General features: G+C 38.0%; 2 protein-coding genes across 4 annotated transcripts in view; both read left to right on the top strand.

Moving 5' to 3' along the window:
- LOC121377959 (neuropilin-1-like) overlaps positions 1–5062 on the top strand; it is a 10353-nt gene extending 5291 nt beyond the window's left edge. Inside the window, exons 4-6 of the mRNA XM_041506054.1 lie at positions 1666–1806; positions 2499–2775; positions 3689–5062. Coding sequence (XP_041361988.1) covers positions 1666–1806; positions 2499–2775; positions 3689–3830 — 560 coding nt within the window. The 3' untranslated portion in view covers positions 3831–5062. The remainder of the gene's footprint in view (positions 1–1665; positions 1807–2498; positions 2776–3688) is intronic.
- Positions 5063–31445: 26383 nt separating this feature from the next.
- LOC121377230 (peflin-like) lies at positions 31446–58670 on the top strand. 3 transcript variants are annotated; one of them, XM_041505138.1, is made up of 6 exons: positions 31446–31554; positions 44087–44297; positions 45358–45519; positions 45872–45895; positions 53596–53739; positions 57894–58670. In XM_041505138.1, exons 1-6 carry the CDS (start codon positions 31525–31527, stop codon positions 58118–58120), a joined length of 798 nt encoding a protein of 265 aa, XP_041361072.1. In that variant the 5' UTR covers positions 31446–31524; the 3' UTR covers positions 58121–58670. The 3 variants fall into 3 exon arrangements, with proteins under 3 accessions (XP_041361072.1, XP_041361074.1, XP_041361073.1); XM_041505139.1 differs by having other exon boundaries at positions 31494–31554; positions 44090–44297; XM_041505140.1 differs by lacking the exon at positions 45872–45895 and having other exon boundaries at positions 31448–31554.
- Positions 58671–72089: the final 13419 nt, after the last annotated feature.

Genomic DNA, 72089 nt, shown 5'->3' on the forward strand with positions numbered 1-72089 from the left:
TAATCCAGATACCGACTCCAAACCTTTCTTTGGTTAGTCCCTGCTTTTTCATAGCTGTTCGGTAGATTAATACTAAGCGTTTATATACTGATTTGAGAATGGTTTGGTAAAATAACAGTAAACAAACATGTAATGTACACGATGTCTGAAAATGGAAATGTTTTGTTTAACGATGCACTCAACACATTTTATTTACGGTTATATGGCGTCAGATATATGGTTATGGACCACACAGATTTTGAGAGACGAAACCCGCTGTCGCCACTTCATGGGCTACTCTTTTTGATTAGCAGCAAGGGATCTTTATATGCACCATCCCATAGACAGCATAGCACATACCACGACCTTTGTTGTACCAGTGGCTGGAGCGAGAAATAGCGCAATGGGCCCACTGACGGGGATCGATCCCATACCAACCACGCATAAAGCGAGCGCTTTACCACTGGGCTACGTGTCGCCCCCTTCGTTCGTCGAGATACATTTTAAACAAATGATATACACTAACGCCCACTCGTGTATTATTCTATATTTAACCATTAAAGAAGCTGTTCTGAGATTTGGGCTACTCTTTTTCGATTAGCAGCAAGGGATCTTTTATATCCACCATCCCACAGACTGGGTAGTAAATACCACAGCCTTTGACATGCCAGTCGTGGTGCACTGACTGGAACGAGAAATAGCCCAATGGGCCCACCGACGAGAATCGATCCCAGACCGACCGCGGTCACTGGGCTACGTCCCGCCCTTAATTACTTTCGACACGAACCATGAGAATGTTTTTTGGTTAGCTTTTTGATAGCAGCTAGGTAGATTAATACTGAGCTTCCATATACGGACTTGAGAATGATTTAGTGAAATGACAGTAAATTAACGAGAGTTTCACACAGACCAAGAATGGGATATTTAATACACACACACACACACACACACACACATACACACGCGCGCGCGCGCGCTGAAGCAGATGGTCCGCTTTCAGAACTAAAACATACAGGTTTATACATATGGAGTTTCTGGTGGTGGAAAAACAAAATAGAAAAAAGTCCACTTGGTTACATATTCGACCCCCCCCCCCCCCCCCCCCTCCTCCCAGGTCCAGATCACGCTACGCCTCTGCACACACACACACACACACACACACACACACACACACACACACTACATGAACAAACCCGTCAGCAACTACGTATTTAACCGGGACGTTATTTAACGGAGGTGTTTTCGGGTTTTTTCCTGTAGTGTGTGTATTAGTGATTAATATTTGAAATAAAATTAATCAAGGAACTCAAAAATGATTGTTGTAAAGGTATACTTTTGACGTCAAACATAGAATTGTTGTTGTATTAGAGCGGGAATCTTTGAATCCTGTTTTGGTATGCAGAGATTGCGCAATATTCATATAGATTGTTTTCTGTCCATATGTCCGTCTAGCTCTCTCACCGTCAGAGCACTCGGGCTAATGGAACATGTGTTAGATGGAAGTTTGGTACAAATATGAGAGTGTTCACAAGAAACAACCTCGCCTTGCAACCCCACCTGACCCACCGACCCGAAACCCCCCCCCCCCCCCCCACACACACACACACACGCACGCATGCACGCACACACGCAGACACCTAACTTAGCCCCTGCTTTATTCCTTTGATTTTATTGATTTTATTTCAGGTTCTAGTGCCTCAAGCTTACGACTGTCCCGATTCTGTGGTTACTCCAACCCAAGTCTGGTGAGCACCGGCGGTGTTGTGTTCATCAACTTTATCTCAGATGGAAGTATTGAGGGCAATGGATTTCGAATTCGCTATTGGAGTGAGTAGAGTAGCTGTAGTTTGCGCAACTATTCAGGCACAATGGAATCTAGAGGAATGAGACGATCACATATGTCTGACGTCACGACCTTGAACCTTTTTAGCTTTAACCTTCAGAATTATTTTAAAGCATTACAATGCATTGATTTCAAACGATATTGACGTTGAAACGTTTCTAGTATTTCGATATAATAACCCAAAAACACAGTACACGTGCAGTATATTTGAAAATGTCTAAATCAACTTACATTTTGACCTTTGTAACAGTGTTTAGTGTATGCTAAATCATAATATGACCTTGACCTTTGTTGATCATAAATTCATTGATATATTTATCTCAATAGCCGAAGTATTTTTCGTGTTGGGGTGTCGATAGATATTTCTTTTATGCATACTTCATTCATTCATTCATACATTCATCCCTTATTCATTCATTCATTAACCATCTAAATTATCACCTTGACCTCTCTAACACAGGACACAGCAAAATTCTAAATCATTTGACCTTGACCTTTCAGATTTATAAATCATCCCCAAAACATTTATATATTAAATTTAAATGGCTAATGTGATATGACAGCAGCAGTAGCTCAGAGATAGGCTCACATAAACAACTGACCTAGACCTTTGTGAATGTCTTTTTTTATCAGATGACCATGACCTAGTTACACAAATCCAATGATGATGTTTCAGGTTCAATCTCCAGTGCACAGCCAACAGAAGAGTCCAATTCCTTAAACGCTGCAGTTGTCGTTCTTGGGTCACTGGTTGCCTTGGCAATCATCATCATCGTTCTGGGAACGGTGGCTTGCTGCTGCAGTAACAAGGAAGGTGGTTGGTGGGGATCTTCCCGCCAGAGGGCGATGCATGTCGGGCCGGATCGCGAAAACAGCATTTTCTATCTGTCGTACTCGCAGTTTATGTGGCCCGACACACCTGTATCATCTTCAAGACGGCAAAGAGAGTCCAGGTCAGATATTTACATACTGCACCCCTTCTCAGCCTCCACTAAGAGTGGTATTGTGGTGGTGGTGGTGGTGGGGGGGGGGGGGGTCCCATCAGTCTGACGTATTGACTTAAAAAGTTAAAGTTTTGTTTTGAAAAAGTTTGTTTTGTTTAACGAGCACATTGATTAATTAATCATCGACTATCGGATGTCAAACATTTGGTATCAGAGGAAGTGAGCACTCAACCGACTGAGCTAACTCCCTCCCCTTTTTGTTTTAACGGCACCACTAGAACAAGCTGATTTATTAATTATCGGCTAGTGGATGTCAACTATTTGGTAATTTTGACATATAGTCTTAGAGAGGAAACCTGCTACATTTTTCCATTAGTAGCAACTGATCTTTTATATGCATCATCCCACAGGCACGATTGCACATACCACGGCCTTTCATATACCAGCCATGGTGCAATGGCTAGAACGAGAAATTGTTTTGATTTGAAAAGAAATGAAAAGTGTTTTGGAATTTGTAAAAATTGTGGTCAAGATATAAAGAACATTGGCGAAGAATGTCGCCTGTTGCATACAGAATGAAAATATCATTCCTGGATTTGTTTATCCGATAAATCTCTATATTTGATTATTCGTTTGTTAATCTGTCCCTATAATATTATATAAAAATCTCTTTTCGTTTTCTTAAACAGTGCAGGGCCCGCGCAGTGTATTTCGTAGTAGGGAGGGTACTGTCAATTCAGTTGTATGAGGGATACAAATACATGTATTTGAGGACCCAAACTTGTTGTTGTTGCTGGTGGTGGTGGTGGTGGTGGTGGAGGGGGGTTGTTGATTGAGAATATTTTAAATTTCAAAATACGGCATTTCAAAACAAGTTCCTGATGGAATCAAAATAATTCAAATTTTACTTCTGTATTTGCAGGCATACACACGGCATGACGTCAGCTCCTCCCTATACACCACGACCCGGCAACTCGATGACGCCATCTTTTACCCGGCATTCCAGAGTGTTGCACGTGCAGCCACTGCCGCTTTCGCCACCTCCGCCATACAGCGAGACGTGAAACTATCATTCACGATCCCGAAATCTCAATGATCCACTGATGTGTATAATGGCCTGTATGTGCGTGACCACGTGTATATTTATGTTTAACCCATACCTGTGGCGTCACACTATTGTTTTAACTGTAGATTACTTTTCATTTGGTTTCTCTGATAAATCCTCATAGTTAACAACGAATTTCGAAACACAGTGATATTATCCCCTAAATAATCTACATCATCATCATCATTTCCTGTCATGCCTAGTGGCATTTAGGGCAGCGACGAAGTTCCTCCACGCCGGTCTAACCTGTGAAATGTTTGTGCGTTCAGGGCAGAGATTTAAACTCACTACTAAATGAACTTGTACAACGCTTTTGTCCACGAGATCTGCCACATTGTTGGATTGAACAAGTTGGAGAAAGCATCCAAAGTGTGAATTCTTGAAAAATACAGCGGCCCATATGAATCCACACTTGCTCGTATATTCTCCATTACGTATTTGTGTGCGTCACTGTTTGTGCACGTGCATGGTGTGACTGATGGCTGAGTGTACGGGGTATGGTATGCGTGTGTGAATGGCAGACAGACGGACGGATGAAGAGACCAAAAAAAAAAAAAAAACCACTGAGAGAGACTGACAAACAGAAAACGGGGCACATGGTTTTCGAAATGTACCATACTGATGAATAGGTCCAATCTCGAGTATAGTTTTAATATTTAAGCACTTGGAGTTTTATATATTTCACTTCATTTCATTTCAACCTATTTTCGTGCTTTAATCCAATTAAGGTTCAAGAACGCCGTCCTGGGCACACACCTCAGCTATATGGGTTAGTTGTTATAGTGGTTAGTGAGAGAAAAGATGGTGTAGTGGTCTAACACTTACTCATTGAGTAACTCGCTCTGGTTTGGAGCCGGTACCGGGAGGCGAACCCAGTACCTACCAACCATAACCACAACACCACCAAGGCCGGTGTTTTATTATAATGTTCTTCCTGCGACACGTTATTCTTGGACAACGCTACAACCGTGGTTATGTTTTTGCATTATTTTTTCATATGTAGAAGTCCGTTTGCGTCAAAAGGGAACCGACTGGTTAAAATGCATATGCATGTACATGTATAAACATATTAAGTTTTAAACCCATATCAGCTTAAACAACATTTTTGAAGATATAATCTATGTAAATAAAAAAGCGATTTTTTTAGTTTTTGTTTTTTTTTGTTTTTTTGTTTATTGTTGTTGAGTTGGAGGGGGGGGGGGGGGGTTACAAATTACCATCAAATTGCATAGGTTAAATATTATTTTGTTGACGCAGGTATGAAGGCAACTGATGGAACAGCCAAAGTAAAGCACACACAATTCTACCTGTGTGCTGCCATATTGATTACTTAAGTGATAATTCAAATGAAGCTACATATTTCATTGGCTGTTCCAGCATTTTCTTTTCAAGCCCTGTATTAAAAATTGGATATAATCTATATAATTTGATAAAAAACCTTTTTGTATTATTCACATAGAAAAAAAATTCCAATTTTATTTTTACATTTGAGTTGGTATGAGTTTAAAACTTAATTATATATTATGTTGTTATACGAATTTTAACTTTATTTATAATAGAGATGCATTGCAATTCATTGGTTCCTTTTTGACGCAAAACGACTAAGTACAGTCGCTAATTGGTCTGCTGTATGTTCCTCATACAGATATACTCTTCAAAAAATGTAGGGGAACCTGAAATATTAATGTTAATATCAACTATTAGACCGAACATGAACAGTTTATTAACACAGCAAAACACATTCCATAGTTTGCACGTGCATCACGCAGTTGCCCCGTACACGTGACAATTTCCAGAAGGTCGATTAATCACTGTGGAACATTATTTCTGTCAATCGTTTTCATTCTGTTGATCATACAGTTGTTTTGTTTTTAGTCATTTTTGTTTGAATTTGCGATTTACTGATAAAAAATCGTCAACTTTCAAATTTCACTTCTGACCCCAATCATCCTTCAAGATCTTTGGTGGTCATAAAACCTACTGTAATACTGAACTACCGGTTGTAGTGTTTGCCCAATTAATTCACTGTTATCATATAACCATTCCACACAGCTAATATACCTTACAATTTTGGCAATTGTAAATTCTTATTAGAGTTCCCCTACTTTTTTTTAAGAGTACATGTGGCTTAAATATAATTTTGTTTGTGACTAGTGAGAGAAACGCTTTACACTGTTGCACTATACATGCTGTGTGTATAATATATGTTACATTATTTATAGTTAGGAATGCTCAGGAGTTGAAACTGTAACAAGGAAATAAAAGACTTATAAACTTGATTACTTTTGAGGTGTGTTCTAAGTATTTCTACACATTTATAATTGAGGGGCGGTGGTAGCCCAGTGGTAAAGCGTTCGCTTGAGGCGCGGTCGGTCTAGGATCGATCCCCGTCAGTGGACCCATTGGGCTATTTCTCGTTCCAGCCAGTGCTCCACAACAGGTGTAACAAAGGCCGTCGTATGTACTATCCTGTCTGTGGGATGGTGCATATAAAATATCCCTTGCTGCTAATCGAAATGGCGACAGCAGGTTTCCTCCCTCCCTCTCTCTCTCTCTCTCTCTCTCTCTCTCTCTCTCTCTCTCTCTCTCTCTCTCTCTCTCTCTCTCTCTCTCTCTCTCTCTCTCTCTCTCTCTCTCTCTCTCTATATATATATATATATATGTATGGTCCTTAACCACGTCTGACGTCATATAACCAAAAATAAAATGTGTTGAGTGCATCGTTAAATAAAACATCTTCATTCTACACATAACTGCTGTTCACGGGGGGGGGGGGGGGGGGGGTGCGGAGAGGCAAACTGGAAGGTTTTATACACGGTTATGAATTTCTACGAGGAAATAAACATTTAAAACAGATGCGTATCCATTGAAGGGGTGCTGAGATGCGTACCCTCCACGGTACTTTTGAATGGTGTAGGTGCCTTTTTTAAACTTTGCGCCCCCTCTATGAATATTGTAGGTGCCGGTTTTAAACCAAATTTGACTACAGATATATATAGTGGATACTCCTTGAGTGTCTTGTGATATCATAATTTATCAGCCCGAGATACTTCAAATCCATCTAAAGCCATCTTCAAATATGAAAATTTCCTATCGAGGGGGGCCCTTCAAAGGCTCAAGACTGGACCCCCCCCCCTGCTAAAATTCCTGGATCCGCCCCTGGGGGGGGGGGGGGAGATACTAAACAATCCGGAAACAAATTATAGAAATTCTCTTCTTAACCGTAACAGTTTTAGACTATTAACTACTCAGTTTCCCCCCCCCCCCCCCCCCCCCCCCCCCCCCCCCCCCCCCCCCCCCCCCCCCCCCCCCCCCCCCCCCCCCCCCCCCCCCCCCCCCCCCCCCCCCCCCCAACAAAAAATCCTAGCTACAGCCCTGAAGACTATTATTTAACTGATAAATACTTTTTTTTACTAAGATATTAGTATTATAATAGATGCACTGACCTGTTTCGGAGATATCCACACAGTAGAACACTTTTCAAATAGCGGCTGTATCCATTGTGCGAGCTTCACCGTCTTTAATATATTATAAATGCATACTATTATGTTTTCGTGTACACTTTAAATATGCTCATATACGTCAAATTGCGATATCGTTCCCCTATTTCTGAATTTAAGATAAATTTACAAGATTGTACGTGGAGCAACGTTGACGTCCATAACCATATTGAAACGTCATCGTATTGTTGACGTAATAGTTATGTTTCCGGCAAAGTCCGTAATATACGGAAACTATCGAAGTGCCATTCAAAGTTTTCTTTTTAGTATTTTTTAATTTTTATTATTGTTTTTAAAGATTTATGTTCAAGAAATAAATTAGGTTTCGATTGCTCTGTGTCATGTTCGGAACATTACTAAATATAGCATCGTTGCTCTGATGGGCGGGAAGTAGCTCAGTGGTAAAACGTTCGCTTGATGCGCGGTCGGTCTGGGATCGATGCGCGGTCGGTCTGGGATCGATCCCCGTCGTTGACCCATTGGGCTATTTCTCGCTCCAGACAGTGCATCCCGACTGGTATATCAAAGACCGTGGTATGTACTATCCTGTTTGTGGGATGGTGCATGTAAAAGATCCCTTGCTGCTCATCGAAAAGAGTAGCCCATGGAGTGGCGACAGCAGGTTTCCTCTCTCCATATCTGTGTGGTCCTTAACCGTATGTCCGACGCCATATAACCGTAAATAAAATATGTTGAGTACGTCGTTAAATAAAACATTTCCTTCCTTTCTTCGTTGCTCTGAATAAGCACATTCATCAAATGATATCCACTAAGCCAAAACTATTAAATGTGTACACATTTGACTGATAATACTGAGTGTTTGCAAATTTCACCATTTTATTGCAATGGCAAATACGAAAATTCATAACCCCACCTCCTCCCCCCTCGAAAATGAAGAGGGAAAGTGGAATAATAAATTAACAGAAAATGCATCGCAAATAGTGGATCACTCTTGCATGGATTTCTAACCAGATGCATACCAGTACATAAACTAAAAGCATCACTTGAAAGATATTTCATTCCAACAATATAATTCTACATTTCAACCAAGCAGTTAGCAAGTACGGTGACCTCCCTTTCAGAGAAATGTTCTGTTTTTGTGGTATTAAATACACGAGATTGCATTGATGTTTCAGAGAAGGAAGGAAGGAAATGTTTTTATTTAACGACGCACTCAACACATTTTATTTACGGTTATATGGCGTCGGGCATATGGTTAAGGACCACACACATATTGAGATAGGAAACCCGCAGCCGCCACTTCATGGGCTATTCTTTTCGATTAGCAGCAAGGGATCTTTTATATGCACCATCCCACAGACAGGATAGCATATACCACGGCCTTTGAATACCAGTCGTGGTGCACTGGCTGGAGCGAGAAATAGCCCAATGGGTCCACCGACGGGGATCGATCCCAGATCGACCGCGCATCAAACGGACGGCTACGCCCCGCCCCTGATTCAGAGAAAGTTTTAAAAGAATATACATATGATAACAGATAAGTTGATTAAGTCTACATAGTGAAAATTCAAAATATATAGACATGGGCGTATGGGGACTCTTTTATTTAGCGGGCCAGGAGGGGTTGATTTGCCCGAAATTTTACCCAGATAAAAACTACCAAGTTCTTCTTCTTGCTTTGCCCGAATTTTTCCCACTGTTTCCCCCCCCCCCCCCTCCCCCCCCCCCTCACTCCGGGTCGTACGCCCATGTATATAGATCCTTCTGTATTGTTATATCATGAAATTAAAGTATACCCACTTTTACCAGATGTCAACAATGTACACACGGAAAACAATATGTATGAACGTCCTCAGAACTTAATGATTGAGCACTCATTCAGATACTACATAGCAACAATTTCAACATTAAAAGATTGTTCTGTTAACAAGATGCTTCTACCTTTTCTGTCACATAAATTGAAGAGAATGGTATATAGACATGCCCGTACGCAAGGGGTGGGTGGGTGCGTACGCCCCCCCCCCCCCCCTCCAAGTCTGCCGAGTCCGTCCGTGGATGTGTAAAAAAAAAAAAAAAAATAGTCCGACGATGTGACAAATTTACTTCCTAAAATGCAGGAAAATGCATCTCCTACATTCTAGAATTTTAAAAATTTCGGGGGGGGGGGGGGGGTATGTCCCCGGACCCCACTAGAACTCCGGTCCTTTGGGCCGTCGATTACGCACTCCCCCCCCCCCCCCACCCCCCAATATAAATTTCTGCGTACGGGCCTCATAGAATCGATCAAATTTTGGACTGCTATTTGCAGTGTAGTGGAGTATAACAACGCCGTTCCACATACATGTATTAAGATGCTGACCATATCACGTTGTGCAATTACTTTCTTTATGATTAGTTAGATAAATAAATAAGAGATATTTGCTTTCTAAGATATTAGCCAAGCAAGATTCTCCTGAAAACAGGTCTACATAACATCAGGGATACTTGTTAGTCGAATTGTTACACTCATTTGATGTTAAAACAAGAAGAAAAGAAAAAAATGTTTTATTTAACGACGCACTCAACACATTTAAATTACGGTTATATGGCGTCGGACATATGGTTAAGGACCACACAGATTTTGAGAGGAAACCCGCTGTCGCCACTTCATGGGCTACTCTTTCCGATTAGCAGCAAGGGATCTTTTATTTGCGCTTCCCACAGGCAGGATATCACAAACCACAATCTGATTAAAATTAGCTCTACTGGGTCTACCCTGGTAGATCTAACAGCATTGCGTGGACTCCAAAGTCCAGGTGACATTTCATCTATAAATAACAATTCAAATATCGACCAATTACACTTCGTCGTTTATAGCGTTATTCGGGAGCATACAAATTCTAAAAATATCGGGCGAGACTATTTATGTAATAGGCGAACTTGTTGGTCTATTTCAACATTGAAAAAAACAGGTGGGAAAGTGCAGTAATAAATTTTGGATTGTATACTAGTATAAACAGATTTTATGGCTATGCCATCACGGTTTTTTTTTCATCTTGAAACGAATTTTATATTGAAATTAGTTTCCGGCATACTTCGTAATTCACCCGAAGCATTTCATATACCCTCGGCATAATCCCGAATGTTTTCAAATTATTTTTAAATCACTGGCATGATCTGTAAGTAAGGTTTTTATTAGTCGAATGAAAGGTCAACTGGACATGAGCTCCAATGGGCTGCTGTTAGATCCACACGTAATAGTGGAGCTAATTTTAATTAGATTGGCACAAACCATGGCCTTTGTTGAACCAGTTAGGGATCACTGGTCGGTCCAAGTGGTTTACACCTACCCATTGAGCCTTGTGGAGCACTCACTCAGGGTTTGGAGTCGGGATTATCTGGATTAAAAATCCCATGCCTCGACTGGGATCCGAACCCAGTACCTACCAGCCTGTTGACCGATGGCCTAACCACGACGCCACCGAGGCCGGTCTAAAACAAGAAGATGCAAATTATTATGACTAGATTGATATATTTATTTTATTTTACATTTATGGATGGTATTAAATGGTATAAATACTACAAACAATAGATAAAAATAATAAAAGGATTTTTTTTTTTTTTTTTTAGGTGATCCGACATTTTGTAATTATATATTATGGGTTAATTGTGTCTATATTTAGTGCATTGGTACAAAAAAATAATAACTCCGGTCATGAATATATTGGACTCGAGTACTCGAGGCCGGCCTCGGTGGCGTCGTGGTTAGGTCATCGGTCTACAGGCTGGTAGGTACTGGGTTCAATGGGTAGGTGTAAACCACTTGCACCGACCAGTGATCCAAGACTGGTTCAACAAAGGCCATGGTTTGTGCTATCCTGCCTGTCGTAAAAGAGTAGCCTATGTGGCGACATTGGATTTCCTCTAAAAAAAAAAAACAGTGTCAGAATGACCATATGTTTGACGTCCAATAGCCGATGATAAGATAAAAAATAAATGTGCTCTAGTGGCGTCGTTAAATGAAACAAACTTTACTTTTCGAGTACTCGAGGGTCAAACTCGACTCGGACTCGTGTACCCGACACTTACACTAGATTATTACGAGACCAAGGAATAAAGTGAAATATTATTATGCATCTTAATTCCGGCGCTGAATTTGAATACCAAATCATGCCATTGTACTGCATTTAGAAACCGGTTGATATGTTCAGTGTAGTGACGGACGGACAGATTAAAACGAGAAACTAGAGCATGATCATATAACTATTGTGTGACGTATATCGATTGGTATTTACTGCTGAGATTATTGTCCTACATGATATTATAGTTGATCATTGTATTCCACCTTGTACGGGACCCGTGCTCGAGTACTCGGGTACTCGTGGAAACCCTTTTACACACTGGACCTGTACAAGCAGGATCCAGGTTTCACATAATAAAAATACCGGCCTCGATGACGTCGTGGTTAGGCTATCAGTCTACAGGCTGGTAGGTACTGGGTTCGGATCCCAGTTGCGGCATGGGATTTTTAATCCAGATACCGTCTCCAAACTCTGAGTGAGTTCTCCGCAAGGCTCAATAGGTAGGTGTAAACCACTTGCACCGACCAGTGATCCATAACTGGTTCAACAAAGGCCATAGTTTGTGCTATCCTTCCTGTGGGAAGCGCAAATAAAAGATCCCTTGCTGCTTGTCGTAAAAGAGTAGCCTATGTGGCGACAGCGGGTTTCCTATAAAAAAAACCAGTGTCAGAATGACCATATGTTTGACGTCCAAAAGCCGATGATAAGATAAAAAATCAATGTGCTCTGTTGGCGTCGTTAAAGAAAACAAACTTTACTTTACTCATAATAAATATAAATTGTTTATGCATAGACATCATTTTAAATGTGTTATTATGTAAAGAAGATAGAAGTATGAACACCGGAAATGAAGAGCACGAACATGTTTCAATAAGTGTGTATAAAAACAGTTTCAGCTGATGATTAACTATTATTTCAAGTAGTTGTACAAACGTATTTATGCAATTGCGTAATTTTCATATAAATTCCTAGGAAACGTACAATTTATTCCACTCTTTATAACATATATTTCTTAAACACATGTTACATTTGAGTCATGACAACTACACAACAATAAAAGACTAGATTTCCTCGGAATAATAGTTTCTGGTACGAGTCCCTTTGTAGATTTCTTTTTATCTGACACAATAACAGAAACGGAAAGAAAATCATTAGATGGTTTCAAAATTAAATGGACAGATGAACAAATGAACAAATGAACAAATGAAAGAAAGAAATTCCGTACTTATTGTACTTTTAAACATGGTTTTACCGCTGAATTTGATGTTACTATACGCCTATGCCTAAGTCATATTGACGTGCGTTATCAATGTTTCGTAGTGGTATCGCGCCTTTAAAGGGACATTCCTGAGTTTCCTGTAATTTTTAAGACGTTATCGACTAACAGAGACTTTTTAACGATTGTAATTATATATCAAATATATTTTCTGCATAAAATATTACTGGCTGTATATTAAACGTGTTTCTGATCGTTCTAATATTTGTATTTTTATTTCCTAAAATATTTTTATTTCGTACATACGAAATTATTTTGAAGACAAAATCCAGTTTGGGCTTCTTACAAATAAAAAAAAAACAGAAACAAGAAAATATATTTAATATGTAAGTTTAATCGTAGAAATATTTTATTAGTCGGAAATATTTTACAATGCAGCAAACTCGGGAATGTCCCTTTTCGGCTTATTACCTGAGACATTTAAAGTCCCGAAATAAAAACTGGCGAAAAACGGAGGGCCTGGATCTGAAGAACATGTTCTTATTCACTGTCCTCTTTATGGTAACATTAGAGTAGATCTTTTTAAAAAGGCAGTAGCTGCTGTAGTAAACTTTAAATTAATAACCTTTTAGATAAAGAAAAAATATCATTACTTTTAAAGAGACAGACCCTAGTTTTTAAACAGCATATTTTTCACTATTAGAGCCATTCATGATCACTGAAATCAAACATTACTTACATTTTATTGTTTAGACTATCCATTTCCGTAGACCCGAAGTGTTTTGGGTCATCCTGTTGTTTCTAATATCACAAAATGCATTTTAAGTAGCGGTAGCGGTTATTGTTGCGAGTTCTAGTCTGTTTTAAGGATATTTTCCGGTTTTAACGTCACACACTCTTGTTTCACTCTGTTGTAACTTTATCCAACTGTCATGTCATGTCATAGGGTTTTACGTGCACATCCAGAACAAGCTGTTGTAGCGCACGCGTTTCGTGGGCACAAGAGCCGGCCTTGGCCGGCTCCTCCGTCCATGACAGGAAAGGTGGGGGGGGGGGGGGGGGGGAGAGGAGGGACCGCCTGCACTGGCAGGTGCAAGGGAGCACCAGCAGCCCGATCAAATCGGTAGCAGGCGGGTGGTGGTGGTGGAGGTGCTATGGAATTTGAATGGAGCAGTTAAATGCCAAAGAGAAAAGGGTGCGCAATTTTGATCGAGGGAATTTGGCGCAATTTTGAACGGTCGGTCGAAAGGTAAATGGCCGAGCTAATATAGGTTTTGATATTAGTGAATCGAGATATCCAACTGTGTTACAGTTGCGTAGATTAACTAAACTTAGTGTCCATTTTTACGGGTTAAAACTAGGTCTGCGCCTTTAAGGCACCCGGATATTGTTAAAATTACAGTCAAAAGTTGCCATCTTATTTTATTATGTCATCAAAGATTTTTAATACATATAGACATATATATTTTAGGGTTTTTAGTTTGACTTCTTGTAAATATAATACTTTAAATATTTTTGATAGTCTTTTAATGATTTTAAAGTCTCTCATAACTCCATAGGAGTGGCTTGTGTCCTTTTACTACTGTCTTACTCTGTTATTACTGTTGAAGTCTTGTTTTTATTTTAATCTGTACACAAGGTAAGACGTAAATAAAGAATGTGTCTGTCTGTCTACTTGAGCAGGATAAAGCCGATATCTTAAGACAGTAACCAGTTATTCCCTATTTATCTAGTCATCATATCTTGCCAATGTATACAGTGATTGCTGGATAAATAGGGAATAACTGGTTACTGTCTTAGATATCGGCTTTATGCCGAGACAGTAACCAGTTATTTCTTTTATCCTGCAATCCTACAGGAATATTCGGAAAATCATAATTTATTCCAGTTTTGTGTACGCAAATCGCGTATTGTTAACCTAGCAAGGCTTTTGCCGTATGACGTCATGCAAGAGGCTACATTCTGTCACATTAAAAAAGCGTTTCTAAACTCTAATTCATAAATAAATATACAAGTTGTGTGTTGTTATCGCAAAATTTAAAGTTATTTGTATTTACTGCACTTCAACAAATGATTTAAAGAGTATGTTTATTGAAAATCTACTCTGAAATACTCGAGTCGAGTCGGGCTTATGTCACGTGACCTATATTTTTGGTCATTGACCGAAAATATAGAGATTTATCTAGTCATCATATCTTGCCAATGTATACAGTGATTGCTGGATAAATATATAAAATATATTATACTATTCAATTTCAAAACGTTGGAGCGTTTTTAATGAATCAATAAATGTAGCTAGACCTCTGTAAATGGAACATTACGTTTTACTTTGCTTTGCAGTTACCACCTGTATAACTGGAACAGCATTTTTTTGCAGGGCTCTCACGTTGGAACTTTCGCAAGGAGTGAGATTTTGTCTGGTCGGAGACCGACATCGTGAAACCGAATAAACCGGCGCGGGAAATAAGCGCGCTGACAATTGGTCACGGTTCGAGATTCTGACCAATAAACAACGATATTATATGATTTTTAATGCCTTACGATGCTTAACCGGGCCGGCCTGCAGTCGCAGGCTTGTTTATCGGTCGTCGAGATCGAATGAACAACAACAAAAAAATACGTATTTTTTATTTTTATATTTTGTTTTTGCTATGTTGAAAATGCGTGAGAAAACCATATACCGGCGTAACAGCGTGACACGACGTTAAAATGCGTGAGACTTCACAGCACTGATTTTGTTTAGAATATTTCTACACTTTGTTCAGAATATTACTACATTTTGTTTAGTATTTAGTATATTAGTGTATGTATATGCAATGACGTTTTGGTCTTTTTAATTGTCTAAAGAGATTCAATTCAGCTGTTCAAGTTTCTGTTAAAGTGTAAATCTCGGGTCATTTGACGATGTGGGAGTGTTCGATATCTCTTCTCGTTCAAATTGATCGACGTATTCGTCACACGTGTTGCTATCTTCCATCTCACAGGAAATTGCCCCCTTTTCAAGTTTATCGGTGTGTTTAATTGCATTTTACGGGATATTCATTATATAAGTGCATCGCTAAGACCGGTTGACGTTCTGCAACAAGAGCTGTTCACTGGCGAAGATGAAGAAGGCGCTGATGCTTGTGGTACTTCTCGGTGTCTTCATCGTGTGCACAGAATGCTGGTGGTGGCGCAGGGGTCCTATACTTAGACCCTACAAGAACAGGTAACACCACCTTTCAAATCTATACTATTGTCTAACGCAGGAAACAAAGATATTGTAGAGAGTGACAGAACAGGTAAAATCACCTTTCAAATCTATACTATTGTCTAACGCAGGAAACAAAGATATTGTAGAGAGTGGCAGAACAGGTAAAATCACCTTTCAAATCTATACTATTGTCTAACGCAGGAAACAAAGATATTGTAGAGAGTGACAGAACAGGTAAAATCACCTTTCAAATCTATACTATTGTCTAACGCAGGAAACAAAGATATTGTAGAGAGTGACAGAACAGGTAAAATCACCTTTCAAATCTATACTATTGTCTAACGCAGGAAACAAAGATATTGTAGAGAGTGACAGAACAGGTATACCCACCTTTCAAATCTATACTATTGTCTAACGCAGGAAACAAAGATATTGTAGAGAGTGACAGAACAGGTAACATCACCTTTCAAATCTATACTATTGTCTAACGCAGGAAACAAAGATATTGTAGAGAGTGACAGAACAGGTAAAATCACCTTTCAAATCTATACTATTGTCTAACGCAGGAAACAAAGATATTGTAGAGAGTGACAGAACAGGTAAAATCACCTTTCAAATCTATACTATTGTCTAACGCAGGAAACAAAGATATTGTAGAGAGTGACAGAACAGGTAAAATCACCTTTCAAATCTATACTATTGTCTAACGCAGGAAACAAAGATATTGTAGAGAGTGACAGAACAGGTAAAATCACCTTTCAAATCTATACTATTGTCTAACGCAGGAAACAAAGATATTGTAGAGAGTGACAGAACAGGTAAACCTACCTTTCAAATCTATACTATTGTCTAACGCAGGAAACAAAGATATTGTAGAGAGTGACAGAACAGGTAAAATCACCTTTCAAATCTATACTATTGTCTAACGCAGGAAACAAAGATATTGTAGAGAGTGACAGAACAGGTAACATCACCTTTCAAATCTATACTATTGTCTAACGCAGGAAACAAAGATATTGTAGAGAGTGACAGAACAGGTAAAATCACCTTTCAAATCTATACTATTGTCTAACGCAGGAAACAAAGATATTGTAGAGAGTGACAGAACAGGTAAACCTACCTTTCAAATCTATACTATTGTCTTACGCAGGAAACAAAGATATTGTAGAGAGTGACAGAACAGGTAAACCTACCTTTCAAATCTATACTATTGTCTAACGCAGGAAACAAAGATATTGTAGAGAGTGACAGAACAGGTAAAATCACCTTTCAAATCTATACTATTGTCTAACGCAGGAAACAAAGATATTGTAGAGAGTGACAGAACAGGTAACACCACCTTTCAAATCTATACTATTGTCTAACGCAGGAAACAGACATTGTAGAGAGTGACAGAACAGGTAAAATCACCTTTCAAATCTATACTATTGTCTAACGCAGGAAACAAAGATATTGTAGAGAGTGGCAGAACAGGTAACACCACCTTTCAAATCTATACTATTGTCTAACGCAGGAAACAAAGATATTGTAGAGAGTGGCAGAACAGGTAAAATCACCTTTCAAATCTATACTATTGTCTAACGCAGGAAACAAAGATATTGTAGAGAGTGGCAGAACAGGTAAAATCACCTTTCAAATCTATACTATTGTCTAACGCAGGAAACAAAGATATTGTAGAGAGTGACAGAACAGGTAAACCTACCTTTCAAATCTATACTATTGTCTAACGCAGGAAACAGACATTGTAGAGAGTGACAGAACAGGTAAAATCACCTTTCAAATCTATACTATTGTCTAACGCAGGAAACAAAGAGATTGTAGAGAGTGACAAGAAAAGGTAAAATCACCTTTCAAATCTATACTATTGTCCAACGCAGGAAAGAAAGATATTGTAGAGAGTGAGAGAACAGGTAAAAGTACCTTTCAAATCTATACTATTGTCTTACGCAGGAAACAAAGACATTGTGGAGAGTGACAGAACAGGTAAAATCACCTTTCAAATCTATACTATTGTCTAACGCAGGAAACAAAGATATTGTAGAGAGTGACAGAACAGGTAAAATCACCTTTCAAATCTATACTATTGTCTAACGCAGGAAACAAAGATATTGTAGAGAGTGGCAGAACAGGTAAAATCACCTTTCAAATCTATACTATTGTCTAACGCAGGAAACAGCCATTGTAGAGAGTGACAGAACAGGTAAAATCACCTTTCAAATCTATACTATTGTCTAACGCAGGAAACAAAGAGATTGTAGAGAGTGACAAGAAAAGGTAAAATCACCTTTCAAATCTATACTATTGTCCAACGCAGGAAAGAAAGATATTGTAGAGAGTGAGAGAACAGGTAAAAGTACCTTTCAAATCTATACTATTGTCTTACGCAGGAAACAAAGACATTGTGGAGAGTGACAGAAAAGATAAAATCACCTTTCAAATCTATACTATTGTTTAACGCAGGAAACAAAGATATTGTAGAGAGTGATAAGAAAAGGTAAAATCACCTTTCAAATCTATACTATTGTCTAACGCAGGAAACAAAGATATTGTAGAGAGTGACAGAAAAGGTAAAATCACCTTTCAAATCTATACTATTGTCTAACGCAGGAAACAAAGATATTGTAGAGAGTGAGAGAACAGGTAAAAGTACCTTTCAAATCTATACTATTGTCTAACGCAGGAAACAAAGATATTGTAGAGAGTGACAGAACAGGTAAACCTACCTTTCAAATCTATACTATTGTCCAACGCAGGAAACAAAGATATTGTAGAGAGTGAGAGAACAGGTAAAAGTACCTTTCAAATCTATACTATTGTCTTACGCAGGAAACAAAGATATTGTAGAGAGTGACAGAACAGGTAAAATCACCTTTCAAATCTATACTATTGTCTAACGCAGGAAACAAAGATATTGTAGAGAGTGACAGAACAGGTAACATCACCTTTCAAATCTATACTATTGTCTAACGCAGGAAACAAAGATATTGTAGAGAGTGACAGAACAGGTAAAATCACCTTTCAAATCTATACTATTGTCTAACGCAGGAAACAAAGATATTGTAGAGAGTGACAGAACAGGTAAACCTACCTTTCAAATCTATACTATTGTCTTACGCAGGAAACAAAGATATTGTAGAGAGTGACAGAACAGGTAAACCTACCTTTCAAATCTATACTATTGTCTAACGCAGGAAACAAAGATATTGTAGAGAGTGACAGAACAGGTAAAATCACCTTTCAAATCTATACTATTGTCTAACGCAGGAAACAAAGATATTGTAGAGAGTGACAGAACAGGTAACACCACCTTTCAAATCTATACTATTGTCTAACGCAGGAAACAGACATTGTAGAGAGTGACAGAACAGGTAAAATCACCTTTCAAATCTATACTATTGTCTAACGCAGGAAACAAAGATATTGTAGAGAGTGGCAGAACAGGTAACACCACCTTTCAAATCTATACTATTGTCTAACGCAGGAAACAAAGATATTGTAGAGAGTGGCAGAACAGGTAAAATCACCTTTCAAATCTATACTATTGTCTAACGCAGGAAACAAAGATATTGTAGAGAGTGGCAGAACAGGTAAAATCACCTTTCAAATCTATACTATTGTCTAACGCAGGAAACAAAGATATTGTAGAGAGTGACAGAACAGGTAAACCTACCTTTCAAATCTATACTATTGTCTAACGCAGGAAACAGACATTGTAGAGAGTGACAGAACAGGTAAAATCACCTTTCAAATCTATACTATTGTCTAACGCAGGAAACAAAGAGATTGTAGAGAGTGACAAGAAAAGGTAAAATCACCTTTCAAATCTATACTATTGTCCAACGCAGGAAAGAAAGATATTGTAGAGAGTGAGAGAACAGGTAAAAGTACCTTTCAAATCTATACTATTGTCTTACGCAGGAAACAAAGACATTGTGGAGAGTGACAGAACAGGTAAAATCACCTTTCAAATCTATACTATTGTCTAACGCAGGAAACAAAGATATTGTAGAGAGTGACAGAACAGGTAAAATCACCTTTCAAATCTATACTATTGTCTAACGCAGGAAACAAAGATATTGTAGAGAGTGGCAGAACAGGTAAAATCACCTTTCAAATCTATACTATTGTCTAACGCAGGAAACAGCCATTGTAGAGAGTGACAGAACAGGTAAAATCACCTTTCAAATCTATACTATTGTCTAACGCAGGAAACAAAGAGATTGTAGAGAGTGACAAGAAAAGGTAAAATCACCTTTCAAATCTATACTATTGTCCAACGCAGGAAAGAAAGATATTGTAGAGAGTGAGAGAACAGGTAAAAGTACCTTTCAAATCTATACTATTGTCTTACGCAGGAAACAAAGACATTGTGGAGAGTGACAGAAAAGATAAAATCACCTTTCAAATCTATACTATTGTTTAACGCAGGAAACAAAGATATTGTAGAGAGTGATAAGAAAAGGTAAAATCACCTTTCAAATCTATACTATTGTCTAACGCAGGAAACAAAGATATTGTAGAGAGTGACAGAAAAGGTAAAATCACCTTTCAAATCTATACTATTGTCTAACGCAGGAAACAAAGATATTGTAGAGAGTGAGAGAACAGGTAAAAGTACCTTTCAAATCTATACTATTGTCTAACGCAGGAAACAAAGATATTGTAGAGAGTGACAGAACAGGTAAACCTACCTTTCAAATCTATACTATTGTCCAACGCAGGAAACAAAGATATTGTAGAGAGTGAGAGAACAGGTAAAAGTACCTTTCAAATCTATACTATTGTCTTACGCAGGAAACAAAGATGTTGCGAGAGTGACAGAACAGGTAAAATCACCTCTCAAATTATTATTGTCTTTTCAAACTTGATTCGCCTTAACTAACGCTGGAGACAAGAAGTTCGTCCAGAGTGAGAGAACAGGTAAATCGCATGTCAGTGTTATTCTCTTTCTATTTTCAAACATATTTCTGCTATACGAACACAGGAAACAATAAAATTAGTAGCGGAACAGGAACAGGTAAATCGCATTTCAAATGTATGTTCTTTGTTTTTTCAAACTTGGCTAACTTTTATTAACACAGGAAACATACAATTAGTAGAGAGTTAAATCTAAAATCCATTCTTTTGGGAGGTTTTTTTTTTTTTACAAAACTGACTATTATTTACATTAACGCAAGAAATGTAGATGTTACACAGAAGATAAAATCGTCTCTCACATCTATACTATTGTCCTTCCAAAATTGACTATAGTTCGTCCCATCATTCGATAAACATGTTTTTTGTAAACAAGTTTAGTTTGGTCTGTAAAAGTGTTTTAAAACTAACAACAATACAATATTTTTGTATGCAATTTAGAAAACAATCGGTTCAGAAAGAAAAAAATCTGTAGTAAATTCCATAGCATGAAAGAGGCGTTTCCCGTGGGACGGACTATAGATCCTTTGCTATTGGGCGAAATTCAAAATGGCAGCCAAAGAGGGAGATATTAATATCGGTTTTTAAATTGACAACACTAAGCAATTGAAGATTTGTGTCAAGTTTCATATTTTTCTAAAAGGTGAACGATTCCATTGAACGACAGCTGGCCCCGTTGCTAAAGGGCCCACATAGGGTTTTGTGTGTGGTGTTTTTACTTTTGTTTTTATTTTTAAAACAGCGGATTTGGGCCTAAAAGAGAAGTGGAAAGTTTGAAGACCAGGCTCAATAACTGTCAATCACGAAGTACGTTAAAATTTTAAAACATTTTTGTAAATATGAGTATGTCCCTGCCGTCTCTCTTTCCGTCTCTTTCCGTAACCCAGTCGTAAAGCGCTCGCTTGTTACACGGTCGTTCTAGGGTTGATTTCCGTCGGTGGGCCCATTGGGCTATTTCTCGTTGCAACCAGTACACCACGACTGGCATATCAAATGCCGTGGTATGTGCTATCCTGTCTGGGATGGTGCATATAAAAAATCCCTTGCTACTAATGGAAAAAAATGTAGGCGGTTTCCCCCTCTCGTTAGGCTTTGCGTTTGCGCTCTCTCTCTCTCTCTCTCTCTCTCTCTCTCTCTCTCTCTCTCTCTCTCTCTCTCTCTCTCTCTCTCTCTCTCACTCTCTCTCTCTGTCACACGCTCACATTCTGTCTGTGTCTCACGTTACACATTTAGTATTCGCTGTCTGTCACACGTTTTGTCTTTGACATTTTTTGTCTGTCACACTAGGGCCCCCACGAGTACTCAGGCACGGGTCGAGTCTAGCAAGACTCGGAGTCCGTTCACAGGACTCGAGTATCCGTACAAGGAAGAACACTCGTTTAATTATACTTTTTTGTTTTACGCCATTTTGCCTGGTCCTATGAGACTTGACGTAAAGCAGAAGTCAAACGTGTGGAATGCAATATAATGACATGATGACATCCATGTCCAGCGTGGAAATAAGATGCATAATGCTATTTTACTTTATTCCTTAGTCTCGTTGTCATCAAGTGTAAGTGCCGGGTACTCGGGTCCGGGTCAACTTTGACCCTCAGTACAATATTTTGCACTCGTAGAGGCTCTATGTCACACACTATATCTTCGTATCTCTGTATCACGTATCGGTCTTTCTGTATATTGGTTTGTTTCTATGTCTGTATGTCTGTCCCTGGTATGTCTCGTTCCTTGTGTGTATGCATGCATTGTGAGCAGTGGCGGATCCCGAAAATCCATTTAGGGGGAGGCAATGACATGAGGGGGAATGCCAAAGGAAATTTGGGGCAGGTTTGGATATATATACATGTATAATAAAATTATAACCGTCTCAAAACTGGTAGAAGGTAGAGAGCAGACAAGCAGAACAGTTTGTGTGTGTGTGGGGGGGGGGGGGGGGGGGGGGGGGGGTCAAGAGGCCGAGCATTCACGAACTTATTGACTGGTACCATCGTCTTCTATCACATGACATTCACCTAATGTTAGGCGCGAAAAAAAAAATAGTCTAGTGAGCGACAGCTATCGGTCGGTTTCCTGAACAGGCCACTGGTTATGTCTTCTCGTTCCCAAACTAAGAATAGTCCACCATTTTTATGTTTTACATAGGGGTGGGACGTAGCCCAATGGTAAAGCGCTCGCTTTATAAATGCGCGATCGGTTTGGGATTGATCCCCGTCGGTGGACCCATTAGGCTATTTCTCGTTCCAGCCAGTGCACCAATATTTCTTTTCTCAAATACAATAAAGCTAAATATGAAGCATCTCTTTTTTTGTTTCAAAATGAGCACCTCGAATCGTCATCCTTCCATAACCCACTAAAACAAGTAAAAGTTCATTGACGTCAAAATAATCATATTAAAGTGCCTATATCCAATTAAGGTTCAAGCACGTTTCTCCCGGACACAATCTGACTGCGCCAGTGACTGGGTCCGGGACAGAATGGTGTGGAGGGTAGAGCTGGAAATGAGCAGAATTTTGAAAATAGCAAATAGTAAAAAAAAAATTATAGAATTGAAAAAATAAAATAAAAAGTTAACAAGCCAAAAATAAAAAGAATTGACTGCTCGGCTGAATATTGATATAATTTAGAGCATTTTAAGACAGTCAAAAAAATAAATAAGAGAAAGAAGAGAGGATCGGACTATTTAATAATATTAAAAAAGGAAGTAATTTCGACATAAAATTTTGAACGAAGGTCTAAAAGTTTAAAGTCCGATCTTTATGTCCACGTGTGTGGCCTTGTTAAGGTGCACAGTTTGTAGCCCTGGACGAGATGGGTTACATCCTGTCAAGAAAACCCCTAGATTGACAGTCATTAGATGTTGAAGGTGTAGTGCTGTGCTGAAATACAGATCTGGAGAAGCCGGATCCGTCTGAACGAGAGAGTATCGGACTAGGGTCTAGTCCAGTCGTCATGGTTGGTATAGTGGTGCGGACGAGTCCGGCTTCGGAGAATACGAGATGGTATCAATATAAAACAAAGTAAAGTCTAGAAAAGAGTAGTAGGGACCGACCCCGCTTCCTATTTCTTCTTAGAGTGGGGAGATCAATCTTCCAGTGCTGCTAGGACAGGCTCAAGAATGAAGAGACTAAATGCCAACAGCAGTGGCGTTCGGCAGAATGACCGTCATACGAGTCACGGAAAAACAAGTTGATATAAGTCACCCGGAAAAATAACGTTGAGGCAAGGAATCTCGCTAAAAAAAAAAAAAATCCAACCTGGATCTAGATATAATTTTTTAAAGTTTTGAATAAGGTAATGACGCTAAAAAAAAAAAAACGATTGAAGAAAGAAAAAGCTTTTGGAATAGACATTACTACAAATGAGTACATAAAATTTACTGCGGACAAAATGTTGCCAATATATACAAGACTATTCAATATCATGCTAGATAACAGTATTTTCCAAAATGAATGGCTGACGGGAATGATTAAGCCAATGTTTAAAAATAAAGGAAGCCGTTAGTACCACCTGTTCTATGCCCAAGATTTATAGACCAATAACCTTATCATGCTGTAACTCAAAACTATTTACAACAATCCTAAACAAGCGACTAAATGACTACCTAGAAGGAAATACTATTTTAACTGAAGTTCAGACTGCCTTTTGAAAAGGTTACTCCACAACCGACCATCTGTTTAAAATGTATTCTTTGATCGAAATTTAAAAAAAAGATAAAAAAAAGAAGATATTATTCTGTGCGTTTATTGATTTTCAAAAGGCGTTTGATACGATATCTAGAAGCTTCCTTAGGCAAAAATTATTAAACTATAATATAAATGGCAAATTCCTTAGAATTATATTTTTTTTAATGTATCACGACATAAAATCCTGTATCAGTGTAAATAACGAATGCTTACAATTATTTTCCTACAATACTGGAGTCCGCTAAGGTGAATATTTGTCACCTGTCTTATTTTCACTTTATTTAAAGGACCTAGAAAACCACCTGCTAAATTTTAATTGTTCAGGGGTAGCCACCGCTATAGATGAACACGATTGCTTCCTAGACATCGTTATCCACTTGTTTTGTCTTCTATATGCCGACGACACTGCACTACTAACAACTAATGCTCAAGATTTCCAAAATAAAACTAAATGCCTTTTTGAAATAATGCAAAAACAAACAAACAAACAAATTTAAAGTAAACAGTGAAAAACAAAAATAATAATAATATTTAATGGAAATGCAAATGACTATAAGAAAACATTTACCCTCGGAGATAAATCCCTTGAAAAATGTCAAAGAATACAAACATTTAGCGTTCACTAAGCAAAACAAATTTAAAATAACAAAATAATGTTTAACTCCGCGTGCAGCTAAAGCAATATAGTTTGTTTTATCTAAAGCCAAGGATAACAATTTGCCAATAGATTGCAAGGTATGCAATGGGCACAGTTATAACTGGCTAGAAAACTTAATATGCTTGTTGAACAACCTAGGTATGTCTGATATTTACTGAAAAATCTCCCATCTATAAAAATGCAAACTGAACACGACCAGAATCGGTCAGGCCCTTTATAAGGGCCCTATGGGCAACCTAGAGAGACACCACAGCATCGTAGAGGTCTAAAATTAACGAGCTACTCTCGATTCACTAATATCAAAAACTATATTAGCTCGGCCATTTACCTTTCGACCGACCGTTCAAAATTGCGCCAAATTCCCTCAATCAAAATTGCGCACCCTTTTCTCTTTGGCATTTAACTGCTCTATTCAAATTCCATAGCACCACCACCACGCCCACCCGCCTGCTACCGATTTGATCGGGCTGCTGGTGCTCCCTTGCACCTGCCAGTGCAGGCGGTCCCTCCTCTCCCCTCCCCCAATCTTTCCTGTCATGGACGGAGGAGCCGGCCAAGGCCGGTTCTTGTGCCCACGACAGGCGTGCGCTACAACAGCTTGTTCTGAATGTGCACGTAAAACCCTATGACCTGTCCTGACCTGACCATGTTAAACGAAGGCTATTAGACCAGTACTTAAAACATGGCATAACAACATCGAGTCTACATCCAAAGGCAAAACATATTTTATTTTTAAACAAACTTTAAATTTGGATAGGGGGCCTACTTACTTGTGGAGCATCCTTCTGAAATTCAGAACATGTAATAACTATTTACCTATAGAAACAGGATTTTGGAATAGCACCCCAGTCAAAAACGGATTATGTACATTTTGCGAAAAAAAAATTATATTAGAGATGAATATCATTAATTATTTAAATGTAATTATTTCATGAACATACGCAAAGGCTTACAAAGCCTTATTATTGTATAAAAAAAAACCTTTGCACACTTAAATTCAAAGAATTGTTTCATTGTAATAGCAAAAGCACACTCCGTAAAATGTCAAAATTCATTTCTGAAATAACACGTAAATTCAGTAAACCATAGAGACATCTCCAATGTCATTTGATACTTTAAAAATACTAACTCGTAAAAATACTTCTGCTATATTTGATTTGATTATACCATGAAGAACTCTTGTTGCCATATTGTCACTGTTAATATTCATTGTACAGTAATTCCTCATATTCTGTATCTATTTCTCTCTCTCTCTTTCTCTCTCTCTCTCTCTCTCTCTCTCTCTCTCTCTCTCTCTCTCTCTCTCTCTCACACACACACACACACACACACACACACACACACCTGTCCGTCTCATTCTCTTTTGTTGCATTGCTTCCCGCGTCTTTCTGTTTTTCCTTTATTTATCGTTCTGTCTTTCTCTTTATCTTGTTTTTCTCTTTTCTCTGTCTCTTTATTTCACTCCCCCCCCCCCCTCCCCTCTCTCTCTCTCTCTCTCTCTCTCTCTCTCTCTCTCTCTCTCTCTCTCTCTCTCTCTCTCTCTCTCTCTCTCTGCGTGCGTGCGTGCGTGCGTGTGTGTGATCTGTGTTTTTAATTCCAGAATGTCCGACAACTTCAGGCTTTTCCTGCCGGAAAAACTGTAATTCAGGCGAGACGATGCCATGTCAGTTCACTTGTGATGCCGGGCTCAAATGTTGTAAAATATCAACATAAAGATATGAACATTGTGTTGTCAAATATCTAGATAAAGATTTGAGCATTGATTTTTTGTTTGTTTAATTGTTATATTTTAAACATCGTTTTGCAGCAATATTTATCCTGCAATCACTATGTATTATCCAGATATGATGACCAGATAAATTTCTATATGTTCGGTCACTGACCAAAAAATATAGCTTTTTGGGACGGAACTAAAAGCAGTGTCATATATTGTTCAAAGTTACTTGTATTTCCATTCGCCATTCTACCTTCGCATGGTAAAGCCGATATCTTAAGATAGTAACCAGTTATTATCTCTAATCAAATGTGACCGTTACTTGGGGTCTGTTTGCCTTATTTATTCTCTATGGTGTTTGCATCATTGCAAAGTGACCGGCCTCGGTGGCGTCGTGGTTAGGCCATCGGTCTACATGCTGGTAGGTACTGGGTTCGGATCCCAGTCGAGGCATGGGATTTTTAATCCAGATACCGACTCCAAACCCTGAGTGAGTGCTCCGCAAGGCTCAATGGGTAGGTGTAAACCACTTGCACCGACCAGTGATCCATAACTGGTTCAACAAAGGCCATGGTTTGTGCTATCCTGCCCGTGGGAAGCGCAAATAAAAGATCCCTTGCTGCTAATCGGAAAGAGTAGCCCAAGTAGTGGCGACAGCGGGTTTCCTCTCAAAATCTGTGTGGTCCTTAACCATATGTCTGACTCCATATAACCGTAAATAAAATGTGTTGAGTGCGTCGCCAAATAAAAAATGTCTTTCATTGCAAAGTGCTAACGGACACCTTTTTAGCAGTTTGAATATTCAAGATGGTTGTCAAAACACAGAACTTGCAATATATCGGATACTTTATCACCTACGATAAAACTGTTGATCTCTATGACTGGGTTTTAGATGTTAGGAAATTAATCTTGAACTATGGCCCAGCTAACCTAGACATTGCAACCTCATTTAAATACAAGATGGACACCGTATTAACAGCTAATTGACATATTGAATCACCATTTAAGTCCAAGAATACCACGAAAATAGCCGACAACGGAAAGACATGACCATATGTTACGTTTTGTTTTACCCACAAAACAATAATGTTTACTTCAAATGTAGGATTTTGGGGGGTTCAGTTCTGGCATTCACTTTCTAATGTAGACAAAGCAAATGTTCAGTGATTGAGTCGACGATGGCTACCAAAATGGCTGCCTTAAAAACAAATGACCATGAACATGTTTTGCGCCATCTAAAACAATCCTTTTGAAATTGAATACAGCTGCTAATTTTTAAAATGCACCAATCCATTTTTGAAATACAATGTATCTACAAATACAGTTAAATATTATGACGCAAGTAACGATAAAGTTTGTTTTGTTTAACGACACCACTAGACCACATTGATTTATTAATCATCGGCTATTGGATGCCAAATATTTGGTAGTTTTAACAAATAGTCTTAGAGAGGAAACCCGCAACATTTTTTCCATTAGTAGCAAGGCATCTTTTTTATGCACCATCCCACAGACAGGATAAGACATACCAAGGCCTTTGATATACCAATCGTAGTGCACTGGCTGGAACGTGAAATGTCCCAATGCGCCTATCGACGAGGATCGGCCCTAGACCGGTCGCGCATCAGCCGAGCGCTTTACCACTGGACTACGAAATATCAAAATGAATGATTCTGTGACAAGTATGTACAGGTCTAAAAAAAATAATTAAAAAATGCTTTAGCGGGCAGGTCCGTCTGAAACCCCCGAACACTGAATCATAATATATTGATAATGCCTATCGGTGGTACGGTTGCTAGTCACATCGTACCATGGTCATTTCGTACCATAGTCATTTCGTACCTAATTTGGTCGTTTCGTACCCTGGTCATTTCGTACCTTGGTCATTTCATACCATTGCAAAAAGTCATTTCGTACCTTGGTCATTTCGTACCATGGTCATTTCGTACCATTGCAAAAAGTCATTTCGTACCGTAGTCATTTCGTACCTTGGTTATTTCGTACCATAACTGAAAGTCATATCGTACCATGGAATAACAATTTATAACAATCACCCCGGTAATGTCTTTTACAAAATAACATTAAATTACAAATATGTGGTTAATTTAAGGGATATTTTATCAGCAAAAGACAAAAAATTATTGCCACTTTGTATAAACATTAGCAATTGGCTAATTTGGCAGTCAGTAAGGTAGTTAATGTTTTAATGGCTGTTATTGTTTATTTCTTAAACAAATAAGATGCAAATAATCAAGTTTGAAAAGAAGACCTAATAAATAAATAATATTTTGTTGGTCCATTATATTGTTTTGTTGTTTTTGACTAATTATCTGGAGCCATTTCACATAAAATCGAAGTTGGCAGTTAGTAGTAAATATCATATACGGCTCTTGTCAGGTAAAATGGAAATAACAGTTGACAGGTATTATGGGTATCAATAACGATATGCTGCATAATAACGTGTTCTGGTTTTCAAACTGTCAAAATAAAGTTTTAAAACAAAACCCACTGCTTTTATGCTATAGTCAATTCGTTTTCGTACCATAACTGAAAAGTCAATTCGTTTTCTATATACTGGAATGAAATGACTAGGGTACGAAATGACTTTTCACAATGGTACGTAATGACTAGGGTGCGAAATGACTTAGGTACGAAATGACTTTTTGCAATGGTACGAAATGACAAAGGTACGAAATGACTAGGGTACGAAATGATGGGATACAGTCGATTCGTCCACTGGACAATTCGTCCACGGACGATTCGTCCACTGAAAATTCGTCCACTGAGGAACTCGAGACGATTCGTCCACTACACAAAATCAGTTCCGGACGATTCGTCCACTGGGTTTTTATTTCCCCAGTACATTTCGTCAACGGCCTAAATAATGTGTACTACATGTACACGTGGGGGCTAAATAAATTATTAGATATATTTTACCCCGTATTTTATTTGCTGTGTCATAAATTTACAAAGGTGAAAATAAATTATATTGCATTAGATTACGCTTGGTAGATGTTTTTGTAACAATGCTCTGCAGACATAATTCTTTGGTGTTTCTATTTATTCGGTTATTATTTGTTTCTATAATGTACGCCTTTCACGCTACCTGTCGTAGGATGTTTTTAGTACAATATGCCCAGTAAAGATAATCTTGAGACCTTCCCTTTAAACTTGTTTGGTTTCTGTTTGCTTTACCAATTAAGTGTACAGGTGCACTCTATTGTGATATCGTGAAGTAATTAGCAATGCAGGCTAATTACTGCTTAAGCTTGTTTCACCAAGTTGGATACGGTAGCGTCTAAAACAACACGCCTTATTTCAAAGCTGCACCGCTAACTACCTGTATGGACGGAATGAATGAATGAATGAATGAATGAATGAATGAATGTTTAACGACACCCCAGCACGAAAAATACATCGGCTATTGGGTGTCAAACTATGGTAATGCAAACAAATAAGGTGATGATCAACATCAATATAAAAAATCAAGATTTAAATAAAAACAGTGTAAAGAATTGTGCAAAAATACAAATATCACAGATAGATACTGACTTTTACTCAAAATTTCAATTTGTGCTGTATTGGTCATTCTCAAAGAGAATGTTACACCCCTGTACCACGGTGAGGTTACAGCACGCTCAGGGGTGTATGGACGGATGCAACGGCTGCAACGGCTGAAGCATAGGACCCGGCAGGGAGAATTCTTTGCCATTTGGAGACGCTACACCAATGACGAAATTACTGCCAAAGAATTGATTCGTGCTGTTGCGAGATTATCCATGCATTAGTCGGCTGACTGTTGAACGTTTCTCTTCCAGTGATATTTGAATGGATAATCTCCTACAGTGATTTGTGCAGTTAACAACGGCGAAATACCATTCATCGATTCTACACTGATTAAATTTACCAAAAACATTCGCTTGTGCATTTCTACTACTGTCAAATATGTCAAATATGTTAACTTTTGAATGACATTTGTTGTTTTGTTGAATTGTTTTTTAATGTACATTTAATTAAATTGGAATTGAAGACAACAAAGTTTTTATTTTATTTCGAGGTTATTAGGCATATGGGGATAACGTGACGAGGGAGGGTACAGTGGATAGAATTTACGCCATTGAAGGAGAACATGACGGGGGGTGGGGTGGGGGTAATAAAGTCTTCCGACGCGGAGGCTTGCATTACCTATTTACCACATCGTGTACGAGCGAGTGGACGAATCGTCCGTGGACGAATCATCCGCATGATAATGAATACAAACAGTTAATAAAAACTGGATAGTAATATTGAATTCTAACTCTATTTTACTTTTTTGGTTATAGTATACCACAAAATAATGTTAAGAAACGATTACAATGTCAAAGAAATAACTATTAATATGTTTGAAAAAAATGCAGTCATCGAGTGGACGAATTATCCGAGGTGAGTGGACGAATTGTCTGTGGACGAATTGTCCAGTGGACGAACCGTCTGGAAAGCGAAATGATCAGGCAGCATGGTACGAAATGGATGGTACGATATGACTTGGGTACGAAGTGACTGATTCGGTGATACGACGCATGTCTACATGCACATCGTAAAATTCCTGGGCCCTGTTTTATAAAGCAATCTTAGTGCTAAGATCACCTTAAATGCATTGCTACTGTATGCACTTACGGTGATCTTAGCGCTAAAATCGCTTCGTAAAACGGGGCCCTGAACTCTTTTTGGCGAATGCGCTTCAAACAGGCGGAAAGTACAACACAGCAGAATTATAATGTCTTACGGCGGCTACGGTCAACCACAGGTAAAAAGTGAAAGTATAACCGTGACAAATAGCTAGCTCTTGTGTAATTGTACTCTTAAATATTTACCAGGGAATGTTCTCTCCATCTGGCAAACAAAATTCGCATTAGTGTCATTTGTGTGGTTTTAAAAGTAAGTAAATAATGACAATGGGGTTGAATCTTCTTCCTTGTTAAGTTGTTAAATTCTTTAAAATTAAATTGTTAAATACAAGGAATGTTAGTTAGAGAAGGTGTTTCTTTTGAAAAAAATTGTTTAATAATTAAATATGGGGTCAATTGATATTACTGTTTAAAGGATTCCAACTATTTCAGTGAATTAATTTGATGAGGACGTTTCCTGTCCCACCCAGTGATCAACTGGTACACTGTACAGTGCTGTCCGGTGTATCAGCGCACCTAAGCATTCAAGGACCATTTTCTATGTGAACACTGTGAAATACTTAATAAAATGTGTCTCTCACCAATGAAGCAGTGCATAATCTGAAATACTCTACAAATTGTTTTATGTCTGTAGTAAATAAATTTTTTAAAATGGTGCATAAATATATTATATAGGCACCCACTTGTATCCAAAACGATTTCATGATCATCATGGCATGTCCGGTGATTCGGCGCAATAGATGTGGATCGTTGACCCCGTTATTTATAAACCGCCCATGACCTCACTTTTAGCCCATAAACGCTACACTATTTTCCCAGAATTATTTTAATTCTTTTTTATTTTGTCTTGTTAAAAATATTACTATGAAAATTAATGATCAACTATGACCCATCTCATGATCAGTTTCGGAATCGTTTTCTTGAGTGGCACAGTACTGCAGATGCATACATTTTCATTATCATGCATGGCTAAGATGCCTACATGGATTTTATTTTTCTCAGGTAGATTGTGCACACACATGGATCTTATTTCGCTTTTATTTTTTTATAACAATGTGACAATTGTGAACTGGAATGACTGTCAATTAAGGTGTAAAATTTTCGTTTTGTTTGCATTTGTCTGTGTTTTCCTTTTCAGTTTAAATAAAAATAACCGAACAAAAATAATTACATTTATACTGTTTACTATGATTTTAAAAATGCGGGAAAGGTGTTTTTAGACTGGTTTTAACAATCTTAATATCAACAAGGATGACCTACTTTGCGTTTTTATACACGAAAACAGGTGAATGATATAATTATTGATAAACCCGGCCTTAGCAATAAATATATTGAAACTTGATTAACCATTGAAAAAGGAATTGAATTTTAATTTGTTAAAAACACTGATAACATGACAACTTCCTAAGCATACTTAAGCAAAATACAATTTAAGTTAGCAAAAACGGTTATTATAGTTAAAAAATATGTATTAGTGTTTAAAAACTAGGGTATGTCCCTTTTAAATACCTTTAATATAGCTGGTTTTCAAAACTTGCGGCACCATGTTTCAACCGAAATAATGCAATATAGCTGGTATTCAAAACTTGGGGCACCATGTTTCAACCGAAATAATGCAACAAATGGGCACATACCAAAAATGTATAACCTAGCGTTCTCACAAAATCCCAATTGAAGTACTTGCATCATTATTAATGAAATAAATCTTCAGCGACAACCTTAAAAAGTATCCCACGATTTTAAATTTGCTAAATAGCTCTAGGGAAGTAACTCACCGTGCACGTTAAGAAAAGTATTGCCTTAATGTGCCCGGTGCACTAAACTGGCATTAAAGTCAGGGTTCGAATTTCACCACAGCACTGACAGCAATTGCCATGGGTGCCCCCCTAAAATCTTACGGTGTCATCGGCAAGAAATATGCTGTGTTGCCATACTTGGTTTGCCACTGTGCCCTTCCAGGGTATGCACTTGGGATTTTTTTTGACTGGCCAATCGGGACACTCACTGCAACACTTTGACTCGCCCGTACAACTTTTGAATGGCCTGCAACTGAATTTTGTTAACAAAAAAACCAACTTAAATTGCACTTTAAAAACATGTTATCATATAATACAAACAATAATAACAACATATAAGAAGAAAACTGAACTTGTTTTAGTTTTATTACAATTATAATTATGTTGTCACGGGACCCACACAATCAAACATCTGGAATGTTTTACCAAGGCTCGGTCTTGGAATGAATACGGTGTTTTTACGGTCATATGATGAGTAATTTTAAAACCCTCTAACCTGACACCAGTCTATACAAACAATAATCACATCCACTAGGGAAATAAACACACAACACAAGTTAAAGGCATACTCACTATTTAATTATAAAACGGATAATAACGATAACAATATTTCTAAATCATACAAAGTAAATAACTATAATAACGTAGTAGAATATTGTGTTAATATCATACAATAATGTGAGCTAGTGTCATTTGTTAATGTGAGCCAATATCAAACGAGAACTAATTACAAAACCTGACTGTTTAGAAATCTACACACTACGAGGGCAGATTAAAAGTTTTAACCAATAAATACTATTACATTTTGGACCAAGTTAGAACATAATTAAATAACGGTATTACGTGTATGCAACACATTCTGTGGATGTAGGCACATGCAAAAAGATTGAACAAACAACAACTCGTTTGTTGACAGGTCACTCACAACAACACAAAATAGCAATTAGTAAAAAGTTAATATAATTTTTAAAAAAAATTGAAGGTGTAGTGCTGTGCTAAAATACAGATCTTGAGAAGCCGGATCCATCTGAATCAGACTAGGGTATAGTCCAGTCGCCATGGGTTGGTATAGTGGTGCGGACGGGCCTGACTCCGGAGGATACGAGATGGTATCACAATAAAACAAAACAAAGTAAAGTCTAGAAAAGAGTAGTAGGGGCCGACCCCGCTTCCTATTTCTTCTTAGAGTGGGGCAGTCAATCTTCCAGCGCTGCTAGGACAGGCTCTGGCATGTAGAGACTAAATGCGAACAACCATGGCGTTCTGCAGAATGGCCGTCATACGAGTCATGAAAAAAACAAGTCAACATAGTCAGACGAAGCGTTCCAGCGTTCAATCATTTCCAATGGCCGTATACATCCCAGTAGAAAACTTCACTTCGCTGATAAAAACAACAAAAGTGAAGGATCCCCAAGTCGAGCTGCGAAAGCACGTGCAGTGTGCACAAACACGTCTTACCGCGACGAGCTCCAGACTAGGAATGTTCACACATGCACAGACAATGATAGCTGTTGTTGACATCGTTCGCGGTGACGATTGGGTGTTTGGTATAGTAGACTCAGTATATTCCATAAGAAACGAAAACATTTCAACACAAGCTCGTAAACAAAATCTTTCTACGAAACATAGTGTAGCGGAATGTAACAAGTTGTTCCGATTGTAACTAAGTGGAAAATAAAGATGGACATGGCCGAAGTGTTCCAATTGAACCTACTAACACATTTATGTTGCCACGGTTTTCTGAATACATAATCAAAACCGGCCGAGGCATTCCGAATGGTTTTAGACTATTCGATAGACTGGGGAAGTGGTCGCTATTAATATTATGTCCTGTATGGGTTTGGTTGCACACATACTAATAGGAAACCAGTTGAAAACAATAAATACAAATAATAACTTTCCAATCGCTTACAAACATTAGTTATTTGCATTTCTATACATAATACAGTATGCGGAAATTTTCGGTCGCCAGGTGGGCGACACGTGATAAGGTTTTGACTTGCCTGACACTATTTTCACTCGCCATGGGTGATCAGGTGACCGTAAAGTGCACACCCTGCCCTTCAGAATATTTTTTTTTCTTAAAACCTAGCATTTTATTATTTAGAAATGACCCAATCTAGTGAAGTAGGACACGAAGTGACAGGTCTGTTATACCAGGATGTAAAACAAAATGTGCTGAACTGCCCATAGAAATAACGTTCTTTACAGCAGTTTAAGTTGACGACATTTATAAATATATTCTTTGTGACTTACACATTAGTGATTTTAAATGTCATATTAAGCATAGTGTTTTCCCTAGCTTGTTTTACCATGGTGCAGCACCATGCCTCAATAGTCTAGCACCATCTTGCCTTAATCAGCACTATGCTGTCCTGTGATTTAAAAAGCCTTTTTCAATAATTAATTCTAAAATTGCCTTTATAAAACACCAAAAAAGGTATTATTAATTATTAGAGCACAGCTGAATTTCTAGGCCAATGGGAGCTTCATATTTGGTCACGTGAAGTACATTTATATCTCGATAAAGTACTTCAGACATTCACTTTATAAGCGGTATTACTGCATGTGCAGTCATAACTATTACTTCACTGAAATATACATTTTTTTTTAAAGAGGACAAATAAATCGGTTAATAAGATTTTATTCTGAATATGCATGTAGTTTATAGCTTTATTGTGATTTGGACGTCGCCCGTGTTGACATTGAGCTGTTGTGTTCTTTCCTGCTGATTTTCCATCCACAGCTTTATCGACACTTGCATTTTCATCCTGAAACAACAACAGTTTTGTTTTCATTGCTTTACACCTTTTGTGGCCAGATTCAATGTTTTATCTTGGGAGGGGATACGACGTGTTAAAAATTCAGCGCCCATCTTTGCATATTATCATCCATTACAGGCTTTTGCAGGAGATATAGCTGGCATTATAATTTTGAATATTCTCCTGTGATTTCCTCCTAGGAGATATCGCATCTTATAATCTTGATTGGTCTACAGCCTGCGTTACCAGGGAACATCGCATCCTACATGATGTCATAACATTAACCAAAACATGGCAAACATTCATTTTCATTAAAATGTTTATTAATAATAATGATCAAAAGTAGACAGAATGATAATGGATGATTAAAGAAATACTCCCCTCGTGTTTTGTGATATCATAATTTATCACCACTCGTTGATAAAAATATAAAAATCCTCGGCAAGCCTCACATTTTTTATACTTTTATTAACTCGTCCTGATAAATTATGATATCACAAAACACTCGGGGAGTATCCTCTATATATCACAATGTACACACTAACACATATCAGAAAGTGACCTTTTAAAACAACCCAGAAACTAATCCAGGAAATATAAAACCAAGGTTTATCGATAAAAGACAAAAATAAAACGGGAATTGACTTTCAATTGCTAAGAAGACCATACTTTACACATACCGATTTTTGGAGTTTTGACGACGTCGGTGGCTGCAGTATGTCTGAAATGCTTTTCAGTGTCCCATTGTTCGGTTGTCTATAAAACAACACTGCATCTGATCAGTGTCCTGTGCGAGATTTTACCAAGTCCTTCTCTAAACCTTCATTGAACAAAGTGGTTGCCGTGGTTACCTGAAAGAAAATGAATGACTTATATTGTATGCGTTATATCAATTAATATGGCTTTACTGGAAATGGGTATTTGTGAACACATGATTAAACATGGTTATTTTGACATGGTATAGCTAGAAAAGAAACTTGCTATCCCCACATGAGCTATACCTTTTTGATGAAAAAGAATACCTCATATTGTGGTCTTTGTTATAAGAGTTGTGGGGAAGAGGTTCAAATATGAAAACAAAAGCACATCAGGTGACTGCTCTAACATGGAGGTGTATCCTTCCCCGTAAATGGATTAATTCCCTTGTAAACGGGAACTCAGATATTTCATTTCAACTTTATTTTCGTGCTTATATCCAATTAAGGTTCGAGCACGCTGTCATGAGCACACACCTCAGCTATCTGGGCTGTCTGGTCATGACAGTGGTTGTTAGTAGATGTTAGTGAGATTGTTAATGAGAGAAAGGAGGGTGTAGTGGCCTTACACCTACCCATTGAGTCTTTAAAAACCTGCTCTTGGTGGGAGCCGGTACCGGGGTGTGAACCCAGTACCTACCAGCCTGGCTTAACCACTGCGCCACCGAGACCGGTTCACTCAGATATTATGACCATAAAATAGCAAAAGTAAAGTAAAAACACTTACCTTTCCAGAATGGTTTGTGTATTTATTTGGCAGTCCAGCTGCTGTGAACATTCGATTCATATTGTTGGCTAGAGTGTGAATGCTTATTGTCTGGCTGCTGAAACGAATCTGTTCGTTGGCTGATGGAGCAAGTGGGCGCTTATAAAATGGTCCAGCTGGAGAGATGTGTAGGAGATAAGTATCAAATAATCTAACAATGCATTTGTTAGGGTCTGCTAGATTAACTCTTTGTTTGATATTTTTATTTTCAACATGTCTTTGTCTTATGCCATTTTTCTGATTTTTGCTTTCCCTACCCAAAAACAGTACATACCAACTTTCCTCGTCTTTTCCTATTTTTAACTGAGAAGCGTCGAGAGTTCGGTGTTCATCCCTACCTCTCAATCCAAAACATTTGCATGTGTAAAAAAAATACACCATATGATAAACCTTTTGCACAATTGAAATTTATTACTTCACGATCCCACAGCAATGTTTCATCTTCACTAGAAACCGCACATGCCCTTTTCACATCTGCCCCTAACCCCTGTACATGAAGTTCCTTCATTACGGAATCCAGAACTACCCATGATTTTTGGAATCTTTCATCCTGATCATTTAGAAAATATAAATCCATTCTCGCACTGTTTTCTTTCATGTGCCGAAGAATAGCACACACAACGTGCGCGGGGAGTATTTTTCTCCATTTTGTTTTCTAATCTCAACGAAGAAAAACTGAAGCCAATAATTTAATTCTTGTGGCGATATTTCAACGAAATCAAGAGGGACAGATGAATAAAGTTCGTCACCAGTAAGACTCCTGCTTTTGGATTTCGTCCATTCCACCCAAATGGAATACCCCCACTTTGTGTTTTCCTTTGTTTTCTGGGGAATTCTTTTATCTACTATGTTTTCAATTCCTTTTTGGTTACATAAAGCAAATCTAGCATTTGGGGGAGATTTAGATTTTGAATTCGTTCAAACGTATCTAGTGTTTGTGATAAATCGGTGTGAGATAAAGAACATTCGCTAGCCTCACTTGCCTGTGTCAACCAAATATCATCATCACTGTCCATGTTGTTCAACAGCCAGAAATAAAAAAAAGTTCAAAATTTTAGTTTCTTATATATAGCTGTTGTTATGTTATTTGCACGTACAAGTTGCAGATTCACGAACTGTGCAGTTTATATAAAGTGTACACTTCGTGTACCTCTTGAATCACCGAACAGCTCGAGATTTTGGCTCTGCTCTAAGACAGTTGGAGAACTCGTAACCATACTTTATCGGCGTATAAAGGTAGTGTCGCACGAGACAAAGGCAAGGCGTTAGCCGAGCGTTTTCTCGTGCGACACTACCTTAGTTAGTCCTCTAACTATTACATAAAATATGTATTTTATATCTTTTGCCATTCATTTATTAACGCAAGCACATAAATTACATTAATGTTTATTTCGATTAATTTTTGTGTATTTATAATGAAAAACAAGTGCCCTGAAAATGGTGAAAATGCCCCAAAAGTGTTTGGTCTACCATGCTTTGCCTAATTTCTAGGGAAATCACTAAAACAATATATCTTTTTGACTTGGCGAGGTGATTGGGACATTGCAGTCCGTTTCATACTGTTAAGCCAGTCCTGTGAGAGTAGCAGTCATCCTACAGGCGGTGCAGGACGGATGAAGTAGTCTTTGTGCTACTTGACACATATTTGACACATTCATTTATTTAATGCTGTTATATGCATGGACAAGGGGTGAGATGTATGACTTCCAGTCTTTCTTCTTATCCAGATCCAGTGTACCTAGCATACAGAGCAGAGTTCGATTGAACCGTTCAGTCATGCCATTTCCCATAGGGTGGTATGGTGTCGCCCTGGACTTCGTTATGTCCGCTACTGCACACAGTTGCTTGATAAGTTGGCTCTCAAAATGTGCTCACTGATCAGAATGAAGTCGAAGTGGAAATCCATAGTGAATAAAGAAGTTATTGAAGAGAGCTTCTGCTGTTGTTCTTGCAGTCTGGTTCCTGGTTGGAATAGCCTGGGCATAAGGAGTGAAATGGTCTGTTATCACCAAGATGTTCTGGAATCCTCTTTTTTATGTCTCCAAGGTCAGGTAGTCTATACACACCAACTCCATTGGTTGAGTAACTAGTTGAAATGTTAACCAATGGTGCACGGATGTTGATATTAGATATCCACCTTAGACATCTTCCACCAGGCGCAGTGGTTAAGCCATCGGACTACAGGCTGGTAGGTACAGAGATCGCAGTCAGGTACTGGCTCCAACCCAGAGCGAGTTCTTAAGGGCTCAGTGGGTAGGTGTAAGGCCACTACACCCTCTTCTCTCTCACTAACCACTAAACAACTAACCCACTGTACTGGACAGATAGCTGAGGTGTGTGCCCAGGACAGCGTGCTTGAACCTTAGTTGGATATAAGCACGAAAATAAGTTGAAATGAAATTAGACATCTTCCACATCCATTTATCCAATCTTCAACTGCCTTGGACATTCTAGGGAAGTAAAAACCTTTTCTGTAAACGTGACAATGTCCTGTCCCGTCCCTGATGTCCTGCATCGTTATGAAGACCTTGTAGAGCAGTCTTTCTGTATTCTGTCGGAAGAACAAGCTGTTTCCTCTGATCCCCGTTGACCACTGTTCTGCGACAGAGAACTCCTCTTTCCAACAACAAATGATTAACTTCTCTAAACAGTGTTGATGACTGCTGAGATGGCAGGGCTGCAGAAAGTACTCTCGCCAAATGCGAGTAAAAATTCTGACGGATGAGTTAAAAAATGCAACTACCAGCCCGACAGTTTATCTGTCTTTTTTACTTTGTTTGCCACGTGATGTTGATCACTTATCAAGTGTTATTCATAATGTTTTGTCAATACATATTATATCAGTTGAAGTGAAGACACTGTATATTATAATATTGTTAATAATATATTGTTCTATAGACTGGTGGACTGTTAGAAATTCTGGCGGGCTAGTAAATTTTAGTTTGTTTTGGTCTGGCGGGCTAGTTAAATATTTTCCATTTCTGCACCCGTGGATGGTCTCTGTCCATAAGTGAAAGCTCTTGTAAACAGGCCATTGATAGGATCCCTCATCTGTGCTGATCTCCAATCTCTGAATGACTTTTCTGCACCCGTGGATGGTCTCTGTCCATAAGTGAAAGCTCTTGTGCACAGGCCATTGATAGGATCCCTCATCTGTGCTGATCTCCAATCTCTGAATGACTTTTCTGCACCCGTGGATGGTCTCTGTCCATAAGTGAAAGCTCTTGTGAACAGGCCATTGATAGGATCCCTCATCTGTGCTGATCTCCAATCTCTGAATGACTTTTCTGCACCCGTGGATGGTCTCTGTCCATAAGTGAAAGCTCTTGTGCACAGGCCATTGATAGGATCCCTCATCTGTGCTGATCTCCAATCTCTGAATGACATGCTGTTAATATTAATTTCATGAACATCATCCAGAGGTTTTGTTGACAAGCAGAGTGTTTCCAAATAGTTGGGAACCTGGCTAACAGCACACACAGCTTTAACAGAATCATTGGTGATGTTGCTGATCTCAGTTGAGTGGATTCCAGGAATTCTTGACAGGGCATCTGCATCAGCGTTACATTTACCTGGCCTGTACTGGATATTAAAATCATACAACAGGGTTTGTACGGGTCATGGGGGTCATGGAAATCCTGGAACATCATGGAATTTGTAAATGTAATTTTCCAGGCCTGGAAAGTCATGGAATTTTTATATTGGTCATGGAAAATGAAAATCTATCTAAACAATCATTTTCATAGTACAAAAGATCAGCATAACTTTTATATGTTTTTCATCATATTGAACAAAGCAAAGTAGCAACATTATTTACTTTACTGAAGTCACTTGATGCATGTAAAACATAAATGTATATTTTAATAATAGTCTGCCAGCAAAAACAAACTGCATTTAAATTAAAGTGCCAAGAACAATTTCCTACTTTATTTATTTTTGTATTTATTTATTTTTGTTAAAAAAACAGAATGTATAATAATCTTTATTATTAATTTTAAAAAATATTATTATCTAAAATATCAGATGGTATGAATAAAAATGGATACATTTGATGTCAGAATGAATGCATGAAACAGTTATAAAAACATATGGTTTAAATAATGCACATGTATATCAATAAATAATTAATGAGTTTTGTAATTTTAAGGTTTTTTATTCCCACCTCTGGAGAGATGTCAATAAATCCCAGTGAAAACAATCTGAAAGTCATTTAAATTTCCTCCATTCTGCCATTTTGAAAGGGATTGCCTGTAAACCAACGAATCAAATTGGAGTGGCCTAATACAGTAGAATACCTATATAGATTTAGTCAAGGATTGTAAAAAAATTAAAAAAATTAAAAGGTCATGGAAAATGCCTTTAAACAGTCATGGAAAGTCATGGAATTTGGTTACTGATAAAGTGTATGTACAATGCCAGAGCTGCTAACCATCAATGTCCTGTCACATCCAGCTTGGCAGTTGTTAGGACGTAACTTGTTTCACCCCATCATGGTCTTGGTATAGAACAGCACCCAGTCCCTCACCACTGGCATCTGTGTGAAGTTCAAATGGGAGGGTGTAGTTGGCATAACCCGACAGGTGGAGTTCAAAGTGTGGTCTTCAAGTCATTAAAAGCAGTCTGGTGTTCAGGACCCCAATACTGTCATGGAACTGTGTCTGGGTTTCTTGTTCCTCGTGCCTTTCTTTGTAGATAATTCAGACAAGTGGAACTAAAAAAATGCAAGTTTGGAAAACAGTGTTTTTCTATCTTCACGGTTGTGGTTTCCAGGAGTTTTTATGCAACCGAAACCAAACTGATTCCACAGTCAACCACACATCACTAATTTACATAACTCGTTCATCCAGTGCTGTATACAACACTATATTTTCATGGACAATTTGTTTCAATATCGTGTCGTAATTCACAATTCAAGTTTCAGAGATCGTTATACAATTTTAAAACATTAAAAAGTAGTTGCTAATCAATTTTTCATTGACTAAAATTATCCCTGTTTTGTTATTAATATCTACACAAAGTATTAGTTTTCTGTTTTATTTTTAACTTTAATAAGAGTTTCCCTGATTTTATTAAAATTTAAAAATCTGGAACTCATTTAGTAACTTTTATAATGCAGAGCAAATAAGTGAATGTTGTATAAGTATAATTTCAGCATGCAGAAGATATGGGGAACTTCAATGAAGAAGAAGTTTGTTTTGTTTAATGACACCACTAGAGCACATTGATTAATTAATCATCGGCTATTGGATGCAAACATTTGGTAATTCTGGCACATAGCCATCAGAGGAAACCAGCTGCATTTTTCTTAATGCAGAAAGGGATCTTTTATATATGCACCATATCAGACAGGATAGCACATACCATGGCCTTTGAGAATTTCAGTGAATAGCTATGAAATACAGACAACTCAGTCTGCGTATTTTTAGGGAACATCTGCCCAATAGAACTTGTTCTCAGTCCATTAAAAACAGCCTGCCTAGCCCATACATGACTTGTTTAGACGAGCTGTTTTTAGCCTGCCTGCATATTTCAAATCACAAGGCCTGTAATACCAGGGCTTCTAGATTATGGTAGCCCCACTTCCATTGCTAGTGATATTCAATGTTGGGCTAGTAAATAACTACTATTGCCATGCACAATGTGCAGGGTTTCTGTCAGAGGGTAAAACGGGTATGGCACCATACCCACATTTTTTGGCAGATTTTATTTTTTAAGATAATATTTTGACAAAAATAGTTACTCATAATTACTGTATGATTTTCTTAACCCTAACACTAAACTTAACCCATTTTCTTTCTTGGGGAGGTCCTCCATATCCTCCGTTGACTGTGGTTGCATTCAATTCCATAGCACCATACCCACAAATTTCTTTCTGGCAGAAACACTGGACGGCTAGTGAAAAACATTTGTCAAATGTTGCAGTTGTCTTATTTTGTAAATATGAATATCCTGCCCCCCCCCCCCCCCCCCCCAAGTATTATAGTTTTTAAGCTCTATCTCTCCCTCTTTAGGTGATAAATCTGATTATTACTATTATTTGGTAAAATTGAATAACTTAAAGTAATGTAGGGCTAGTGAATTTTTTAAATCACTGATCCCCTGGGTAGTGAATTTTATAAAAATTCCACAAGTCCTGTAATACTTATTTTTTCTTTTTAAGCAGGGACCGGCCTCGGTGGCATTTGTGGTTAGGCCATCGGTCTACAGGCTGGTAGGTACTGGGTTCGGATCCCAGTCGAGGCATCGGATTTTTAATCCAGATACCGACTCCAAACCCTGAGTGAGTGCTCCGCAAGGCTCAATGGGTAGGTGTAAACCACTTGCATCGACCAGTGATCCATAACTGGTTCAACAAAGGCCATGGTTTGTGCTATCCTGCCTGTGGGAAGCTCACATAAACGATCCCTTGCTGCCTGCCTTAAAAGAGTAGCCAATGTGGCGACAGCAGGTTTCCTCTAAAAAAAACCAGTGTCAGAATGGCCATATGTTTGACATCCAATAGCCGATGATAAGATAAAAAATCAGTGTGCTCTAGTGGCGTTGTTAAATAAAACAAACTTTACTTTTTTAAGCAGGGTGCCCCTGGAGGATACGGTGGAGCCTCAGGTTTCCCAGGACAACCAGGACAACCGGGACAACCAGGACAACCGGGACAACCAGGAGGTTATGGGAACCCACCCCCAGGAGGACAGCCACCCTATGGAGCACAGCCAGGTGGTTATGGGCAGCCTGCGGGGTATGGCAGCGCACCACAGCAGCAGTTTGGAGGAGCCCCACCTCAAGGTCAGGGTCATGTGTTAAACGGCAGCTAACATTTTATTCAAGGTATCATGATCACGGGTGTAGGAAGGTGCCAAAAAGTGTAGACGCACACGTGTGTATGTGTGTGTGTATATATGTATGTGTGTGTACGTACTTACGTACCTACATACATACATACATACATACATACATACATACATACATACATACATACATATACATATACATATGTATAAATACATGTATAAATATATATAAATCATCACTGCTGTTACGCCAGTGATGATGCAGGGCGGTAGCTAGGGGAGAGGGGCAAAATAATCTGGTTAAAGTAATAGAAATTTATTGTTTATTGACTTTGATGTTTTAAGTATGTATAACTCTCCTGAAATGGCAGCAAAATGGTATTTCAGGGATTCCATATTTCAAAATTTCCTGGGGGTTATTCCGCTGGTCCCACTAGTTAGTTTCTTGTACCTTTCATGCTTGCTCATTCATTTTAAGAATTCATCTCGCACACACATGCATACACACACACACACACACACACACACACAACAAACACACACACACATACACAAACATATGAAGGCAGTTGACGATAACTGTTGATGGCAAAAACACACTACATGTATAGTGTTTTCCCTAGCTTGTTTTAGCATGGTGCAGCACCATGCCTTAGTAGTCTAGCACCATCTTGCCTCAATCAGCGCCATGCTGCCCTGAGATTAAACAAGCCTTTTTCAGTAATTAATTCTAAAATTGCCTTTATAAAACACCCCAAAAGGTATTATTAATTAATAAAATAAGCCTTTTATATCTTTTGCCATTCATTTATTAAAGCAAGCACATAAATTACATTAATGTTTATTTTAATTAATTTTTTTGTGTATTTTTACTGAAAAACAAGTGCCCCGAAAATGGTGAAAATGCCCCAAAAGTGTTTGGTCTACCATGCCTTGCTTAATTTCTAGGGAAATGTACAGTACATTTTGTTTAAATTAAAACTAGTTGTATTTTTTAATTTCATATTTAATGTGGTGGTGTGAGATTGCACCTTTAACATTGTGTTAATATCTAGGTGGATGGGGAGCGCCACCTGGGATGGATCCTCAGGTGTTCCAGTGGTTCCAGACGGTTGATCGCGATCGATCAGGCAAGATCACAGCGATCGAGTTACAGCAGGCATTGACCAATGCTAACTGGACACAGTTCAACGCAGAAACATGTCGACTTATGATTGGTGAGTTTCTCTTTATTATTATATTGTAAACTATTCACGGATTGGTTGATTATTATTATACTTGTGAAAACATGGCTTATGATAGGTTACTGTTAAGTTTATCTTTTATTTTGAAAACTATTATTCACAGATAGTTGTACTATTTTCATACTTTCAGAAACAAATTACTTATTATTGGTTTGTATTAAGTTGTCTATTCATTCATTCATTTGATTCATTCATTCATTGGAATTTAGTTTTAATTTCACACTGTGACGTTTGTGTAAATTAATCACACATGTCTTTCCCATTTTTATTCTTTTTCCTTTTTATTTTTGCTTTTCCGTTTTTTTTTGGTGTGTTTTTTTTTTAGGAATGTTTGCCACAGACATTGATGGTATATGTTTATTTTGTTTTGTTTTGGCAATGTTCATTCATGTCTTGTGTTAGACTTACACTGAGTTGTTAGGTTTTTCCCCCCATCCTTTGCTATGCTAGACAGACCCATTCCATGATGTCGGCCAATATGGAATAAATCTGTCTTTCATATGCTAACTTGTTAAATTGTGTTTAACATGGGGAGTATTACATCGTTGGTAATATATGACATCATATTAAAGGGACATTCCTGAGTTTGCTGCAATTTTTAACGATTGTAATTACATATTAAATATATATTTTTCTGCATAAAATATTAGCAGTTGTATATTAAACGTGTTTGTGATCATTCTAATATTTGTACGAGGTTAAATTTCATTTTATTTCCTCAAATAAATAAAAAATTTGCGGACAAAATTATTGAAGATAAAATCCAGTTTGGGCTTCTTACAAATATTAAGAAACACTGAAAATATATTTAATATGTAAGTTTGATCGTAGAAATATTTTATTACTCGGAAACATCTTACAATGCAGCAAACTCAGGAATGTCCCTTTAATGTGAGTTGGTGGTCTTAGGTCATCAGACAACACATTTAGATCAATATGTTGTTATTAAAACCTTCATTATAAAAGTTATCTTGTTAATGTGTAGTGTAAAATTATATTTAACACATGAAACAGACAAGGCAAATATGAGAAGTGTCATTTATTTATGATAAAAAGGTCAAATAAAGAAGTCACTTTTTCAGCCATCTTTGTCTGTGTTTAAAATAATAGTTTATTTATTGAATGGATGAGTTAAAAAAAAATTGTTTTGTTTAACAACACCACTAGAGCATATTGATTTATTGATCATCGGCTATTGGATGTCAAGCATTTGGTAATTTTGACATATAGCCTTAGAGAGGAAACCTGCTACATTTTTCAATTAATAGCAAAGGATCTTTTATATGCACCATCCCTTAGACAGGATAGCACATACCACGGCCTTTGATATACCAGTCATGGTGCACTGGCTGGAACAAGAAATAGCCCAATGGGCCCACCGACTGGGATCGATCCTAGACCGACAACGCGTCAAGCGAGTGTTTTACACTGGGCTAAGTTTCGCCCCTGAATGGATGAGAAAGAAAGACTCAATCATATGTAGTCACAAGCCTCGTTCTGGGTTGAAATTTCCACCACCTTGTGTGTAGTTTTTCTATCCCACATAACCGCATATGATGGGAGTCTTAAAATTATAATCCTTTTTGGACCATGTTTTGTTTTGATTGAGCAATGTTGAACAAGCTTCTGTTTTGTTATGATCATGGTAGACCCAGTTCATTTTGTTTTAGAAGTGACAGCACATGTTTTGTTTTGATTGAGCAATGTTGAACAAGCTTCTGTTTTGTTATGATCATGGTAGACCCAGTTCATTTTGTTTTGGAAATGGCAGACCACATTTCGTTTTCTTTTAGAAATTTTGAACTGTTTACTTTTAGCTGTTGTGAACTGAGTTATATTTGGCAATGTTGGACCTACTTTTAATTATTTTTATTGAGTTTATTTTGTTTTATACATATTCAAGCTGGTTTATTTTGTTTTCACACTGGTTAATAACTGTGGTATATTTTGTCTTGAGTGAAATTTCACAGTCCTGAGCAGTGATATGTATTCAAGCAGGGCTTCTAGATTATGGTAGCCCCACTCCCATGGCTAGTGATATTCAATGTTGGGCTAGTAAATAACTACTATTGCCATGCCAGACAGGGCTTCTAGATTATGGTAGCCCCACTCCCATGGCTAGTGATATTCAATGTTGGGCTAGTAAATAACTACTATTGCCATGCCAGACAGAGCTTCTAGATTATGGTAGCCCCACTCCCATGGCTAGTGATATTCAATGTTGGGCTAGTAAATAACTACTATTGCCATGCCAGACAGGGCTTCTAGATTACGGTAGCCCCACTCCCATGGCTAGTGATATTCAGTGTTGGGCTAGTAAATAACTACTATTGCCATGCCCAACAGGGCTTCTAGATTATGGTAGCCCCACTCCCATGGCTAGTAATATTCAGTGTTGGGCTAGTAAATAACTACTATTGCCATGCCCGACAGGGCTTCTAGATTATGGTAGCCCCTCCCATGGCTTGTGATATTCAGTGTTGGGCTAGTAAATAACTACTATTGCCATGCCCGACAGGGCTTCTAGATTATGGTAGCCCCACTCCCATGGCTTGTGATATTCAGTGTTGGGCTAGTAAATAACTACTATTGCCATGCCAGACAGGGCTTCTAGATTATGGTAGCCCCACTCCCATGGCTAGTGATATTCAGTGTTGGGCTAGTAAATAACTACTATTGCCATGCCAGACAGGGCTTCTAGATTATGGTAGCCCCACTCCCATGGCTAGTGATATTCAGTGTTGGGCTAGTAAATAACTACTATTGCCATGCCCGACAGGGCTTCTAGATTGTGGTAGCCCCACTCCCATGGCTTGTGATATTCAATGTTGGGCTAGTAAATAACTACTATTGCCATGCCCGACAGGGCTTCTAGATTGTGGTAGCCCCACTCCCATGGCTAGTGATATTCAATGTTGGGCTAGTAAATAACTACTATTGCCATGCCAGACAGGGCTTCTAGATTGTGGTAGCCCCACTCCCATGGCTAGTGATATTCAATGTTGGGCTAGTAAATAACTACTATTGCCATGCCAGACGGCTTCTAGATTGTGGTAGCCCCACTCCCATGGCTAGTGATATTCAATGTTGGGCTAGTAAATAACTACTATTGCCATGCCAGACAGGGCTTCTAGATTGTGGTAGCCCCATTCCCATGGCTAGTGATATTCAATGTTGGGCTAGTAAATAACTACTATTGCCATGCCAGACAGGGCTTCTAGATTGTGGTAGCCCCACTCCCATGGCTAGTGATATTCAATGTTGGGCTAGTAAATAACTACTATTGCCATGCCAGACAGGGCTTCTAGATTGTGGTAGCCCCACTCCCATGGCTAGTGATATTCAATGTTGGGCTAGTAAATAACTACTATTGCCATGCCCGACAGGGCTTCTAGATTGTGGTAGCCCCACTCCCATTTCTTGTGATATTCAATGTTGGGCTAGTAAATAACTACTATTGCCATGCCCGACAGGGCTTCTAGATTGTGGTAGCCCCACTCCCATGGCTTGTGATATTCAATGTTGGGCTAGTAAATAACTACTATTGCCATGCCCGACAGGGCTTCTAGATTGTGGTAGCCCCACTCCCATGGCTTGTGATATTCAATGTTGGGCTAGTAAATAACTACTATTGCCATGCCCGACAGGGCTTCTAGATTGTGGTAGCCCCACTCCCATGGCTTGTGATATTCAATGTTGGGCTAGTAAATAACTACTATCGCCAGGCCCGATGACTAGTTATTTGCAACATTTACATCTCCTTCTTTAAGTCACACATCCGATTATTGCTATTAGTAAAATTTTAGTTACTTAACATAAGGCTAGTGAATTTTTAATAATGGCTAGTAACCACAGGCACTTGACACAGATTAGTATACATGAATAAAATTCTAAATTTGTTGTATATTGGTAAATTTTATATATTTCCCCAATATTTTGCGCATACTCTCTTCATACATGACAAATTTATTGCCACTTAACGTGTATTGACATATACAAAAAATTTCGATCCCTACTATATAAAAGATACAAGGTACGTCACTCGCCATTTTTGTGCGATTTTCTTATTTCTCAAATATCAATTTTTTTACTAAATAATCGACTACATGTTAAAACCCTGTATAGCAGAAGACGCAAAATATCAAAGTAGATCATGTTGTATACTTACACATTTTTCGTTCACTTTATTTTTTCTGCAATCAAATTAAATAATGGTGTTTTTTTTGGGTTTTTTAAAATGTTTTTACTTTTTGGGGGTTTTTTTACTTTTTTTTTAATGCCAAGATCTAAGGTTAAGAAGTATATATGACATTATATAGTATTCATATAACTTATTGTAATAATGTTTTTTTTAAATCTTGCGATTTTGGGTTAAATTGTGTGAATTTAAAAAATCTCCTGCTTTTTCAACACACACCTCCTGCTTTCTCTTGACTAAAGGTTGACAGGTCTGAATATATCAAGTTTACCAATATACAACAAATGAATTTTATTCATGTATGCCTATAGGCCTACTATTACTAATCTGTGTCAAGTGCCTGTGCTAGTAACGTTTTTAAATCACTAATCTAGAGGCACTAATTTTCCACAATCACGAACGGAATCGCGGAAATACCTATCTGAAACGGAATTCACGATTTTTTTTCAAAACATTTAACTTTAAATAGCGCATTTGAGTAATTAAAATTTATTTTTTGAACTAGAAACTATGGACACTGACATCTGCCTGTGCTACGCTACGACACTAGTACCTTTGTATGTTACGCCAAATGTTTAATGTAGAGTATCTAGACGTTTTACCAGACGTGTTGTCTTCACTTATTACCGGCGATTTAACGGGAAAAAACGAGCATTGTGAGCTAAAATTGTCCGATATTTACTCAAGTGAAAGATATATTATGTTATGTTTGCTTATTAATTTTTAACATTTGCGGCATTGCCATATTTCTGATCTCACAAAGAAATGCAGTAATTGCATATTGTATGCCAGGCTTTGTTCAAAATAAATTATACAAGGGAAGTGGTTTATAGTGTGATCGTTTGTAATTATTTTCCCGATCATATCGTAAAGAAAGCCGAAAATGTCCGAAGTCTGTGTCGTGGTGTATTCATGTTTAAATTTAAACCAAAAATAAATACAAACTACTGACATGTTTTGCCTTATTGCATATTTATTTATTTTATACCAGCAATTAATTGCGGTGTTGTGTGTGTGTGTGAGTGAAACAAAAACAGAATTTGTTTAATACTGAAACGGAAAAAAAAGGAATTTGTAACATTATGAAACGGAAAATCAGTGCCTCTACTGATCCCATGGATGTTTATAATAATTCTAGAAGCCCTGATTTTAGTTTTTTATTTCAATAGTTGTACTGAGACCAGAATTGTATGTACTAATTATATTTTTAGCAATGTTTGTCCGAGGCATGAATGGTATATATGTATGTATATATATTTTTAGTAATATTTAACCAAGACATGAATGATATATATATGTATATATATTTTTAGTAATATTTTACCAAGACATGAATGATATATATATGTATATATATTTTTAGTAATATTTTACCAAGACATGAATGATTTATATATACTCTTCAAAAGAAGAAACGCAAAACCACATTGTCGTAACATTTGGAGAATTGATTTAATTATTGAATGGTGAGTCCGATAATTACCAAATGTTGCAGGATTGTTCACAATTCACTCTAGTCCATTGTGAGTAAGTGATAGGACACACCACCAAGGTCAAGGTCATCTGGAGTCAATACCGGGTGTGGCCTCCGCGTGTGTTGACAACTGCCTGGCACCGCCTGCCCATTGAAGCAACCAGAGTACGGATGACGTCCCGGGGGATGGTGGCCCACTCGGCCTGCAAGGCTGCTGCCAGCTCGGGCAGGGTCTGGGGCTGTGGTTGTCGCTGTCGGAGGCGTCGGTCCAACTCGTCCCATAGATGCTCAATTGGGTTCAAATCCAGTGATATCGATGGCCAAGGAAGGACATTAATGTTGTTGTTCTGTAGGAAAGCCGTTGTGAGACGTGCTGTGTGAGGCCTGGCGTTGTCATGTTGGAACACTGCGTTGGCGTTGGCCATAACTGGAACGATGTGTGGCCGGAGGATCTGGTCAATGTAGCCCTGTGCATTCAGGTTGCCCTGCACATGGACCAGGTCAGTTCTGCCAGTGTGTGAGATGGCTGCCCACACCATGACACTACCCCCGCCGAATCTGTCCACTTCCTGCACGCAGTTTGCCGCATAACGTTCTCCACGACGCCTATACACGCGACATCTTCCATCATGACGTCGGAGCAGAAATCGGGACTCGTCACTAAATCACACCTGTCTCCATCGCAGTTGAGGCCATTGTCGATGAATCTGGCACCACTGCAGTCAGAGTCGACGGTGTTGTGGTGTTAAGATGACACCTCGAACTGGACGTCTGGCACGAATTCCTACCTCACGTAGGCAGTTCCGTACGGTCTGGTCGGATATCCTGCGCAAACCTGGTATTGCTGCGGCTGTGGAGGTGGCAGTAGTCAATCGTTCCCGAAGGTGGCGTACCCGGATGTAGCGGTCCTGCCCGGGGGTAGTGACCCGTGGTCGACCGGATCTAGGGAGGTCACGTGTTGATCCATGTTGCTGGTAACGGTCCCACAGTCTGGAGATGGTGCTTGGGGACACATGGAATGCCCTGGCAACGGCCGTTCTGGATTCGCCTGCGTCTAGTCGGCCGATGGCATTGTTTCTCTGCGGTTCACTGAGACGTGGCATGTCCTGGATTGTCAACTGTCGGCCAGATACAGAGGCCAGGCAAGCGAACACCCTGCACTTTTATACTGTCGGTGTTCATGTTGCACGTGCAGACAACGCACGTGCAGTGGTGACATGGTTTGCACTTGGCTGCGTTTTTGCGAATATTCACATTTTGGAACTTTATTGTACAGTAGCTGCGTTTTATCGAATGTAACCGTGGGAATGTGTTTGGGACATACAATGACCTTATATTCACAAAGCATGAACCGGTAGGAAACATAAAATCGGAGTTATAACCCATTTGTACCCTTTTGCGTTTCTTTTTTTGAAGAGTATATATATATTTTTAGTAATATTTAACCAAGACATGAATGGTATATTTCTATTTTTATTTTAAGTTTGGCCGAGATATGTATTTTATAGACAGATTTTAGATTTAACAATGTTTGCCCAAGACTTGGTACATTTTTATTTTAGGCCCACTTTCCATTAAAGGGACATTCCTGAGTTTTGCTGCAATTTTTAAGACTAACAGAGACTTTTTAATGATAGTTCAAATATAGTTTTTTTGAATAAAATATTAGTGGCCATATATTAAACGTGTGTCTGATCGTTCTAATATTTGTACTAGGTTAAATTTCATTTTATTTCCTAAAAAAAGTTTTTTTCATACATACGAAATTATTTGAAGACAAAATTCCAGTTTGATTTTTTTACAAATATTAAGACGACCAGAAACACATTGAATATACAAACACTGATATTCTAAACAAGAAAATATATGTAGTCGGAAACATCTTACAATGCAGCAAACTCAGGAATGTCTCTTTGAGGAGTTTATCAATACAGTGCAGTTACATGGTACCTTTTCCATGTACGTAAATATGTGCACAAGCATCAGCACGTACTTTCGGCTTAAAAGTACACTTTGACAACATTAAATTTTGTCTATTAATCTTCTTGCGAAACCACAGGTATAGGAAAGCCCGTTTCCACATGCTATCCTTAGCTATGTTTTGCCGAGATACAGAGTTCGACAGATCCGCTAACCCAGCTCCCGGAGCTAGTGCTTTTTAATGGGCTACTGGCTTTTACAAAAAAAGAAAGAAAAAAAAACACTGCTAGCTCACGATGATGTCTTTCCTCCACTGACGTACATTTGATAAATGTTATTCTGACATTGGTCATCACATAATGTTAACAAATCAATAAGTATATATTAATATTCAACTTGAACTAAATTTCTATAAAATCTCGGCGATATGAATTATATGTGCTGATTTTATTTTTAGCAATGTTTGACCGTGACATGAGTGGTACGATTGACGCCACCGAGTTCAATGCATTGTGGAACTATATTCAGCAGTGGAGACAAGTGTTTGAAACCTTCGACAGCAACAAGTCGGGCTCCATAGAGGCACCGGAATTACAGAGCGGTTTGTACTCACTCGTTTCATGGTGGCAGCAGGTTTCCACTCTCACTATCTTTGTGGTCCGACCCTGTGCTTTCTAAGAGATCATGATGTAGCTTAGGTGCGGTGGACTGTAGAGTTAATCACCTTTGGTTCTCGGCCTCGATGGAACCCAGTACCTACCAGCCTTATGTCCGATGGCTTAACCACAACACCACCAAGGCCAGGGGACACCAATAGCCATAGCTTAAATGAAGGAAGGAAATGTTTTATTTAACGACGCACTCGACACATTTTATTTACGGTAATATGGCATCAGACATATGGTTAAGGACTACACAGATATTGAGAGAGAAGAAACCCACTGTCGCCACTTTATGGGCTACTCTTTTCAATTAGCAGCGAGGCTTCTTTTATATGCACCATCCCACGGCTACTCTTTTCGACTAGCAGCAAGGGATCTTTTATATGCACAGACAGGATAGTACATACCACGGCCATTGATGTATCAGTTGTGGTGCACTGGCTGGAGTGAGAAATAGCCCAATGGGCCCACTGACGGGGATCGATCACAAACCACATCATGCGAGCGCTTCACCACTGGGCTACTTCTCCCCTCATTGCTTTCTAAGAGAACGCGATGTAACTCAGGTGTGGTGGGCTGTAGAATTAATCACCTTTGTTTTTTCAGATTAGGTTCTTTAAATCATAAAATATTAGCAATCTTAAAGTTAAGCAAAACCCAAATAAGTGACATGCTTCGTACACAATAAATATATACAATTGTAATTTTTTTATATGATTGTATTTGACAAAAGGTACTTTTTATTTCTTTCATCTTTTCAAACTTAAAATGAATATTTAGCCAGAATTACATGTATGAAAAAAAAAAAAACCGACTTGTAAACAGCGTTGTCTGCTTGTTATATAATTTTGACAGGGGGTCAAGGCTAGTAGACCAGTTTTTATTTTAATTTGGCGAAGCATTGTAATAATATAGCTAATTTTGAATTGGATGAGGTCACTTTGCATCTCATTACATTAACCATAAACTGGGTACATAACGTTTCCATTTTAAGAATGATGGAAAAATTACAATACAAAATTGCTATTGAAATGTTTTTGTTTCAACATTACTAATGCACCTGAATGTGTTTGTAGAATTTTTTGTGATTAAAAAAGGGTGCGAAAAGTGCCTGTTGTTGACCTTAGTGACATAAAACTTTAATGAGGTCGTCATATCAGAAACTAAAATTTAAGGACATGGTATTTCCTATTTCATGTGCAGTGAAGTGAAAATAAAAGATATCTTGTTGGTATTCATTCGTAGTTACTTATGGTAGCAGCAGATTTCCTCACTCAAGCTGTGAACCACATTTTACACACCAGTATTTCATATCAACTTATTTCCATGCTTATATCCAATTAAGGTTTAAGCACACTGTCATGGGCACGCACCTCAGCTATCTGGGATGTCTGGCCAGTACAGTGGGTTAGTTGTTAGTGGTTAGTGAGAAAGAAGAGGTTGTAGTGGTCTTACACCTACCCATGAAGTCGTTAAAACTCCCTCTATGTGGGTGCCGGTACCGGGCTGCAAACCCAATACCTATCAATCTTATGGCCGATGGCTTAACCATGACACCATCGAGGCCAGTACACACCAATAGCCATAGCTTAAATGAAGGAAGGACATCTTTTATTTAACGACAAACTTTTTATTTATGGTTATATGGCGTCGGATATATGGTTAAAGACCGCACAGATATTGAGAGAGGAAACCTGCTGTCGCCACTTCATGGGCTACTCTTTTTCCAATAGCAGCAAGGGTTCTTTTATATGTACGATCTCACAGACAGGATAGCACATACCACAGTCTGATATACCAGTCGTGGTGCACTGGCTGGAATGAGAAATGGCTCAATGGGCCCACTGACGGGGATCCACGCCGAATACCAGCAACAGATCTTTTATATGCACTTTACTACAAATGAGACCGCACATAATTATCATGCCCTTTGGTATATCAATTGCTTGGAAAAGGAGGATATTTGTAACTCATTTTTTATACGAGTTTCATGTGCATGAAAAAAAACATTTTATGAGTTATCTCCCCTGACTAGGCAAAATTTCCTAGGTGAATTTTATTTTAAGCATTTCAGTTTGTGCTGTTGAACTAAAGATTCCTCAGTGTATTATTACTGATAAATTGAGATATGTCTTCATTATTGTATGTGACCATTATTTGAAAGGACTTTTGTCTAGTGTTATGGCTAGAAGAATGATCAGATATTTGTTTTCAATTTTGAAATCTTACAATAATTTCGTACGTACGAAAAAATATATATATTCAAAATCAAATTTTGCTATAGACTTTAGCTCACGACCACAAATACATTGTTTATATAGACACTGATGTCTAAACAAGAAAATGTATTTAATATGTTATTTTAATCACTGAAAAGCCTCTGTCAGTCAGACCGGCCTCGGTGGCGTCATGGTTAGGTCATCGGTCTACAGGCTGGTAGGTACTGGGTTTGGATCCCAGTCGAGGCATGGGATTTTTAATCCAGATACCGACTCCAAACCCTGAGTGAGTGCTCCGCAAGGCTCAATGGGTAGGTGTAAACCACTTGCACCGACCAGTGATCCATAACTGGTTCGACAAAGGCCATGGTTTGTGCTATCCTGCCTGTAGGAAGCGCAAATAAAAGATCCCTTGCTGCTAATCAGAAAGAGTAGCCCATGTAGTGGCGACAGCTGGTTTCCTCTCGAAATCTGTGTGGTCCTTAACCTTATGTCTGATGCCATATAATCGTAAATAAAATGTGTTGCGTGCGTCGTTAAATAAAACATTTCTTTCTTTCTTTGTGTCAGTCAGAAACATCTTACAATGTCTGTAAACTCAGGATAGTCTCTTCTTCTTTTTTTTTTCTTCTTTTTTTTTTTGATAAGTGATGTTGATCACTTACCAAGTCTTATTAATAATGTGTTGTCAATATATCTATATATTACATTTGAAGTGAACACAGTGTATATTATACTATTGTTAATGATATATTGTTCTATAGATTGGCAGACTGGTTAAAATTCTGGTGGGCTAATACTATTTAGTTGGTTCTGGTCCGGCGGGCTAGTTATATATTTGCCATTTCTGCACCTCTGATACAGCTTACAGTAAGGAATACTAATTATTTTATTAGTCCTCTACCGATCCAACTGGAGAGGACTATAGGTTTCATCTACATCCTTCTGTTCGTCCCTTCATTTGTCCCACTGGAACACATTGGTTAATTAATTTTTGGCTATAGGATGTCAAACATTTGGAAATTGTGACTCGTAGTCATCAGAGGAAACCCACTTAATTTTTTCTAATGCAGCAAGAGGTCTTTTATATGCACTTTTCCACAGACAAGAAAACACATACCACAGCCTTTGTCCAGTTGTGGTGCACTGGTTGGAATGAGAGAAAAAAAACCTGTCAGCTGAATGGATCCACCGAGGTGGTTCGATCCTGCAACGCAAGCACCTCAAGCGAGCACTCGACCGACTGAGCTAAATCCCAAGCTAAAACTCTTTTTTTTTTGCAATGCCTGAAGATATTGAGATAAAACTTTGTACATGAATATATATATATATCGCTTTATCACATACTGTTACAGATTAAGTGTTAATTTTCCATGGCCCTTGAACTTAATAGATATGAAAATTTGTTGTGCCCGGTGTGGAACATGTATTGCCTTAGCAGTACTCTTAGAATGCTTGTAATTTTTTTATTAGTAGTGTTTTGTGGGGGTTTTTTTATGTTGGTATTAGATCTAAATTGACCTCATTGTATCAGTGGTCTCTCTAGTATTCAGGAAAGGGACGGAGGAAATCGGTAGAGCTGGTTCCACTTATAGGAAGGGATGGTACCTAAGATTTACAGTGTACAAGTACTTTGAAAATGTCTTGTAAACGACGATGAACCTGATTACTCTGGTAGTTCAAGACGATGGCATGACTTGTGATTTTGGATGGTGGCCTAAATAAACGGATGGCGGACATTACTATCGCTGCCAATGGATGGCGGGCGTATTAGAAATTAGTCTTTAAGAGATGGCGGGGGGCGAATTAGAAATTAGTCTTTAAGAGACATGTAGCGAGACCCCTGTGTATCATACAGTGTTTGTTTCTTTCAGCTTTCAGACAGATGGGTTACAACCTGTCAGTCGGCTTCTCCAACATGATCATCTACCGGTTCGACGTGGTCGGCCGCCGGTCACTCACCCTCGACAACTTCATCCAGGCGTGCGTCATGCTCAAGGGACTGACCGACGCCTTCAAACAACGCGACAAGAACATGTCTGGCTCCATCACGATCAACTACGAAGATTTCCTCACTCTCGCTGTGCACAACAAACCATAGAATCAGTTCATATTAGGTTCAGATATTATGACGTATTATCTAATACAAAATGCTATAGATCTTATCTATCCATAGGGATATAAAAATATCTTTAAATGAATTAGAATCTCTTTCTCTTGATGTATTTTTTGTGAAAGGTTTTTATCAGAATTACAAATGTGGACCAAAAAAATTTGAATTAAAGGGAGACTGTACAAAAATGTTTTGAATTAAAGGGAGACTGTACAAAAATGTTTTGAATTAAAGGGAGACAAAAATGTTTTGAATTAAAGGGAGACTGTACAAAAATGTTTTGAATTAAAGGGAGACTGTACAAAAATGATGGAATAAAAGATTTGTTGCGAGCTGCATTTCGTAGTCAGGCCGGAAACTTTTGGGACACCCCTCGTAAAATTATTCCTATATGGAAAACAATACCTCCAGTGAATAAAGTCATTTCTCTTGACTTTTTTGGCCATATGTTTATGTTCGTAAAACCTTAGTTATATAGTAATCAATGCATTTGTACTTTTAATAAAGGCCTATGACCAAAATGTCGGGTGATACAAAATGGGATTTTTGTTCTTTTTTTATTGATAAAATTATGTAAGTTTGATGATGGATGTCATTTTCATGGTGAATGAGCGAGGAGGACAATATTTGGCACGAACCATCATTCTGTTTGCTTGTCTGTTACGCAACTTTAAATTAACACAAACTGTCACTCATGTATATGGTGAACCATTACATTCTTAAAATTAAAACTTTGCAAAATTTAGAAAATATCTAAATTCTATATAAAAATATTAGCAGCACACCCAAATTGTTTGCACATTATTTATTTTTTTAATTTTAAAGTTAACTTTTTGACAAAATTAATAACTCGTATCTTTACTGTATGATTTCCTTAACCCTAAACCTAACCCATTTTCTTTTCCCATACCCACCAGTCAACTGCGGTTGCATTCAGCACACACATACTCAATTCTATAGCGGCATACCCAAAAATTTCTTTCTGGCAGAAACACTGATTAGGTTATGCAGATATAATTAATGCAACTAAACAATCCGTTAACTATATAAAAATCATATTAACCAATTTCTGGTTAGCTAATATTTTGAACGATTTTTCCTAGGGTGATGGTCAGGTTAGACATCTCCAAGAGTCCACCTTTAATAGTTGGTTGCTAGTTACAGTATGGGCAATGATCTTGATGCATTCAGTGTATGGGAGCAGGGTGTGGCTTTAACGTAATGCTATTTGAATGGCGTTGCTATGACGTTAAAGTCTCGACTTTATTAAAGTCTAGACTTTAAGGTTTATAAGCACGGGACCTGATAGCAACAACAAAAATTTAAATATACTGATGTCCAAAAAAAACAACTTTAGAAGGCTTAAAATTATATTATATTTATTTATATATATTAAATACTCATGTTGTTGACTATGACAAGCTTCACAGGCTCATGTTATAGACAGTAATCGTGTACTATTCTCCATAAAAGTTATTTTTTACTTGTGAATTTAGTATATCTTTAACAACATGCTGTACAGAAAAATAACTGTATTTTTGGGATGTTTATTTTCTATTTTTAGGCCATGATAAAATGAATCCTAGAGATTATTATCGCCATCACCCTGAAGGTAAATGCCTGTTTTATAGGTCATTCAAGTTTTTCGGGGAGCTAAATTTTGCGACTGTTATAATTTTATTATATATTAATTTTCTTCTCTTTTTTTTTTTTACGGTCCCCCTCCAAACCTCCCCCCAAGTTCCCCTGGCATTCCACCTCATGTCATTGGGGCCCCCTCCTAAATGGATTTTCTGGATCCGCCACTGATGTATGATGCTGGATGTATGGCATTTCTGTTGTCTTGAAAATATAAAATAAAAATTAAAATCATTCCCCCCTTTCCCCAATTATTAAAAAAAAATTAGGATGAAAATCTATCTTCTTTTTTTTATTGTGGCCTAGCTAATTTTATAGCCTTTCATATTGCAAGGCTCTCTAAGCTGTACATATAGCTTACGTTTAAATAGGTCAATGAACAAAACTAGACGTAGTCGGTGAATGCTTTATACAGTGCAGTCGTCGTGAACAAAATCAAGGTGAGCTGCAGATCACTCTCCTGAAATGGAGCTAGGTGAGCAGTCAAATGAAGTTTGAATTAAAATGCATTATAAAATGTTTTACTGCAAGGCAATCAATTTGCAGCTTTCCTAATATGTTCCAGGCGAGTGTGCTGATCACTCACTCCCTTTCCTGGCGAAGACTGCAGGGCCCGTGCTTATAAAACATTTATAGAGTCCAGACTCAATCTCTAATGACGTCACACGCATTCAGACTCTTTAAAATAGAGTCTCGAGTCTAGACTCTAAAAGTTTTATAAGCACCAGGCCTGGTGATATGTGTAGGTTTGAATACATCAGGAAGAACTGTATAGATGATGTGACTAGTGTGAAATGTTAAAAGACTTCTGACAAACCAACAGTTCAATGAATGCTCTAGAGCAGCCCATACTCTTATCAATATTAGTCACTGGATTTATTAACATGAGTATATCATCAAAAAACCAACAGAGAAATAACATGGCACTGTACTGTATTCATTTGTACTCTAGGCTTCATGATTATTAAACTTTAGTCGAGACTCTAACCAAATGACATCACACATTCAATTTGTATGGCGTTACCATGACGTTGCAAGTCGAGTCCAGACTTTAAAAGTTTAAAAACATGGGGGCTGTTTGTATCTGTTGAAGATGAGGAAACTCACGAACCATGGATGGATGCACAGTTATCCTTAACCAATCATCCCAATTAAAGTTTTGTTTTGTTTAACGACACCACTAGAGCACATTGATTAATTAATCATCAGCTATTGGATGTCGAACATTTTGTAATTCTGACACATAGTCATCAGAGGAAACCTGCTACATTTTCCTAATGCAGCAAGGGATCTTTTATATGCACCATTCCAAAGACATGATAGCACATGCCACGGCCTTTGATATACCAGTTGTGGTGCACTGGCTGGTACAAAAAATAGCCCAATGGGCCTACCAACGAGGATTAATCCCAGACCTTCCGTGCATCAAGCGAGCGTGTTACTACTGGGCTACCTCCCGTCCCCCTCATCCCAATTATATTTCATCAGTGTTTTGTGCAAACTGTCAGTGTTATCTATATATGGTCAATAACATTGTGAATACCGGGGGTTGGGGTCGGGGGGTGGAACTGCGCTGTATTTAATCTATTATTGATTGTGTAATGGGCAGCTTAAAGAGTATTACCACTGCATTGGTGTGTTTAGCTGGTGTAATTACCAGACATGCGTGATATTATTTGTATGAATTTGTGGTTAGTTGAAAACCTCGACCTCTTGGGTGCTGCCACACGATACAAATGTTTGGTACGAGAATTGCATAGAAAGTGATAAAATTACGGTGCCAAATTTATGATGTCTGTTTTTCTTAAAGGCATACTGTCACAGATTTAAGGACATGATTTCTCTAAAAATGGATAATAAATGAAAATTACATTAATTTTTAGAAACAAAGCTAGCTATCGTATCACCTTAACTGAACCACGATGGAGTGAAATCCATGTCAACCCTGTCGGCAATTTTAGTTTTTGAATTGTGGACCATTGTCATAATTCAATTATATTAAAAAAAATATTAATAAGTGGAGTATGTTGGTTACGTAGATGTTTGAATAAAAGTACATTTAGGGATAAAATCAAATATATTTTTCTCGGGTAATATAATAGGTCATTTAATAGATCTGTGGCAATATGCCTTTAAACACCAGAGTTACGCATTGTATTACGTATGTTGTTAAACATGTATAAGACATAAACAGGCTTTGTAAATCTGGCCCGTAATGTTTGACTCGTCACAATTGCTATTCTTGTGCGAGGCACTCGTATCATGTGACTGCGCCTTTAGGTTTAGCTCTTTTAATAGCTGTCGAAGACGAAAGGGCCTGTCCTTTGTAGACAAACTTTAGTTCACTGAAGTGATGCATGTATTTCATGTTTTAAATAATAAACTTCAACTTTTATCATGTATTTTTCTTTGTTTTGATAGTATCCTTGCTTAAAATTGGTCTACGCTGATGTAAATAATATATTACGATCCATATCATGATATAAAATTCTGATAATACCCATCCTGGGAATTGCAGGCTTAACGTAACAAACCCTTTATCTCGCGAGTTGTTTTAAAATGTATCTCAACAAACAAAAGCGAGTTTGATACGTTTTTAAACAACGAGTTGTGAGATAATTGGTTTCTAGCGGGCACGAATGTATTATTCTATTTCTTACATATCTTCAAAAACCAGGTTTTAAGCAAATGTTAACATTTTTATTGACTAAAATATATTTACAACCGTTTGCACTTGTAGCTGACTTACACGTCACAGACACATGATTGTCAGGTTAATTATATCTCACAGTATAATCTATTTTCACCATGCTGTTTTTGTATTGGATGTATGACAGTGGTGACCTGGTCATCATCTAGGAGCAGCCAGTCGTACTCTTGAAATTGTAAAACATGTACGTTTGTAAACAACTGTGTTATTGAAAATAATGTTGGTGTTCTCACCAACAGGTGTGTAAGAAAATCCATTTCCGTACATCTGAAGTGTTTCTGATTATCCTGGTGTTTCTGATTATCCTGGTGTTTCTAATACATGTACCATGAAATGCATTTTTCATATTTTAAGGAACAAACTCACTTCTGAGAAGTGTTGGTTATGGAGAAGAGTTGTAGTCTATTTTTGAAGGTATTTCTACGTTTCAACATCACAGAGTCTTTGTTTTACTCTGTTGTAACGTTATCTAGATGTGTTTCGGTTTTGTAGATCAGCTAAACTTAGTGTTAATTTTTATAGGTTCAAACTAGAGTCTGCGACTTTAAAAACCCAATTGTGGGTTGCTGCTTGATTTGGTTTGGTTGTACATACTGTGTACTATATAAATAAAGTACCAGATAATGGGGGGAGGGGTGGGTAAGCAAGGTTCTTCAAAAAAAAACATTCCCGTGGGTGGAGTTAGCATTTAATCACATTCTTAGTTTGGGTAACCGTAATTTAATACATCACACTTCCTGCTCAAAAGTGTCTGTGATAAACTTGTTTAATAATTTCGCTCTGTACTGGTTTCAACTTTTGTTCGAGTATACTCAATATATAGAGATTATTATACGAGCTTGTGTGTTGTACTGATTTAACGAAACGAGTGTCAGGATTATTGTATTACCCGAGTGAGAGCGAGTGTTATAATAAGATGGGTTACTTGCTGACACCAGAGCCGGTTTAAGGATCCGCAGGGCCTGTAGCACAAATAACAGCGGGGCCCCTTTTCTCAGGATATATATTTTGCAACCCCCTCGGGGGAGAGGGGAAAAAATGAACTGGGAAAAATAAATGTACACATCACTTCGTGGTACCCTACTAGGATAAACCAGCTCTGGCTGACACCACTTCATGGGCTACTCTTTTCGATTAGCAGCAAGGGATCTTTTATATGCAATATCATACAGGTAGGATAGTACATACCACAACCTCTGTTACACCAAGTTGTGGAAGCACGGGCTGAAATGATAAATAGCTAAATGGGCCTACCAACAGACATCGATCCATGATCCATCTATTGCACATCGGTCAAAAACATAACCTCCACTATATCTAGGAGTAATGATTTCTTGTTTCTGTAATTGTTAGTATACTGTTCATGCTGTGGTGTCGTTAAACATTTAGACATTCTTTCATATTAACCTTACAATTAAGTTGCATTAAATACTAATTAATTGGTGAACCTTTTTAATGTACATGTATTTATATAAAATTGCAAACCTCTGCTATATACAGTAGTTTTATGGCTCTGAATATTATTGTGCATGATGTATTGTTATTTTGTATTATGTATTGTACTAAATAAAGAATATGTAACATGATGAGTTACAGAAGTGTTTTTAATATTGCTGGGGCGGAACGTAGCCCAGTGGTACAGCCCTTGCTTGATGTGCGGTCAGTCTGGGATCAATCCCCGTCGGTGGGCCCATTCAGCTATTTCTTGTTCCAGCCAGTGCACCACGACTGGTATATCAAAGGTTGTGGTATGTCCTACCCTGTCTGTGGAATGGTGCATATAAAAGATCCCTTGCTGCTAATGGAAAAGAGTAACCCATGAAGTGGCGACAGTGGGTTTCCACTCTCAATATCTGTGTGGTCCTTCACCATATGTCTGACACCATATAACTAAATAAAATGTCTTTCTTTTTAAATAAAATAAATAAATAAATAAAATTTCTTTCTTTTTAAATATTGCTGTGCAAATTTTCACGGGCATATGGGGAGGCTAGATAGGGTAACCTAACCGAAAAGAAATGGAGTAAGAACAGTTAAAAAAACTAAATAAATTCTGAGCATAGTATTTGGGAGATATTTGTTATTCCAGGCAGTGCACCATGATTGGTATATCAAAGGCTGTGGTATGTGATATCCTGGCTGTGGGATGATGGATATAAAAGATCCCTTGCTACTTATTGAAAAAAGTAGCGGATTTCAAGACTTTATATGTCACAAAGGGGTGGGGTGTAGCCCAGTGGTAAAGCACTCGCTCGATATGCAATCTGTTTAGGATCAATCCCCGTCAGTGGGCCCATTGTCTGATGCCATATAACCGTAAATAAAATGTGTTGAGTGCATCATTAAATAAAACATTTCCAGATATGTCACAATCACCAAATGTTTGACATCCAATAGCTGATGATTAATAAATGTGCATAAATGTCATTAAACAAAACAAACTCTGTTTTTTTTTCTCCAGCTGGCTAAAAAGATCTATTATAAATTAAAGGGGCACATTTTGTGTTGGAGGGGATATCTGCACGGTGTTAGGTCTGTGTTCTCTAAGACTAAGAATTGTGAAATGTTTTACTTTCTATAGCCAGTGATTAATAAATTAATGTGGTCTAGTGCTGCTGTTAACAAAATAAACGAAACTTTTCTGCTGAAACGTTTTTGTCTGCATAAGATCATACCCAGTGGATTAAGCTCCTCAGTCGCAATACAGGAAGATTTAAACTTGATACACTGTGTCCTTTCCATTATCACCATTCTGGAATGATCAAGCAGACCTGTAATAAATGAAATAAGTGTTCAAATCTGTATTTGTCAATGCCCTTGACTGGTATGCAGAACTCCATGGTACGTGCTGACATGTCTGTACGAAAGATAATTTCTGCTAAAATGGAAAAATGTAGCAGGTTTACCCCTAGACGTAATAAGGGACCTATGTCATGATTTGGTAATTCTGACATATATCAGAATTTAATGTTTGACATTCAGTAGCTGATGATTGATTAATCGCTGAACAAAATAAAACTTATTAAACATCTTTTTTTTCTTCTTTTTTTGTCCTGCAATATCATCCGATCTACATCAGTCATCTTATTCCTGCTTTTCAGGGCATAAAAAGATTTGTTTCCAAAACAAGCCAATCTGTGTTTTTAAAAAAAGATTGTTTATTTGTATACCCTATTTTGTTTGTTTATATTTTTTCTCTCTTTCCTTTTTAGTTAAATAGTATAGGCCTACCATACAGTGTTATAAAATCACCATATATACGTTGGTATATAATAATAAAAAATAATAAAAATTTTGCTCATCAAATTAAAACCAAATTTATTTTATTTTATTTTAGTATTTATTATTACAAATTATTTTTTAACCAGATTAAAAGATAGGGCATGGCCATCCATTTCGATCTATACGTCACTGAAGACGGCTTTCATTATTAAATAAACAGAAAGAAAAGGAATTTTTGCCATAAAATGCGACATTAACAACACCAAGATCGACATCTGGAATTGCGCTGGCGAACGCGTGTGCGCGTGCTTTGTTATTTTCCCGCCAAAATTCGCCCCTGCCATCTGGAACAGCTGATTCACGTGAGAGTTCGCGTGTGTTGCGCGTGCAGCTGTCGACCCTTTTGTACCGAATGATAAAGCATTTCTCTCTCGAGCTATCCACCCTGGCGTTTTAATTCACTAACTTCTAGGTGGAATATCGATTTTACTTTTTATTTGTCGTAATGTTTTCTACACGTGTTGTCTGAATATGCCGTTTTAATTCCTACACATGAATAACATGAAATACCCACGCGTAAACTTGAAAGTAACGGTATTTTTTTTTTTCGCTTGTTCTGTAATGCATTGTTAACATAATTTTCTTTAATCTGCCAGCACCTTTTGTATTGGTATTCTGAAGTACGCCTGCACCCAGATCTTTATTAAGCTAGTTATCTGTTATTAAAAGTAAATTTGAGAATTAAAAAGAAAGAAAAAGATAAAAATAAATAAAAACAAAAATGAATATTTTGACGATTCAATTGTAGTCCTTCCCACGGGGAACGTCTTGTTGTTGTTGTTGTTATTGGGGTTTTTTGGGGGGTGTTTTTTTTACTATGGTTACTATACATTATTTATTTTTTGAGACAGTTGATTTATAAATTGCATTTTTTTTAATTTTAAATTTTTTAATTTCCAAAACACTGGAGGCTGGGAAGGACTATGGAGGGGGGGGGGGGGGGGGCTGTCAACTGCCTCCCTGGTCCATGGAGCAAATCCTTGAATTCAGGCAAAATGAGCTGGTCTGAAATGTTTCCGTCATATTTTCATCATTCTACCCACAATATTAGTTGTAATCCATGTAAAAATGTGTTGTGATTCGTTTCCAACCCTATATACATGTAAATGCTAATATAAATAAATATTGTTAGAGAGATTCGGGTATTTTCTTTAATTCTGGCAAAAATCAGCCTTCCCCACTATAAAAATGGGAATCCGTAGGCCTACGCTTATTATGTACATTCCTTTTGCCATTTGAAAAAGATCATGTGCGTCCGTGTATGTGTATGCGCGTTTACGAAATTATTGTACAAGATACAATAGAATGGTTATATAATACTCAAAAGTTACACGTGAACAATTATACTTTCTTGGTAACTTATTTATATAGCTAAATCAGGAAGAAATAACTTTTACTTGTAGAATACAGGAAACTGCATTTCAGCACATCTAGTTTTTAAAATGTATGGGGAACAACCCCCAAGAAACTGCTTTGCTCCCTCGATCGCACTTAGCTCCCCCCCCCCCCCCCTCCCCCTACTCTACTCGCTTTCGCCGTACCTGTAAATAATACAGTTCGGCATTCATAGCAGGCGCGGGAGGTGGTCGGAGAAGGGGGGGGGGGGTCAAAACCTTTCTCCGCTGAAGCAAATTTTATCCTTTTTAAAAAATCTATTTCCAGTGGAGCATGCCATGACACCCCTATAAACTTTAATCACCACAGTCCAGACCCCCTCCTGCTAAAAGTTTTGCACACGCGTTGGCGTAGTAAGAACAGTATTAGTATAATTTGTGTGATAACGCCAATTCAGGATTAACCTTAATTGTTGTGTCTTGTTATACAAGATAACAAGTGGCACTAATTAATCTGACTAGGAATCGATATATATTCTAATTATTGTAATCTGTGTATTAAAACATTGACAAATCGTTATTAAGCAAGTTCTACACGCTGACATAACTTTCATTTACAGAATAGAAATGAAAGGATTGTTTGATTAACAGTGCCGGCCTCGGTGGTGTCGTAGTTACGCCATCGGACATCAGGCAGGTAAGTACTTGGTTCGCAGCCCGGTACCGGCTCACACCCAGAGCGAGGTTTAACGACTATACCCTCTTCTCTCTCACTAACAACTAACCCACTGTCCTGGACAGATAGAACAGATAGCTGAGGTATGTGCAGGACAGCGTGCTTGAACCTTAATTGGATATAAGCACGAAATTAAGTTGAAATGAAATAATTAACAACACCTCAACGCATGTTAACTGGTGTCTAACATGGTTATTTCGACATTTGCAATTAGTCGATGCAAAGAAATTAACCCCGCTGCCGCCACACAGGCTACTCCAAAAGGATTTAGAACAGCAAGGGATCTTATATAATATATGCACTTTTCCCATACCCAGTACAGAAAACCTACATTCTCATGCTAGTATCAAACTATCAACTGTCACGACGGAATTGGCCAACTCGACAGTTGTGTTATAATCTCCCCAACTCCCATCTTACGACTAGTGCGCTCAGATCAACAACTAATGCGTCGTAGGAGCTGTATATGACGAGAATCGAGTTGTAAGAATGCTTAGACTAGCAACTGGACAGTAGTAGTAGAAGTTGGCCAACTCCGCCATGACAGTTGGTAGTCTGACCCTAGATTGTAAAATATCGAATGAAAAGCCGAAGGGTGGGGTGTGTGTGGGGGGGGGGGGGGGGCTGTTGTGGGACATTATCACATAGCCCAGTAGTAAAGCTATAGCTTGATGCGCGATTGGTCTAGGATTAACCCCCGTTGTTGGTGGACCAATTGAGCTATTTCTGTTCCAGTCACTGTTCCACAAATCTAATTAATAACCATTCTTATACTGAACCATATGTCCAACGCCATAAAAATGTGTTGAGAGCGTCGTTAAATAAACATTTTCTTTCTTTCTTTTTGTCCAATAAAAAAAGTCATGATCTGGACAAAATGATAACGTTGGTTTCTTCAGATCTTTTAATGGAGACATTCCAGCCGAAGTACGAAGTAAGATCCGAGTTCAGCCATATGACACATGGCCATATCCCCCAAACATTTAAGCAAGCCTATCTGAGGCACAGATTCTGAATTCCGAAGACACAGTCAAAAGGTTTATTTTGTTTAACGTCATCGTTTGAGCACATTTATTAATTATCATTGGTTGTTGCATGCAGTGGCGTAGGAAAGTGCCAAAAAGTGTGGTGGTGGGGGGCAGGGGGGGGGGGGGGGGTACACTTTTATATTTACATATTTACACACTTTTACACTATTTCCTACTCCAGTGGCATGTCAAACATTTTCTGACAGTCTTAAATGAGGGCGGGACGTAGTCTAGTGGTAAAGCGTTCGCTTCATGCGCGGTCGGTCTAGGATCGATCCCCGTCGGTGGACCCATTGGGCTATTTTTGTTCCAGCCAGTGCACCACGACTGGTGTAAAAAGGCCGTGGTATGTACTATCCTGTCTGTGGGATGGTGCATATAAAAGATTTCTTGCTGTTAATCGAAAAGAGTAGCCCATGAAGTGGCGACAGCGGGTTTTCTCTCTCAACATCTGTGTGGTCCTTAACCATATGTCCGACGCCATATAACCGTAAATAAAATGTGTTGAGTACGTCGTTAAATAAAACATTTCCTTCCAGTCTTCAAAGAAAACCTGCTATGTTTTACCATTAGCAGCAACAAGGGATTTTTTTAAAATATATACTTTCCCACAGACAAGAACTAGAATCTGATTTCATTCAAACTAACCATTCGTGGCTCCATCGGACCCTAGAGGACATCAATTATATTTTATCAGCTGCTATATATAGATGTCAAATATTTGGTAATTGTGACATGCCTAGCCATCAATAAGAACCTGGGCCCATATTTTCGAAGCTATCTTAGCCTACGAAATCGTGAAATCATCGTAAGCTATGACGTCACTATGGCATCCGCTGTAGTGACGTCACAACCTACGACGGTTTTACGATTTCGTAGCGCTAAGATGGCTTCGAAAATAGGGCCCCTGCTACATTTTCCCATTAGCACCAATGGATAGTTTATAGACCTAGGTGCACTTTCAAACATACAAGACAGCACATACCACATACTTTAATTTGGAGCTAGTTCTGTGAGACGAACTCACTGTCTACCAACTTTAAACCTGTCCAAGTTCAGACAGCCGTGTTTTTCTAACGTTTGCAAACTATTTTGACTTGGCTCCCAAAGTGGTAATTCGGTTTACAGTGTAGCGTCAAAACCAGTCTAACGAACGCTAGCGACAAGCGGGTGACTGGACATACCTCAACCCAAGGTTCAACCGCCCGTTTTTCGCTAACTTTTGCAGACTATTTTGATTTGATTCCAGAAGTAGTAATTCGGTTTTCTGTGTAACGTAAACACCAGTCTTAACGAACGTTAGCTACAAACGGTTGACTGAACTTTCTCCAGATGTCATGTCCACTCCGTCACGGAAGCAGTAAAACCGGTACAAAAGAAGTCATGTTTACATATATAATGTTCGGGTCATGGCTGAGGTGAGATGTTACGGCAAGTAAACGAACATGACCTGTCACGTGACATGAAATCCAAACATTCTTTACAAAATTCCCAACATAAAGTGACCTTTGACCCGGACGCCTGACCTCACTAGCTGAGATGGGTCCACGTGTAGGCTAAAGATTCTGAACGACTGTGTCAGCCAGCGACAGGTGTTACACCGAGTAAAAATAGAACAGGCCGTTTCAGGGTGCAGTTTAATGTTGCGATCGAATGAATGAAATGAAACGAAAATATATGTAATTATTTAATAAAATAATAATAATAAAAAATACAGTTAATAAGGTAAAGTAAAGACAAGTAAAGTCTTTTTTTTTTAATTTAATAAAATAAATAGAATAAAATATTTAATAAAATAAATTAAATTAAATAATAATAAAATAATAATAAAATGAAATATATTAAACTATATGAAACATAATTTAAAAATAATAATTTAATTAAACTTTAAATCGCTTAAATAATATACTAGCAACCTAAACTAATTGTCTGTGCAATTAATAAATTGTTATAATAATGAAAAATAAATAGAAATATTTTGTAAGATAAAGTTGTGACAAAATAATTATAATATTCACTTACATTATTACATATATACTGCTGGCATAAATAAATAGGGCAGTGAGAACTAGAAATAATTTGACATAATAAAACAATTCAAATCCGAGTATAAAATTATTGCTGTCTTTTTATAACATTATCCAAGGCGAAAGAAGAAGAGTTTCTTTTCCTGGAAATCTATGTTGCGCCGATTGTTTATCATTGTGACCAATCCTATATCAGTAAACGTAATACTGGCATTTTATAAAGCGTCATAAAGCATGGATTACATAATTACGCGTGGTTTTTGCCAGAGGGTGAAACGGGTATGGCGTCATACCCAAATGTTTGGCCGAGTTTGACAAAATTAATGACTCTTTATCATTACTTTATGATTTTCTTAACCCTAACCCTAAACCTAACTCATTTTCTTTCTGGGGGAGGTCCCCATACCCCCTGTTGTCTATGGTTGCCTTCAGCACACACACTGTAAATATTCATTCCAGGGTCGTAGCTAGCAGTTGCCCCCCCCCCCCCGAAAAAAATCCGGAAAGCATTATAGAAACTTAAAGAAAATTCTCTTCTTAACCGTTTAAGGAGTTTTAGACTATTAACTACTCAGTTGCCCCCCCCCCCAAACAAAAAATCCTAGCTACGACCCTGAATTCCAAAAATGTCTTTATGGTAGAAACCCTGTTATGATAATTCCATTTTTAAAATATTGCCTATAATAAATGTGCCTTTAAAAGAACAGACGCATATTCAAAGAACAGACGCATATTCAGTTTAACAAGTTATTAAACTGCTGTAATACATACATTTTTATTAATGTTGTTTACTTTATAATTATTTTATTCTTAATTTATGGGGGAAGAAAGAAAAGAAGAAGAAGAATTGAAGGGACGAACGAAAGACGCAAAGAAAAGAATAAAAACTCAAGAAGTATTTGTAAGAGTGAAATTACTGCCACCTAAACAACGTTTGAAACAACGTTACAGGAAGAAGACAAAAAAACAACAACACACACACACACACACACTAAAGCGTAATTAAAACAGGTCGGACGTGTTAATCGTAATTAGTTATAAACACCGAACATTAATTAATGTTATTTAATATTCAACTTTCAAGTCACAATATTACATTATAAAAATACCATGTGTATTATAATTTATTATAATTAAAGTAAATATTTACAATCTAGCATACCGGTAAACTTTTCACTGCTATTTTTTAACTTCTTTAATTT

This window comes from Gigantopelta aegis, chromosome 7 (assembly GCF_016097555.1).
Source record: "Gigantopelta aegis isolate Gae_Host chromosome 7, Gae_host_genome, whole genome shotgun sequence".
NCBI lineage: Eukaryota > Metazoa > Mollusca > Gastropoda > Neomphalida > Peltospiridae > Gigantopelta > Gigantopelta aegis.

Bases quoted from the DNA above. Each gene is read 5' to 3' on its own strand.
- LOC121377230 (XM_041505138.1), top strand. From the start codon at position 31,525: ATGTCTTACGGCGGCTACGGTCAACCACAG. The intron at 31,555-44,086 runs GTAAAAAGTGAA...TACTTTTTTAAG, and splicing joins GCGGCTACGGTCAACCACAG to CAGGGTGCCCCTGGAGGATA. The intron at 45,896-53,595 runs GTATATGTTTAT...TTTTATTTTTAG, and splicing joins GTTTGCCACAGACATTGATG to CAATGTTTGACCGTGACATG.